Genomic DNA, 72,089 nt, shown 5'->3' with positions numbered 1-72,089 from the left:
ACAGGTCCTCCTGAATCCAAGGCCAGTGCTTTATCCACTGTGCCACCTAGCTGCCCCCTACCTTCCAATCTTAAAGCTATTATCATATTCTTTATTATACAGAGATTTGAGATAATCTTGCAAAATTCAATGACCCTATAATTGGTCCTTTATTTAGTAGACAAGGCTTAGGTGATTTCCCAAGGCACATAGAAGTTTGGATTTTTTTCACTTACTCAGTGGGTCGGTGGTCAAATCTGAACCCCTGTCTTCTTGATTCCAAGTCCAATTCATATTCACTATACCATATTTTCTCTTGTGTTCAATATACCTAATATCCCTTAATAAAAGTAGTTCTCACAATGGGCATTCCTTGAGATGGCAAAATCACATTTTTTTTCGTTTTCCAGATTCACACAAATAGATTTCAATACAGTCTCTGAAAAAAGAATATTTCTATTATTAGTTGTAGCAGAAGCAGCAGCAGCAGCAACAATCAACACCATTGCTATAGCTAGTTTATCTAGTCATTTGTTGTTGTTGTTGTTGTTGTTTTTCAGGGCAAAGAGGGTTAAGTGACTTGCCCAGGGTCACACAGCTAGTTAAAGGTCAAGTGTCTGAGGCTGGATTTGAGGTCCTCCTGAATCCAAGGTCTGTGCTTTATCCACTGCACCACCTAGCAGCCCTATCTAGTCATTTGAATCTCACTTTAGACTTTTCCTGGATGTGGAATTAAGGACAAACAAGCTCTCAGAGGTTTATTTATTGGATTGTAAAATTCAATTAGTACTTTCACTAACTACCTCATAGGGTTGTTCTGAGGAAGTGTTTTGCAATTATTTAAGTGCTACTTAAAGTGAATTATTTTGTATAATGGTGTTAGAGGAGATTTGTTTTTATCTCTGTTTCTAGTGGAAAGAGTTGTAAGGTCTCCTCATTAAATAGAGAGATGGCTCTAGACTGCCTTAATTGGAACTTTTAGATGACATCAGGCTTTGATGGAATTAATTTCTATTGTATTTGGGAGAAAAATACTTCTAATACTATTATTTCAACATTTCATTTTGTTTTGCTTATAAAGGAATTTTTTGGTTGTAACAGAATTTAGTTCAAGGGATATAAAAGCTGTCAAAGAAATAGATAATTATAAAGAAGATACTTATGGGTCCTTGGTGAGAACAATGATACCTGAAGGAGAGTCATGATGCTCCCCTAGTTTCCTAGAAAAAGTCAAGAGAAGGAAAAGAAGGCCCTGAGCACATTAGGTAAGCCCCATGTGGTGAACTTTAGAAGATGTGTGAAAAGGTCCTACAAGATGTTCATGGAAAAGCTGAGATCTGAGTCCATACCTACATGAATGAGATCACAGGGTTTTGGAGCAAAGGTCAAGGTTACAATGTTTATACTTTCCCCCTATCATATTTAATTAAATTATTTTTGTCAATAAAAACACAACTACCTTTCCTAGAGCTAATCCAAAATTCAATTCTAGCCCTTTCAATACAACCACATAGACACACAATTCTAAACCTTGTTCATTTGCCAATCTTTATGAATATATGTAGACACTTTGATACTAACAGATCTAAACACAGATCTAGAATTGCTTCTATCAACCTTGCAGGTTTTTCTGGGGATTTTTGTTTTGGTTTGTTTTTTTTCTTCCCATACCTTCTTGGCCCTCAGCCCTTTTCTGATTACAAGCTTAGTGCTCTATCCACTTTACCACCTAGCTGCCTCCTCAGCCTTTTTCAAAATGGGGAGGGGGTGACACTTTGGAATTATTCAGTCTTAGCTCTCCCACTACAATTCTTATGGAATATGTATGATATTCCCACCATATCAAATATTTCTCCATACTCTACCCATTTCCTTTTTGTGTTTCTTTTCTAGAAAAAACATGTAATGTCTATATTCCTTATTTATTTAGTAACTCCTAGGTGGAGCAGCAAATAATACTGAACTGGGAGAAGAACTAAGTTCAAATTCTTCCTGAAAAGCTTTCCAGCTATGGGAACTCAGACAAGTCACTTAAATCTGAAAAGAATAGGGCAATAATAGCACCAATAGGATTGTTGTGAAGATCAAGTGAGAGAATATATGTAAAATGCTTGGCAAATAAAGCACTAGATAAACTCTGCAATGATCAATACTATCACTATTCCTATCATTACCTCAAAGGCAGCTAGGGGTGCTGCAGTGGATAGAATATTGGACATGGAGTCAGGAAGACATCTTCCAGAGTTCAAATCTGACCTCAGACATTTATAGTTGTGTGACTTTGAGCAAGTCACTTAACCCTATTTGCCTCAGTTTCATCTGTAAAGTGAGCAGGAAATGGCAAACCATTCCTATATCTTTGCCAAGAAAACCCCAAATACATGTTTTTTGGTTTTGTTTTGATTTTTTTTCCCCGTTGTTTTTTTTTGTTTTGTTTTGTTTTGTTTTGCAGGGCAGTGAAGGTTAAGTGACTTGCCCAGCATCACACATCAAGTAAGTGTCAAGTGTCTGAGGTCAGATTTGAATTCAGGTCCTTCTGAATCTAGGGCTGGTGCTTTATCCACTGCACCACCTAGCTGTCCCCAATAAATGTTGAACATGACTGAAAAAGGACTGAACAAATCTTATTACCTCTCCTTTCAAATACTTTTGTGAAGTTTAGTTGTAAAAAAAACAAATGAATTTAAATCACACCATTTGCTTATTGCTACAAAATTTTGTTGATATTGATTGGCACTTCTAATTAGGAGAAAGCACAAAGGTACTTTTATCATTCTAATGTTGACCACTACCTCACCCACTACCCATTACTTTGAAATTCCCTTAAATGAATGATTTATAGGAAACCTCTTTAAGTCAGCTTCCAGTTTATTTAAATATCAACAGTCCTTCTCAGTCCTTCTCACCTTCAGGGATCTCCCATTTTCATTCAGTTCTCCCTCTTCCTCCCTCCTATCCTCTCTCTCTCTCTCTCTCTCTCTCTCTCTCTCTCTCTCTCTCTCTCTCTCTCTCTCTCTCTCTCTCTCTCTCCCTCTCTCTCCCTCTCTCTCCCTCCCTCCTTCCCCCCTTAGGCCTTAGCAGTTTAGTCTTAGACAAAATAGAAAGTATTTCTGTAACTTTTGTTTTTTTTTTTTTTACTGTGATCATTCACTAAACTGTTGAAAACAGTTCTCAATACAGAATTACAATAGGAACAGATTGAAATGTGCAAAAGTATCAACAGTAATATTAAGGACAAAACAAAATTCAAAGCCAGGGCTACCAACGAGAGAGAGACAAAGAAATATAATGTAGGGGGAGGCTAGGTGGCACAGTGGACAGAACATTGGCCCTGGAGTCAGGAGTACCTGAGTTCAAATCCAGCCTCAGACACTTGACACTTACTAGCTGTGTGACCCTGGGCAAGTCACTTAACCCCAACTGCCTCACTAAAAAAAAAAAAAAAAAAAGAAATATAAAGTAGAATGACAAAATCAGGGTCAATGATACTCTCTTAATTTAGTTTCATTATTGTTTGTCTCTCTTTTCTTTCTTCTCTACTTTGAACATTTTTTAGTTCATTGGTTTCAATCATTACTTCTATGCAGATAGGTCTCTTCAGCCAGATCTCTACTTCTAATCTCTCTTCTGAACATCCAACCCATTTCTGCTACTTGCTAAATTGTGTGTCCTTGAAAAGTCACTTTACTTTTCTGGACCTCCATTTCTTCACATGAAAAATGACGAGGTTGGATTAGATGGATAGAGTGCTGGGCCTGGAGGAGTCAGGAAGACTCATCTTTCTGAATTCAGATATGGCCTCAGACACTTACTAGCTGGGTGACCTTGGACAATAATCCTATTTGCCTTAATTCATCATCTGTGAAATGAGCTGGGTAAGGAAATGACAAACCACTTCAGTATCTTCACTGTGAGGTAATGGGCAATTGTCTCTTCTCAATGAGGATATAACAGTCAATCATGCTCCTCCAGACCTGTTTTTAGGACAAAGGTCTCAGGTCCCCTCCTCTCCCTCTGGCTAACAGAATCACATGGTTCAAGGTGCCCTGAGTTGGTCTCAATAAGATCTGCTCCTGAGTTGTGTCCATAGAAGGAAGGATTGAAGAATTGTCCCTCTATCACCTCCCTCATTGGCTAAGAACTCAAAGAATGATTATGGAAATTAGGGATGGAAATACTGGGTTCTAATTAGCTAGTTTTTCTGCATAGATTGTAACCCTTGAGTAATTGGACCAATGATGAAAAAAGAGAGGCTCCATTTACATTAGGGACTAGGGTTTAAAACAGGGCCTGGGAGCCCCCATTCTTTGCACCCACTAACTGCACACTAAGGTGCCCCTTTCTCATGAGAAGAAAATAAACAAGCCTTTGTCACATCACTGCTGAGTTCCAGAGAATTATTGAGAAAAGGATAATTTTTCCTCACATTCACCAAAAACAAACACACAAATAAAAAAACCCAAATGTATTCAAGAAGATTCCAACACAATTGAATTGATTGAACATTAACAACTTAATCTCTAAGTGCTTACAATACACCCCCCATTTTATTTTAATAATAATAAAATAATTATTATTATTTAATGCTTTGTTATTTAGAAGTACTTAATAAATATTATCTCATTTGATCCTACCTAGGAGATATGTGCTATTAATATCATCCTTTTTTACTGATAAGGAAACTATGGAAAACAGGTTAAATGACTCGCCTGGAGTCACACAATTGGTATCTGAGGCCAGCATTTTCCACAAACAACTCAAACTGAATAACGTTCATCAGAAACCTGCTTCCCACAAAAAACATAAGCAGAGTGAATTCCAGTTATAAAGACAAGCAGCCATTTTTATTCTTCTCAGCCACTGGGTTACATGCAATTACATGGGAAATCTCTCAAGAGATTCCAAAGAGATGTGAAAGAGAAGCATATTTAAGCAACTGGAAGGGGAGGTCATTCAGTCACAGAACCTGTCAGGTCAGGGTCCTTTAACTCCCTGCTTCTTAGGTTTGCAATAGAATGCTCTTAATTTCATTTGCATTATAGAAATAAGCCTGATAGCTCATTCTTTGAAAGCAAACAATGTGGAAGTGAAGCAGGAATCCTCTGTGGAATCTTTGCAAATAAGAGAAATTCAAGTAACCTCCCAAATAGTTGGGGAGCCTAGACTCTTGGATATGTCCAAGAGACTCAAGAGATTTGGTTTGTCCTAAAGTTCTGAGGAATGACTGATTATTTGCATATCAACAAGATTAAACATCTGTTACCATAAAGGAACTTTGACTTGTTAGGCTAGATTTTCATACATTTCCTCTGGAAAAATAACAGTTTACCAAATAATCATAAATAAGTACCAAACACAGATTATTATCTTCCAGAGGAGCACATATTTTTCCTTCTGAGTTCAGTATTCAGCTGGTTTTAGATGTTCCTGACTCTGTGGTTGTCTTTGACTTATCCAGCTATCTTCATTCATAAAGTCAGTCCTAATGGACTAATGTAGAGCCTTTCAAATCTGTCTCCTCAACATGCCCCATTCCTGCCTTATCACTTATAGTTCTGCTCTTGGAGGCCAATTAGAAATACATACATGTTAAGCTGTAAAATATCTGCATATAATCATAATTCTACTTTTCTCTTTTAGCATTCCTGTCTTCAGGCTGAATATTCCTGATTCCTGAGATTTACTCCACACTGTCTGCTTTTCCCCCATATCATGCTGATGTGGGCTGGAATTTAGGGTCAAATTGATTGTGAGTCTTCCCAAAAGAATTACAATACTCAGTGACTCAGTTTCCCAAGTTTTATTGCAATACTGTGGGTGACTACAAGGAGAGAACCAGAAGAGTGGAAAGATATCTCTCAAATAGTGAAAGAAAAGACAGTTATATTTATAGTATTGATAAATTGATTATCAATTTCATTATAATAATCTCCACCTTTGGGAGGTACAGGGGAGGGCCTGTTCTAATTTGGAGTTCCTGGGGTCCTAAGCCAACCCTGAGGTGGGTACCTTTTTCAATGGAGGTGTGTTTTGAAGGTTTTACATGTCATAAGGTGAATCTGGGGACAAATTTGGCCTTTTCTGCACATGTCTCTTTCTGGTTCCCATGGCTAGTTTCAAAACATCTTCATTTTTCATTTATTCCTAGTTTGAGTTTCTATAGGCTGTCATTTTATTTAAGGTCTTCATGGTCTAGCTCCCTCTGTTCCCTTTATGGGTACTGATTTCTGTGGGTAAGAGAACTTAGCATCCTGACTTGTAAGTTATCCATTAACAGGGGGCAGCTAGGTGGCACAGTGGATAAAGCATTGGCCCTGGATTCAGGAGAACCTGAGTTCAAATCCAGACTCAGACACTTAACATTAGCTGTGTGACCCTGGGCAAGTCACTTAACCCTCATTGCCCTAAAAAAAAAAAGAAAAAAAAAAGTTATCCATTAACTGGGATCTGAATCCCTTTTAGAGCTAATATCTGAATTAGAGCTTGGACCTTAGGTTTTTCTATTAACCCCTTTTTTGCTTCCTACATCAATGCTTTAGAATCCTTTCAATATCTAGAGCTCCTTTTACATTGTCAATCTCTCTCCTAAAATGTGGTGCCCACAATTTAAGAGTGGAACTTAATCATACATACAGCCTGAGAAATTGTCATGCATCGTAAGCACTTTTGGTAAACCAATAAATTTAGTATTCACTCTCTTGAGAAGGGGTGGAATACATTCAGCTCTTAGATTTTCTCAAAGAATCCGAACTGATATTACATTGAACAGCAGGCTTGCTTATTCTAAAAATGTATCCCTGACTGTTCTATCTAAAGAGTTAGTCTGAGAATACTAGCAGAATTTCAGCAACTCCATGTGAAGGTGATAGGTGCGCCCAACGCTATCAGATGTAAGTTATGTCCTGGTCACTTCTCTGATATTCTCTATCAATCAAAAAGAATGTATTATGCTAAGGAAAGAAATCAGCTTCTTAGCATAAGGAAGATGTTTTTAGAAGTTGAGGGTTTTATGGAGAATATGGGATCAGAAGAGTGAATTAGTATGTCTTTATGTGTGAGAGAGAGAGACAGAAGCATGGTACAGAGAAACGGACAGCAATACAGAGAAAAAGACAGATACAGAGTTCTGACAGTTATGACTCATTTAGCAGGTACATGGTCTCTATGAAAGTATGTATGATGGAGGATTATAAGATCATAGATCATAAATTTGGAGCTTGTAAGTACCTCAGAGGCCTTCTATCAACCTGAAATTTAATAAAACAATCAACATAAGGGCAGCTAGATGGTGCAGTGGATAGAGCACCGGCCCTGGAGTCAGGAGTGCCTGAGTTCAAATCTGGCCTCAGACACTTAACACTTACTAGCTGTGTGACCCTGGGCAAGTCACTTAACCCCAATTGCCTCACTAAAAAAAAAAAAAAAAGAAAACAATCAATATAACAAAATTAAGGTCTTTAATCAGATCAGAGGAGTTGCAGCCTGAGATGTCTGATAGTGGATGCTGAGAATACATAAAGTTGGAACTGGAGACAGTGTTTATCTGGGGGTAACATAATACAGAGGGAAGAGATTGCCTCTAGAAAGAGTAAGTTTCTCAAAGATAGAACATATCTAATGCAAAAGAACCTTTTTGTATAACAAGCTAAAAGTCCAGGAAGTAAGCCTGTGAACCTCTGGATAGGGATAGTTTGGGAGATCCATAAAACAATCAGATCTGGGGCAGCTAGGTGGCGCAGTGGATAAAGCACTGGCCTTGGATTCAGGAGGACCTGAGTTCAAATCCAGCCTCAGACACTTGACACTTACTAGCTGTGTGACCCTGGGCAAGTCACTTAACCCTCACTGCCCAGCAAAAAACCAACCAACCAAACAAACAAACAAACAAAAAACAATCAGAGCTGGACTTGACAAAATCTGGTCAGCCTCAGGCAATTCATGGGCCTGGAATGAAGACCAGGTGAGGATCAATCAGTTCTTAGTAAATTGTGTTTGTCACCTCTAAACAAACCATATCATTTTACAAATGTGGAAACCTAGTTTCAGTGAGGTTAAGTGACTTGTTCACAGTACCAGTGCTAGAAAGAATCAGTGGCAGAATTTGAACCAATATCCAATTCTAGCATTCTAGGAGTGGGGCTTTATTCTGTGCCTCAGAGTAGGGTTATAATAAGATGATTCTACATATGAAAGATTTTTCTTACCCCCCATTCAGTCTCACAAGAGAAAAGAATGCTAGAGAGAGAGAGAGAGAGAGAGAGAGAGAGAGAGAGAGAGAGAGAGAGAGAAAGTATTATGGAGTAAGAAGGGAAAAGGGATGAACATTTTATTAATCATCTCTGTGACACTGTAAAAGTGCTAAGCACATTGCAAACATTCTCTCATTATCTCCTCCCCCAAACTCTGAGATGTAGGTGTTATTATTGCCCTCATTTTATATTTGAGAAAATTAAGGCAGACAGACTTACACAAGGTCACACAGCTAGTAAATTTGTCTTATACCAAATTCAAATTCTGATCTTCCTGACTTCAGTCCCAAAACTATACCACTTCTGGGGTCAGAGGACATGGGTTCAAATCTAGCCTCTGATGCTTGATACCTACATGATTTTAGACAACTCACTTAACCTCTCTAACCCCTCACTGACTTCACCTTTACAATGAAAGAATTGGACTAGATGACAAAACCTTTTTCCCATTTCTAGATATTTGGTGCTCTGAGCCTGTGATTCTTCCACAACCTCTTAGACCCCTTTTAACTCTGTGTCTGGTACTCTTAGTACCTCAGGCCCTTCCATAAGGAATGTTTTTTTGTACCCCACCTCTACCACTGTATCTTTTAACTTTTTTTTTTTCAATATAGAAAAGACAAGACACCAGGTCATACACATGATATTTACATGGGTATGTGCATGTGGGGGAAGGTATTAGCTTTCATAAAGGACTGAAGTCAGATTCTTCAACACTTCAGAAGACAATCTTTCTTTCTTTCTTTCTTTTTTCCTTCCTTCCTTCCTTCCTTCCTTCCTTCCTTCATTCCTTCCTTACTTACTTCATTCCTTCCTTCCTTACTTCCTTACTTACTTCCTTACTCTCTCTCTCTCTCTCTCTCTCTCTCTCTCTCTCTCTCTCTCTCTCTCTCTCTCTCTTTCTTTCTTTCTTTCTTTCTTTCTTTCTTTCTTTCTTTCTTTCTTTCTTTCTGTTAGACCCCTTATGTTTCCTGTTTAGCCCTAAGGCATTTTAAGCTACCAGATAATGGATCCAAAATATTTATCTCTCAGATGCAGCTCTGCGGGTACCTCAGGCAAGAAAACCATGTTTGTGTTCAAATTTTAGAAAAATAATAAGGTGATTATCAGATATCTTGGGGACTTGAAGTCATTCTGTAAGGACAGGCTGAGATTCCTTCCTCCCTCAGGCCTGACACTGGAAAATTTTAGGTCCTGGATCAGGTTCTGGCCCTGAGGGAAAGCAGAGTCCCTTAAGGGACAGATGATTCCTTTGGTAGAGCTAATTGGATAAAGGATGAAGATGGTCAAGGCACAAAAAGTGTTGTCTCCCAACTCCAGGACAACTGATGGATTGGAAGTCATTTGTATTGAAAAGCTGTTGAAACATTTGGTGACCTCAGTTTTTACTACCTGTAATGTCTTATTTTATCAGAATTGTTTTTTTTTTCTTTCAGATCAGCTATACAGCTGTCCCTTTCCCTTGCTTCCACCCCAGCAATAGTCACTGGCTATAGGGTTGAAAATTTGTAGGGATGGAAAGCCAGGTTTTTAATGCTGAGAAAAGAAGAAAAATCTAAGAGGGGACTCTGAGCCAAGCCAGACTGAAGAACCTATGGACCATGTGAATAAACATTCACCACTTGCCAGGGTAAGCAACCCATGTGCAGAAAGTTTCTTGACTGGTCCAGAGAGAGTGAGACTTAAAAAAAAGAAAAGAAAGAAAACTTTACCAAAAACTAATTATTACACAGTCTTTATAAAAAATTTTAAAATTTGTTTTTAATTTAAAAAATTTTTTTTGCGGGACAGTGAGGGTTAAATGACTTGCCCATGGTCACACGGCTAGTAAGTGTCAAAGTATCTGAGGCCGGATCTGAACTCAAGTCTTCCTGAATCCAGGGCTGGTGCTTTATCCACTGTGCTGCCCCCAGAACTAAGTCTTTAACCAGTGTTCATATATATATATATATATATATATATATATATTTGGGGCAGGGTTCATTCTCCCTAGGCAGGTAGCGAGAATGAGAATTGGTTGATGGATATATAATGAGAAAGGAGCAAGAGAAGACCAGATGTGTGCATGAAATAGACTGGCTGAACACAATCCTGTCTGCTGGGGAGAAGTCTGTGGTGGATGGATCTTGTGAGCGGAGTTTCTCCTTTGGGAAGAAAACATTTTGGAAGGGAGTCTGAGTTTTGGTCTTCTTATTTTCTGAAGGTTCTTTTTCTAGGCATGGGGGAGGAGACTAGGTACTTTCTATCCCCATTGATAACAAGCTCCCCAAATGCCTCCACATCTCCCAGTCAAAGGTATTTGTCAAATTGTAAGGAGTTTAGGTCAGATCTAAAAATCAAGATGGTTTTTGTCTTCTTGAATCCACCCTAGAATTATTTCATGTGTGTGCCAGGCTGTGGGGAGGAGAGGAATGTGATTCTTCTGTCCTCTTGTCATGGGGTGCAGAGTACCCCAGAAGTTCTCTGGGGCACATCAAGGAAGCTTCTCCTTCAGAAACTAAACCAGAGGACAGATAACGCCTAGAGAGATAAACTGAACCAAATCTGACTAAGCTAGTTTTGGATTCCCACCCTTCATTCTGGTCTCCCTTACCCTGGGGAGATAAATTTGGGTGTGGCTGCAGCCTTTGTGTTCTGAAGAGGGATTCGTAGCTACCCCTCACCCAATTCCTCTAGTCACTACCAGTGGGGGATGGTCCTCCACTCCTCACCCAATTCCCCCAGCTACCACCAGTGGGGGATGGTCTTCCCTCACTAAAGGAACTTTCCACAGTCAAATGGTCACCCCTCCCCCCATCAGTCCCCTATAAAAGTACCTGCCATTCTCCTCCTTGAGGAGATTGGTACCTCTGAGCCACATGCTTTGTGCCTTTCTCCCCATGAGAAGTCCAAGGATTTCTTTCATGGTTTCCCTTCCCTCCTCCCTTCCTTTCCCTTGGCCCTAAATAAACTTACCACCTTATTCTAACTACTTTTGTGTGCAAGAGGGTGTAATTCTTTAAAGAGGAATTCTTAAGAACCCCATACCCCATTTCCCCCATTACACTCTCCTACCCACAATAACTAAATTTAGACTCAACCAGCTTTGAGCACGGTCAAGCTTCCTAGACTAACACCACAGAGAAGATAAGTGAAAAGTAGATGAACTTCTGATGTCCTGCTCAGCTGGAGTCACACGATTAGTATATAGAGAATAATAAGGGCTTTACCATAATATGAACTGATGAAAAACATGTTGTGTGTCATTAGGCATGTTGTATGTTATCAAGCGTGTTCAATGTTAGTAAATAGTAGGTTTCAGGCACTGTGCTAAAAAGAAAATAGGTGCTGTTCTCTAAGAGATCACCCTCTAACTGGAGTAGACAATGTATATAGAAGAGTTCAGAGCAAAGTGAATGGAGGTCCTAAGGCAGTATGTGTCTGCTCCCACAAGCACATCTTACTACCATGGGGAAGTAGAGATTGGGACTACAGGGCAGAGTGAAAAGGGGATTCTGGGTTCCCTCTGGCAAGGTTGGGGATGGGGATTTAGTCTCTGGGGAGGAAGTTTGGGGATGGGCTCTCCAACAGGAAGAGAGAGAAGCTGTATGTATGCCTTTAGTTGTTGCCTTGGCTTACAGGACTATAACCTCCAGGAAAGAACTGGGAGCAGTCTAGCCTCTCCTGTTCAATAGTCCTTCCTAGTTCAAAAGTATCTTTCCTCAGTCAGGACCTCCAATTTGTCTAAGAATCATTAGGACCAATTAAGTCGTTCTTTCCACTGTCCTTTTGCCATTTTAAGGTATGAACAGTGGTATGAGTATAATTTTTGTACTAGGATTAAGTTAATTATATCTCTAATTGTATATGGTACACCCCCTTATATGAGGAATAATAAGGATGACAATGTAATATTAGTAAATGAATGCAGGAAGGAAGAATTTAAAACCAAAATTCCTTAAAATAAAGGGGTAGAGTTGGAGGTGAGGAATACAAAGAGGAGGTCAGATAAAGAAGAGATTAGTGTGTGCTGGAGTATTCTGAAAAGGTCTTCTTAGGAGAGACCTTGGGAGGGGGAAGATATTCTGAGTTGGCCTGAATGAAGTCAGGGTGTGGAAAGCCTATTGAGTAGTGGATATGGTCACTTGGGAGAGTAAAGAGACAAGACTTGAAAGAAAAGGAAATTGTGTTTGGCACTAGGTAGAACACTGGAAGAGACCTCAGAGATCATTAGGAAAATCATTCAATTTTATGAAAGAGTAAACTAAGTCTCAGAGAACTCAGCAGCAGAACTGGGATGACCAGCTATTCAGACATCCCATCAAGTCCAAGGAGAAAGACATCCAAAGTTAGAGTAAACTGCCCTAGAGGGTAGTGATTTCTCAATCACTGATGGTCTTCAAGCCAGTATTCCACTTCTTAATTATGCTTTATACATACTTTCTCTTTTTTTTTTTTTTGCGGGGCAATGGGGGTTAAGTGACTTGCCCAGGGTCACACAGCTAGTAAGTGTTAAGTGTCTGAGGCTGGATTTGAACTCAGGTACTCCTGAATCCAGGGCCAGCGCTTTAACCACTGTGCCATCTAGCTGCCCCCATACTTTCTCTTTAGATATGAATTAGATCAGATACCTTTTGAAGTCCTTTCCAGTTGTGAGTTAGTGTGATTCTCCAGAAAAAAAAAAAAAAAGAAAAGAAAAGAAAAAGGACAGCATTCTATTCTAAGGTTATTGTCCAGAACTGAGGTAAATCAGACTTTCTGGAGGTAGAGATCACCATACCTCCTGTACCATACAGAAACAAAGAAGAGAATATACAAATACACTAGGGAAAGTCTAATCAGTAATCTGAATTGCCATTATTTATGGCTTCAGCAGTGAGTATGATGGAGCCAGCCCTACATGCTCTTCAGAGTGGATTGTTGGGGCAGCTAGGTGGCGCAGTGGATAGAGCACCGGCCCTGGAATCAGGAGGACCTGAGTTCAAATCCGACCTCAGACACTTGACACTTACTAGCTGTGTGACCCTGGGCAAGTCACTTAACCCCAATTGCCTCACTAAAAAACAAAAACAAACAAACAAAAAAAAACCCAGAGTGAATTGTTGAATTTTCAGTGTAAGGATTTAGAATTTGAAATTTGGCAAAGACTACAAATCAGAGCTTGATTTCTTATTTTGTTGATTGTTTAGATTGTTAAAAAATGAAGAAGAAAAAGTTAATAATGCAGATTCAACTTAAAAGTGTTTCATGGGGCAGCGGATAGAGCACTGGCCCTGGATTCAGGAGGACCTGAGTCCAAATCCTGCCTCAGACACTTAACACTTACTAGCTGTGTGACCCTGGGCAAGTCACTTTACTCCAATTGCCTCACCAAAACAAACAAAAACAAAAAGTATTTCATGTACACTTTTGTAAAAAAAAAAAAATTTGCAGAGGTAGTAGTAAAACATTTATCAGCACAGCCCTAATTTCAGGATAGAAATAGGAGGCTAGCATACAAGATAGTCTTAGAATTTAACTGGCATTAATGATAGCTTGGTGGGGTGGGTGGGTGGGTGGGTGGGTGGGTGGGTGAGAAGAGTTACATTTGTGTGTGTCTGATCAGACCAGCAATTTCATTGATGTAGGGAATTCACAGTAAGAAAACTCCTTCTACCAATACATATCTGCAATTGATCTACTACTTGTAGTTCTAAAGAGCTGTTGGGGTCAAGTAGATGTTAAGTTACTTACCCAGGCTCACAAAGCCAGTATACATTAGAGGTGGAATTTAAAGCAAGATGATTTCTCAAGACATCTAGAATTTGGCGGGCAAGATAGACAATACTATAACATCTTTATGGTCAGTTTCAAAAGAGAAAAACAAATAGGACTACATTACATATTCCAAGAAGATTTTTCATCCATAGAAGTATTTGGTTTTCTTCCATACCAGCCTCTTGGGAATGTATATTAATTTAATCACAGGGATTAGAGTTGGGAAGCACTTGGCTATCTAATAATTCACTCCCCTCTTTTTACTGATAATGAAAGTGAGGTCCAGAGAGATGAAATGATTTGTATATAGGTCAAGATCCAGTGCCTTTATCTTCAAATTAGTACTCAGTCTCTACAGCATACTGTTATACCCACTAGCCTTGTCTAACTATGGGCTGTGGAAGTGAGCAGGGATCACAACATAAATGGATGTAAATTGGTATGGGAAATTTTTGTGCTATCTGACCCCAAGTTTTATTATTACCTGTTGCACCCACAAATGTCTTTCTAGAGCATTTTCCATCCTCCTCACTATAAAGCAACGGCAAGAAGAAGAGGGTCAACTAACAATTTTTTCCTAAGGATTTCATTCACTAGATCTTCCTATAGGTAGTAACTTTATCTTCTAGAAATGTGCTACATGATTAGAAGGTATTCATTCTGTCTGTTTGTCTGTCTGTCTATTTACCTATCTAGAAACTATATATAGTTAGATATATGTATAGAGATACATATAGATAGAAAGATGGGGGCAGCTGGATGGTACAGTGGATAAAGCACCAGCCCTGGATTCAGGAGGACCTGAGTTCAAATCCAGATTCAGATACTTGATTGATACTTACTAGCTGTATGACCCTGGGCAAGTCACTTAACTCTCAATGCCCTGAAAAAAAAAAAAAGATGGCACCTAGATGGCATAGTGAATAAAGGACTGGGCCTGAACTCAGGAAGATTCATCTTCCTGGGTTCTGATCTGTCCTTGGACAATTATTAGTTGTGTGATCCAGGGTAATTTACCTTATTTGCCCCAATTATTCATCTGTCAAATGAGCTGGAGAAGTAAATGGCAAACTACTCCAGTATCTTTGCCAAGAAAACCCCAAATGGGGTCATAAAGACTCAAACACAACTGAAAATGACTCAACCACAACAAAATATAAATAGATAGATAGATGGATGGATGGATGGATGGATGGATGGATGGATGGATGGATGGATGGATGGATGGATAGATAGATAAATAGATAAATAGATAGATAGATGGATAGATAGATAGATGGATGGATAGATAGATAGATGGATGGATAGATAGATACTGTCTGCATATACTATATCTGTGTGTGTGTGTGTGTGTGTGTGTGTGTGTGTAAAGAGAGTTATAGATATGGATATAGGGACCGAGATATGTGATGCTGTTGATGACGGTGGTTATGATAAGTATGATGATAATAAATCATGATAATTATTTCCCACTATACTTACTGGGGATTAGTGAGTAGAGAGAGACCTCTTAATATTTGTTCGTCTTTCATTCCAGGGAAGGAATCCATCCCAGTGAGTGCCATGTCTGTCTTCAATTCCTCTACCCTCTATCCTAGGTTTCTTTTAACAGGTTTCCCAGGATTAGAAGCAATGTATGGTTGGATCTCCATCCCTATCTGCCTAGTCTACATTATTTCCATTGCAGGAAATACCACCATCCTTTTTGTCATTCGGACAGATCCCTCACTCCATCAGCCAATGTATTATTTTCTGTCAATGTTGTCTCTGACTGACCTGGGTCTATCTACCACTACACTGCCTACTATGCTCAGTGTCTTCTGGTTCCATGCCCGGGAGATCCCTTTCAATGCCTGCTTGATTCAGATGTACTTCATCCATGTATTCTCCATCATTGAGTCTGCTGTGTTGTTGGCCATGGCATTTGACCGCTTTGTGGCCATCCGTGAACCTTTGCGTTATTCAACCATCCTCACTGATAGGGTAATTATTGGGATTGGGCTAGCCATTACTGGAAGGGCACTGACTTTGGTCTTCCCAGCCTCCTTCCTCTTGAAAAGGCTACAATATCAACCCATCAATGCCCTCTCCTACACCTTTTGTCTGCACCAGGACCTTATTAAGATGACAGTGTCCAATCGGAGGATCAGCAGCATCTATGGCCTAATGGTGGTCATCTTCTCCATGGGACTAGACTCAGTATTGCTTCTCCTGTCCTATATGCTCATCCTGGCCACAGTACTGAGCATTGCTTCTAAGTCAGAGCGTGTTAAAGCCCTCAACACCTGTATCTCCCATATCTGTGCTGTGCTTACCTTCTATACACCCATGATTGGATTGTCCATGATTCGCCGTTATGGGCAGAATGCCTCCCCAATAGTTCATGTGCTGATGGCCAATGTCTACCTTCTTGTTCCTCCACTCATGAACCCTATCGTATATAGTGTCAAGACCAAGCAGATTCGTTTGCGCATCCTCAAGAAGTTCAAAAAGCAGAAGGGATAGCAGAAGGGACACCCACAGATTCCTTCCTCAATAGGATTAATTATGTCACATTTGTATAGCATTTAATCTTTTTTCAGGGGAAAGTTTGGAAAAAGTGCAATATATTTTATAGTGAATGATACAAATTGACTTTGCTAACTGTAGATGTATGAAACTGAATCTGAGAAATATGCCTGGATTTAAAGGGAGCATGATTGACGTCCTAACTCCAATTTTCTTTTAAACAAAAGTTGTCTTTTGATGATAATATTGGGTTTAATACGAAATCAATTACTTTGCAACTTTCCCCATTTATTTGGCCTTTTCAGTCTCTACCTGTCCCTTTTTGTTTTCTAGTTAACAAGTCAAGTCAACAGGTATTTTTTTTTTAGTGCCTACCATATGCCAGCCACTAAATTAAATGCTAGGAATACAAAGGAAGAAAAAATAATCTCCATTAATTCAAGTCTAATCGGGGAGACAACTTGAAAACAATGATGTACAAATAAGATATATGCAGGGTGAATTATAGGTAAGGGATGGAGGGAAGACTAGTATTAATGGGACTCAGGAAGAGCTTTTTGTACAAGGTGAATTTTTATCTAGAACTTGCAGGAAGTCAGTATCCAGGAGACAGAAATAAGATAGAAAGGATGTTAAACACGAGGGACAATTAGTAAAAATGCAGTTAGGAGTTGAATTTTATGAAGCAAGGAACAAGAAGGTCAGTATCATTGAATCACAGAATATGGTTTGGGGAATAAGGTATAAAAAGACTAGAAAGGAAGGAAGGGATCAGGTTACACTTTTATTTCTAAACAGTAGAACTTATATTTGATCACAGAGCTTTTAGAGAACCTCTGGCTAGGGAGCCATTATTATTGAAAAGGGAATGACATGGTCAGACCTGTGCTTTAGGAAGATCAAATTGAAAAACTGAACAGATGGATTGGAGAGGGGAGAGATGTAAGGTAGGGAATTTAACCATAGGTTATTGCAACAGTCCACATGTGGACTATGAGGGCCTGTGCCAGCGAGGGGATTGTGTCAGAGAGAAGAATGAGGCATAATATAATGAAAATCTAAAGAAGGGCACAGTAACTTGAATAAAGTAGGGGCTTAATAAATGTTTACTGAATTAAATAAAAAGGAATAACTCTGAGAAAAAGTTAGGAAACTATCTTTTTTGTTGTTTTTTCAGAATGGGAGTAAACCAGGTAGAAGATAAGCAATGCCAATGCTATCCATGGAACAAGTGGTTTAGTATTTGCAATTTCTAGAAACCTTGGGAATTAGTACAAAAACAAGTTTTCAGCTGTAAGTCAGGAAAATGGCTGTCTGAAAAAGTGAGAGCTGGGGAAATATTAGGCATGCTGAGAAAGACAGCAGAAGAAAGCTTGAATGTCAAGATTTCTGACTAGACAGATTAAAACAGAGGAAATGCAAATCTCTCTCTAACATATTCATAGCTAGCTGTACTTTTTGTGGTTTCCTGTAACTGATAACAAAGTAAATGTCCCATCATATGGGTGTGGAGAATTCTGAAAAGAATGGGAAGGAATTTTAAGAATTCATTGAGGGGCAGCTAGGTGGTGCAGTAGATAGAGCACCAGCCCTGGAGTCAGGAGTACCTGAGTTCAAATCCGGCTTCAGACACTTAACACTTACTAGCTGTGTGACCCTGGGCAAGTCACTTAACCCCAATTGCCTCACTAAAAAAAAAAAAAAAAAAGAATTCATTGAGGGGCGGCTAGGTGGCGCAGTGGATAAAGCACTAGCCCTGGAGTCAGGAGGACCTGAGTTCAAATCCAGCCTCAGACACTTGACACTTACTAGCTGTGTGACCCTGGGCAAGTCACTTAACCCCAACTGCCCCGCAAAAAAAAAAAAAAAGAATTCATTGAACATTAAGTAATTAAAACCAGTTGAACAATGACCACAAGAAAAATAGAAATATATAGATATGAAAAACCTGAAGCTTCATGCTGTTTAATTATGAGGATCAAGTTTGACCCAGGAGAAATGTTACATGAAATAAATCTCTCTCCCTCTTTGCAGAGGTGGGGCATTGTGAGGGTGGGATACTACACACACTGTCAGACATAGTTAATATGTTGACTCATTTTAGCTGAACTATTTCTTTTGAACTTAAGGAAAATCTTTGTTATAAGCATGGTTTGTTGAGAAGGAAAATAAAGAGAGATATATTTGGAAATATGGGTGATGTAGAAACAAAACATGTCTAGAAAAATATGATCTTAAAAGAAAATTATTTAACTCAGAACATTTTTAAACATATATGTTTATGTTTAAGAAATAAATGAAATGTTGGGGGTAAATGAAATCTGGGGAAGCAGAGATACACAATGCCCATAAAATAATTCTGCTCACCCCCTAAATTTCCCCATGAATGTAAGATTGCAAGCATATGTTGGTCTTCTTCAGTTCCTTACAATAAATAGATATGCATTGTTGTCTCATTCCCCTTGAATAATTTATACAGATTCTGGCCAAAAGACCACTGGAAGAATTAGGTAAGGTCAAATTCCCATCTACTCTTTGGAAAATGAGAATGGGAATAGGTAGATTTCAAGTAGGCCATTTTTAAGGGATATAAATTTTTCTGATCACAGAAAAGTTCAGAATACCATAAACTTTTGGTTAAAAGAACCATATTAATAGACACTTGGAATGAAAACCTGACACTTGATGACCAGGGTATTTAGATAAATTAAAGTAGATATGTTGAAAAATTCTATTAAGGGGCAGCTAGGTGGTGCAGTGGATAGAGCACGGGCCCTGGATTCAGAAGGACCTGTGTTCAAATTCAGCCTCAGACCCTTGACACTTACTAGCTGTGTGACCCTGGGCAAGTCACTTAACCCCAATTGCCTCAACAAAAAAAAAAAAAAAAGAAGAAAGATTCTATTTAATCCCACTATATCATATTTTGTGGGGCAATATGGGGCATAATAGGTTTCCCTTCATTGAAGGGCTTGTGAATTCCAATTTACTACTTATCTGGTATGTTACAGAGGAGATCCTTGCTCAGGTAAAGATCCAATTAGGTGATCTCTGATTTAATTTTGTGATTTTATCAGTTGTGGAGTTCTAAAAGTTTTTAGGTCAACTTTTTTTTTTTAAAGTAAACTCTTAGTTTATTAATCTTAGGAAACTATAGATCTCATGACCACAGAAGTTGATGAAGAGAATCCAAAGGGGGCTATCAAAAAAACAAAACCAAAAGCAATCAAATCTAAGAGTATTATACATTTAGCACTGAAAGGTACACTTTAGCTCATCTAAGCAATGCCCTCAAGTTCCAGATGTGCAAAGAGGCCCAGTGATGTTAAATAAATTATTCAAGATTGTTGTTTGTCCTTTGTCTTTTCAATTGATTGCCACATGAATTGGATTTAATTGAGGCAGAGTTGTGCAAAGATGTCAGCCTCACTCTATCTTCTACAGTCATCAAAGCCCAGTGAAAAGACAGAAGTCAGGACAATTGGAGAAGGCCCAGGATGCAGGGGATTACCTTAGCATCTTTGTTGTCTGACCAAGCTCTAAGCATTCCACACCCCCTGCTTCAACCACCTATGTGGTCATTGGAACAAATTTTTCTCATTGGCCCATTCTGCTGGGGGAAGTCTTTACATCTTTGCAGTAGACATCCCCAAAATTTACTGACAGGTTTGAGCCCTGTGAGTTATTCTCAACCTGGTTTAGCTGGTCTGCCAAGGCTCTTCTCCCAGGGTGTGGCTGCTGCACATGCTACAACTTCTTGGAGCCACAGGTGAGATTTGAGTGCCAGGTGGATACCAAAGATGAATGAGCAGACCTGAAAAAGCCTCAGCAAGCCCTCATACCAGAGGTACTAGTCCTCCTTGAACACCCCATACACCCCCGGTTTGCATGTCATATCCCCCATTAGATTGTAAATTCTTTAAGGGCATGACTTTTTAAAAAAAATTTTTTTATGTGTCCCCAGGGCTTAGAACAGTGCCTGGCAAATAGTAGGTGTTTAATAAATAAACATTGATTGAATGATTTTGATGCTGCCATCTTCACAAGTCATTTTACTGGTGAAATAATCCCTATTAGCTATTTAAGAAGTTGCTACCCTGACAAGATGATACAAAATCATAGGTCTCTGTACTGCCTATTATGTTAATAGGGACTGAACTTGAAAAGCAGACATAAGCAATCATAACTTCTTCATCTCCTTGCTCCTGAGATCTCAGCTTGATGTATGTTTGCATACATACAAATAAATAAATTTAAATAAATAGATGAATGAATGGATGGATGGATGGATAAATAAGTAAAGAAATAAATGGTGAAACAAGTAAATAATTAAATGATTGCATAAATAAGTGGATGAATAAATGAATAGATAAATGAGGAAGGAAGCAAATATATATATATAGAGAGAATGAGATAGATAAATATATACACAAAGGAACACATATGTACATGTGTGTGCATATATACACATACAAATACATACACATTGCATATATACTGTGGGAACCAATTTTTAATTGGGGAGTGATAGCTAAGTGGCTTGCTGCAATATTGGGGCAAGGAAGGAAACCGGCAGCCTCCCTCAAAACAGAACAAGATTTATTTTAACAAGAACGAACTTAAAAAAAACAAAACACAAACAGAATCAGTAGGATCAAGGGAAAGGAAATAAAAATGGGGAAAGGGAAATTATAATACCTGAAAAATACCACCGCCCAGGAATCAGCTGAAAATACGCAGCAGAACGCCTGCGGCTTTCCAGCTTCCACCTAGAATGCCCAATTCTGCTCCCCCAAACCTAGAAACACCCCACACAGTCCCAGCCAATGGGATGGCCGCTCTGACAGTCACATGACTGCCCTCACTAGGCTTCCAATCATTATAATTTTGCCAGGCCCATGTAGGTGTAGGGGAGTGGTGATGATGTGAGATGCCAGAGCCCTGGGAAGGGCTACAACCAGTGGGTGGAGCACCATGCGGTTTGTGGAGCCCCAGGCCAGTGCGCAATGAGGCATAAAAACCTCAAATAACAATTAATTCTTTACAATACATATACACAAATTAGGTCCATTAGTATTCATGAATTCTGTGCTATGATTTTTTTTTTAAATTTCTGGTGGCAGTTTATCATAAAAAGTATCCAGTGAACATCTACTGCTAAGCAGTAGGAAATCATAAGTAGGACAATTTGCTTAATTCTCTACTTCAATCAACCCCCAAATAATTTTATTTTCCTGTCTGAGAAAGGGATTTGGATTTTTTGACACAACCTCAAACATAAGAATTCAAACCTTTTGGCCAGAGATGGACTATATCTCTATATCTAACCAGAGCTAGTAAAACTCTGCTTGCCTGAACACTCACACATTAAAAAAAATATTAAAAAAAGAATTAAATTTCTTATATACACATCAACCAACCTACCTAACATAAAGAATCATTATGTATAGGAAAAAAGAACAATAAAATTGATGATTTTGTGTGCCAATAAACAAATGATTGTCCTTGTTGTTGTCCTTTCTTCTCAGAGAGGACCAAAATGGCATCACTAAGCTGGAGTCAAGATACAGTGTGTCCAACTGTGGCTGATTAGACCAATATGAGCTTGGAAGGCTCCCCAGGTTGGGCACAGATAGTCCATATGAGCCTTTCAAGTGGAGATGTCTCTAAATTTGTATATCTCATACTTCTTTTGAGTTACTGCAATTCTGCTTTACTCATAGAATACAGTACCTTCTTTGATGCAGGCAATCCATGCTAGATGGTCCTGTGCCAGTGTCTCCCATGTCTCAGAATTGATTCCAACCTTCTTTAGAGAGATCTTGAGAGTGTCTTTGTATTTCTTCTTCTGACCTCTATGTCTTGTATGAGTTCTCCATAAAAATAATCTTTTAGGCAAACATAGGTTTGGTATTTGAATAACAAGACCAGTCCATAAGAGCTCTGCTCTGTAGTTTGAATGCTTGGCAGTCCAGCTCAAGAAAGAACCTCAGTATCTGCTATCTTGTCTTGCCAGGTGATCTTCAGAATCTAAGACAATTCAAGTGGAAGCAATTCAATTTCCTGGCATAGTGTTGTTAGACTATCCAGATTTCACAGGTATACAAAAGGAGGTTAGCACAATGACTCTTCAGCTTGATAGGTAGTCTAATACCTCTTTTCTCCCACACCTTCCTTTGGAGACTCCCAAACACTGAGCTAGCTCTGGCAATCTGTGTGTCAACCTCATCATCTATGTGTATATCCCTGGAAAGTATATTGCAAGGTAAGCGAGCTGATCCACAGCATTCAAATTTTCTCCATTCACTGTCTACAGCTGTTCCATGTATAGATGGTGTGGTACTGGCTGGTGGAGAGCCTGTGTTTTCTTGATGTTAATTGTTAGACCAAAATTAGCACAAGGAGCTAAGAATTAATCCATACTTTGTTGTGTCTCAGCCTCAGAGGCTTCCATGAATGCATAGTCACTCATGATGAACAAATATACAAAATATGAATGGCAAGGAAAGTGAGCTATAGATCTTAGGACAGAAAGGCATATTTAACATCATAGACATCACTGAGACTTCCTAGGAATAGATTCAATAAAATGGCTCTGGAAGATTTTACCTTATTCCAAAGGAAAAGGGGATACAAAAAGGGGCATGGAGTACATTCTCATAGGGCTTTAAGAAAATGTGCTCTGGTGAGGAAATACAGGAATAGAAGAAGTAGGGAGGCTATTTGGGTGAAGAACAGTGGAAGAAGAAACAAAAAGTGAAATTGTCATTGGAGTATTCTACTGATGACTTAAAAACAAAAAAGGAAATAGATTATTTCATACTACAGATTTCAAAACTGGCATAAAGAAATGATACCGAATTGAAAGGGGCTTTCAATTATTAGAATTATGATTTCAATTATTAGAATACTCTAATGTGCCAAAAGTAGAGCAGCTGATTATTTCTTGACTTTTTTTTTTTCTGGGGCAATGGGGGGTAAGTGACATAGCTAGTAAGTGTCAAGTATTTGAGGCCGAATTTGAACTCTGGTTCTCCTAAGTCCAGGACTGGTGATTTATCCACTGTGCCACCTAGCTGCCCCAACTTCTTTTAATAAATTCATCCACTGAATGATCAGGGCAACAACAATGGGACTGATATTTTGGACCCAATTCTTGATAAGAATGAAGAACTTAACCTTGAACCATAATGATGTAGACATTGGAAGGAAGTGAGAAAATAATTAGTGAAAGAGGAAATATATTGGCATATTAAATTCAAATAATTCAGATAAATTATAAGTAAGGAATAGGGAGTTTTAAATAAATTAATTAAAAATAAATTATTCTGATGAATAATTTTTAAAAAGTTATTTAATGAAATCAACATGAATTCAAAGGTAACTCCTATTACAACTTCAATTAAAAAAAAAACATACTGTGAGAAATAATTCATTTGGATCCATACTGTATTCCAATCAGTATTAATCAATTTGATATGGTTCCATAAGGGTGGTGATTATATGTTCTGTATAATAGGCCCCTGAGCTGTGAACTTCTGGTTGTGTTAAGGGCTAAAATGCTAGCTAGTCTGTCTAAAATATCTAATGAGTGGTCGCCAATAAATTATAAGCTTTAGCAAGAGTTAGACTTTTAAGCATTTATTAAGGAGAATAAGAATTTGGTAAAGAGAGAGAAAAAGGCCTAGATTCCTATCTATTAAAGGGAGAGCACATTTCTAGCTCAGCTCTCCACCAGAGTCCAAAGGAAAGAGCCCGAGTCAGAACACCCAGCTCTTCCTTCTTCCTCCCACAAGCAAACGTCACTTCCTGATGACAAAGAAAAGACTCCTGGTCTTGCCCTTAAAGACCTTCACTTCATGGCGGAACTTTTCTACAGTAAGTCTCCAGCGGGTGGCGTCATTCCAATCATTACAGTTGTAAGTTTTACTTGCTAACTAGAGGCCTTCCACCTTTGTTTTTTTTTTTTTTTTTGTCATGGTGACCAAGCCCAGTATAGAAGAGGTGACTGAATTACATGGAAAGTCCTCCAACTTATTTTTGTACTTCCAGATGACTCTCTCTTATCCAACATGAGCAAGCAATCATCTTATGACCATCTAGTAAACAGAGATACTCCCTATTTTACTCAACCCATTACCCTGCTGATATACTATTTTTGCTTATTCTAGCTTTGTACTTTATTTGGCTGCTCTAAAAGGTCTAAGTAATAGATCTGGTATCAAAGATAAGGCCCTGGAAAAAGGGGGCATCTCACATCATAAGGAAGATCTAAATTCTACTTTGTTAGAGGGGACATGAACCCTTTAATAAAGTGCCATTGGCTCAGAGTGCTGCCTCAATCTCTTTTTTATGTAGGTTGGATTATTTTTATTTTTATTTTTTGCAGGGCAATGGAGGTTAAGTGACTTGCCCAGGGTCACACAGCTAGTAAGTGTCAAGTGTCTGAGGCCGGATTTGAACTCAGGTACTCCTGAATCCAGGGCCGGTGCTTTATCCACTGCGCCACCTAGCTGCCCCTAGGTTGGATTATTTTAATCCCCATAGTATAGAAGATAGATACAAGGACAAATATCAGTGGAAGATCAATATATTTTCCTAGAAGAAAAAGAAAATATTGAGTACAATAGATACTTTGACCATTATCTTCAAACATCTGAAGCATTGTAATGTTGAAAAGTAATTAGATTTTTTTTTAACCTGTTTAGCTCCAGAAGTCAGTAAAGAATGGAAATTTGCAGGAACATTTTGGTTCAAGAAAAAGAAATAAAAAGTACCTAACAGGGGCAGCTAGATGGCTCAGTGGATAAAGCACTGGCCTTGAATTCAGGAGGACCTGAGTTCAAATCCAGCCTCAGACACTTGACACTAGCTGTGTGACCCTGGGCAAGTCACTTAACCCTCATTGCCGCACAAAAAAAAAAAAGTCCCTAACAATTAGATATTTCATAAGTGGAATGGACTAATATAAGAAGCAGTAGATTGATTCCCTCTCACTAGATTTCTCCAAGAAAAGATTGCTCTAACAGCATTTTTATAATGGATTAGAGACTGGAGTGAGATTTGGCAAAATGCAGCCAGCAAAATGAGGTAGAAGGTTGCTGACATAATGCAAGTTGAAATGAGAGAGAATGGAAGGGTGGTCGAGGGCAGAGAAGTAGGATGAGACTAAAGGATAGGGTGAAATAGAAATCAATATGACTTCCTCTTCCCCATGAATGGAATATGGGGGAAGAAAAAAAAAAGGTCTTTTCCTCAGATAGGATTTGTCAGACATCAGGAAAAAAGAAGCAAAAACAACAACCATCTTCCTGGTGATATGGGATAAAGCATTCCTCATGTTAGGAGATGGGTTTTAAGGAGGTGGTTGTGCAATCTCTCAAGAAGACAACAATGCATTGTAACTTTATTCCTAGTCCTTTTTTGGTTCATGAACTAGATATTCTGATCAGAGGCAATGACACTTTTATGGCTGGGCTTCTTTGTCTAAACTCTATACCATAAATGATGAATTAAAGATTAAGTGCCAAGATATAAGAGACATAAGCATCCATTTACAACATTGGTGGGAAAGGTCATGACTGGTATGAGGGCAGGGTGATGAATAAACATGGTCCAAAGAAAGATAAAACAGAGTAAATGGAAGGACTGAATTAAGTTTCACCAAAAAAACCAATTCAGATAACTAGAAATAAGGTCATGAAAATGGACCTAAGTTAGGGTGATGGGTAAGTAATGGGGAGATCCATATGGAAAGAAGCATGAAGAATAGTCATAAAATTCTGCCAGAGGTAAAAAAGCACTATTTGTCTTAGACAAAGTAATTTTTGTCTTAGTCAAAGAATCAGTTCATGATTATTAACAGTTCATGTTAACCATATCCTGTCTTCACTTAGCTATGTTGTTGTGGTGCTGTTATTATCATCCCCATTTTTACAGATCAGAAAACTGGGGTAGATTGAAGTTAAATGGCTTGTTCAGGATCAGTCAGTCAGTCATAAACATTTATAAGGGCCTATACTATGCCAGGCACTGTGGTAAGTGCTTGGTATACAAAGAAACTCAATATTTAATATTTCAATATAATTTCTTCCCAGAGATACTATTTATAATGCATGGAAGATGAGAGTTCCTTAGGAGAGGGTATGAGAAAATATGTTCTCCAGCCACACTTCCCTTTGTTGAAAGAGTATCTAATTCAGGGTCTCAAACTGGGTTTCAGGGATCCCCAAGGGGTTCTTGAATAGATTTCAGGGGGCACATGAACTTGGATGGGAGAAAAAACTACATTCTTATTTTCACACATGTCTAACTGAAATTTCACATTTTCTTCAAGCATGAATGTTAGGTAGCAAACATTCTGAGAAGGTCTACTTGACTACAACAGATGGCAAAATGGGTCCATGACAAAATAAAAGTTTCAGAGTTTCTTATCCAAAACTACTCCCCAAAAGGATCTACTCCTGAAGATTTTGCTTCTTGAGACATAAATAGATAGAATAGAATAAATAGAATTTAATCAAGATGATTTTTTCTACTTCCTGCCCATATACACATGGTCTTGTCTAGACAGGTGAAGAGAAGACAGAGACAAAGGTACAAACATTTGATAATGATGGGTATTTTTTTTTCAATTTTTAAAACTTTTTTATTTAAAGTATTGAGTTCTAAATTCTATCCTTCCCTCCCTCCCCGCCCACCCCCAGACAGTAAGCAATCAGATATAGGTTAAACATATGCAATTGTATAAAATATCTTCCTCAGTCATTTTGTAGAAGAAGAAAAATTAAAGGAAGAAAGTGAAAATGGAATGATTCAGTCTATTCAATCAATATCAGTTCTTTCTCTGGAGGCAGATTGTATGCTTCATCAATCATTAGTCCTTTAGGATTGCCTTGAATCATTGTATTGCTGAGAATAGCAAAGTCATTCACAGTTCTTGATCATACAATATTATTGTTACTGTGTACAAAATTTTCCTGGTACTGTTCACTTCACTCAGTATCAATTCATGTAAGTCTTTCCAGGTTTTTCTGTAATCTTTGTGCTTGCCATTTCTTATAGTACAATAACATTCCATTGCAATATTATACACACAGTATCCCATTGATTTCCAATTCTTAGTCACCACAAAAATACTATAAATATTTTTGCACAAATAGGTCCTTTTCAATGGGCATTATTTACAAAGAACTGAAATGAGATTTGTCTACATTTCAGAGGACATTAAATATATAACCTAATTGTTGTTCAGTCATTTTTTGTTCATGCGCTACTCTTTTTTATGGTAGTTTTACAATTTTTTTTAATTAAAAAAAATTAATCGTAAAAGTATTTTATTCTTTTCCAGTTTACATATAAAGATAGTTTTCAACATTTGTTTTCATAGGATTTTTGGTTCCAAATTTTTCTCCCCCCCTCCCTTCCTCCCCCCTCCCCCAAGACAGAAAGCAATCTGATATAGGTTATATATGTACAATCACATTAAACATATTTCTGCATTAGTCATATTGTGGAAGAAGAAGCAGAACACAAGGAGAAAACTTCATAAAAGAGGGGGGAAAACAGCCAAGAAGTAGAAACAGTATGGTTCAATCCACATTCAGAATCCACAATTCTTTTTTTTCTGCATGTAGAGAACATTTTCTATCATAAGTTCTTTGAAATTGTTTTGGATTACTGCACTACTGAGAAGAGCCAAGTCTATCACAATTGATCATTACACAATGTTGCTGTTTCTGTGTACAGTGTTCTCCTGATTCTGCTCATCTCACTCAGCATCAGTTCATGTAAGTCCTTCCAGGTTTCTCTGAAATCCTGCTGCTCATTGTTTCTTACATATGTTATTCTTTATGATCCCATTTAGAGTTTTCTTGTCAAAGACACTAGAGTAATTTGCCATTTTCTTCTCCAGCTAATTTTACAGATGAAGAAATTGAGGCAAAAAAAAGGATTAAATCACTTTCCAAGAGTCACATAGCTAGTAAGTGTCTGAGGTCAGATTTGAAATCATGAAGATGAATCTTACTGAATCCAGTTCCAGCATTCTCTCTGCTGTGCCACATAGGTACCCATATAAAATATTTCATCAAATATCTTCATTTTTCACAAATGCTGGCTGGCCTCAGAATCTCTTTATAAAGTCTTGGACTCTTTTATTTTTGTTTCATCTGTCTTTTTGCAGAGATACTTCCTTCTCCCTGTTTTCTTTACTATTCCCTTCCCAGCTTCCAGAAACACAGAAGTTTTCAAACCTTTTGAAAAAAGTTAATTTGCTCGGTTCAAAGGGATAAGTCTAGGTGCCTTCGGGACCTAAGAAGAAAATGTAGATTTCCTTTTTTCCTGGCGGACTGGTCTCAAGGTCAAGGGCTGGCCAGGAGGGAGAGCACAGTCCCTGGAGGAGAAGGTACTGTTCTCTCTGCTCTTCAGGTTGGCTTTGTGACAAGCCAAAATCATAAATAGTACTGTCTCAGCCTCCTAGACAGTGAAGGGATAGAGATTTACGGAACTGGTGAGTTGTGTAAACATCCAGAGACCTGAGTCTCTATTGCTTTCTCTTTCCTATTCTTCTGACAAGGCCTTTTTATTCTTAAAAGGTCATTTAAAAAAAAAAAAAGGTCATTTTTTTTGCCTGTGTTGCTTTTTCCACCAGGACCAATGTATATAAAGGTGAGAAGCTGGAGAGCTGCCAATCCACTTGGTCTATTGCTGTCAGAGGAAGAAAAGCCTACGGGAAGAAGGTGAGCTGAGCAGGGCTCCAGGGCCCTTAAACTATTCCCACAAAAATGTATTTCTTGTTTAGGTATTTAACCACTGGAGGTATCATGGGAAGAGCACTTGTTTATTTTGAGGAGGGATATAGTACTTTCTATGTGCCAAGTATTATCCTAAGCACTTTAAAAAATATATTATCTCCTTTGATCCCCACAACAACCCTTCAAGGTTGTTGATATTATTACCCCCCTCATGATGGTTGAAGAAACAGAAAAAAAAAAGAGGCTGTTACTTGCCCGGGGCCACATAGCTTGTATGTTATCTGAGGCTCAATTTGAACCCAGATCTTCCTACTCTAGGCCCTATTCTCTAAACAGTGTGCCACCAACTACCTAAGTAGGAAACGTTTTGCTAGTCCTCTTGACTTATGTCTGTTAACTGGCTTTCCTCCATGCTCAGAATGATCTTTCCTCATCCCTGTCTCTTATCTTCCATAGTTTTGTTCAAGACTTAGCTCAAACCCCACCAGCTGCAGGAAGGTCTTCCTATCTCCAACCACAACCCTGCTGCTAGTTCTTTCTGTTTAAGATTCCCTGCATTTACACTGTATGTGTGTTATATGTACATAGCTGAATACAGCCACTTGAATGTTGTCTTTCCCATTAGAATGTGAGCTCTTTGTGATCAAAACCATGTTTTTTATCTTTTCTTGTATGCCCAGTGCTTAGCACTGTGTCTGGCCTGTAGTAGATTATTGTGAAGTATTGTTGACTGAATAATAGGGAAAATTTTTTGAAAATGGAGGCATGGTGAGTGTGAGGTCCTCTGGAGGGACTTTGAGCTTTGAGAAGGATTATTACAACTGGAGGCAGAGGGGGCAGCTAGGTGGCACAGTGGATAGAGCACCGGCCCTGGATTCAGGAGGACCTGAGTTCAAATCCGGACTCAGACACTTGACACTAGCTGTGTGACCCTGGGCAAGTCACTTAACCCCCACTGCCCCACAAAAACAAAAAACAAACAAACAACTGGAGGCAGAGGGATAAATAGATTACTTTGATCACTTTGGGAGGGGAGCAGGGGAGGAATGAATGCCTGAGGCAATCTGGCTAAAAAGAGTTGTAGGAGAGATATTTGTGGTCAATATACCCCATGAGCTGGGTTTCTCTACTCAAGGAGGTTTGATGAGTATCTACATACTCTAGTATCTAGATAATTGTTTTTCTCAATATGTAGGTATGACCACATCATCTGGTCCTCTAACCACTAAGACTTAACTCATGAAAAAAGTGGTCTGACCCCAATGCCTAGCTGCTAATGCCTTCCCCTCTAAGATTAACTTCCATCCTATATTAAAAAAATATATATCAGGTGTATTCTTATTTGTGTATGCTATCTTCCCCATTTTAATACAAGCCCTAGAACAGGGTTTCTTAAACATTTTCCACTTGAGACCCCTTTTTGTCCAAGAAATGTTTACACTACCTTGGGTACATAGGTGTATAAAATAAGTATACTAGTCTTTTACTGTTGCCAAATTTTTTTGCAGTCCTCACATCCAATTACACAGTGGAGCCTTGACCCACGGTTTAAGAAATTAGGCTCTAAAGGCATGATCATACAACTAACTAACATTGGAGGGGATACGATCATGAAAAATACTAGGTGTCTGGCATCACATAATTTATTGTTCAGGTTGCCACCTAACACCAGTACACTTAAAAGTAAAAGGGATAAATTTTGTTTAATAGAAAGTCAGGGGGGCAGGTAGGTGGCATAGTGGATAAAGCACTGGCCCTGGATTTAGGAGGACCTGAGTTCAAATCCAGCCTCAGACACTTGACACTTACTACCTGTGTGACCCTGGGTAAGTCACTTAACCCTCATTGCCCTGCAAAAAAATTAAAATTAAAATTAAAAAATAGAAAGCCAAAAACATGACATAAGAATGTGGGGTGGAATGGTCCAAAAAGGCATTGTGGAGAAGGTGGGGCTTTGTATAACTTTTGAAGGCTAGGTAGGCTTTCAATAAGCAGAAAGAATAGGGAATGCCAAGTGGGTTAAGCAGTCTGAGGAAAAGCATGAGATTGAAACCTAGCTTCCTAGTCTTAAATATTTAGCAGACTCTCAATGTGAATATAATCATTATTACAATAAAATAATAATATACTAAAATATTATAATAAAAGTTATGTTGCAGAAGCAAGTAGAGGAAAATAAACATGACTGCATAGGGTGGGAAGAGATTGTGGAAGGACTTGAAAAGCAAGAAAAGAAAACTGTACTTGAAATGGTTTAGAAAAATAACATTTAAGACATAAAAAGGACCAGGTACTCTTAACCTGGGGTTGATGAATTAAAAATATTGAAAATATATATTTCAATTTAATTGGTTTAGTTTGTAATCTTACGTATCTTTGTTTTATGCATTTTAAAACATTTTCCAAGAAAGAGCTAAAAACTTAACCAGACTGCCAAAGGGATTCATGAAACATATGTACACAAAAGTTTAAGGATTTTTAAACTAGACTTACTCTCTCATTGTACAGAGGAAAAATGAAAGATCGTGGGAAGTAAGATGACTTTGCCAAGCTTATAACACTAGTCAATAGATGAGTGAGGATTGTAACCTATGTTTTCTTATAGTCCTTCAACTGGAAGGAAGGAAAAGGAAAGAAGGAAGGAAGGAAGGAAGGAAGGAAGGAAGGAAGGAAGGAAGGAAGGAAGGAAGGAAGGAAGGAAGGAAGGAAGGAAGGAAGGAAGGAAGGAAGGAAGGAAGGAAGGAAAAAAGGAATAAGCATTCATGTAGCAACTACTCTGTGCCAGGCACTATACTAAAGTACTTTACAAATATTATTTCATTGATCCTCAAAATGGCACTGTGAAGTAGGTGCTATCAGTATCCCCATTTTACAGTTTAGGAAACTGAGGCAGGCAGAGGTTAAGTAACTTGCCTAGGATCACACAGCTTGTGAGAATCTGAAGCTGCATTTGAATTCAGGTCTTCTTGACCTCAGGCCCAGAACTCTATCTACTATAGCGCCTAGCTTCCTATAGGTCTACTAAGGTTTTTCTACTAAGTAATATTGTTCCCATAAGTTCAAAATTTATCCTATGATCTTAATAACATTGATTAATTTGTCTAGTAGATCCTTTTTCCGCCATATACAATTCAAGGCATCCTTCCATTCAGTCTATGTAGGAAATATCTCAGGTTCTGAAATAATAGAGGATTAATAAAAAAATCGGGGTGAATCTAATTAAGCAGTCAGTCCTTAAGGAATAACTACCTACAAGGGGCTATACAGAATTGTCCGGTAAATGGAAGCTAATCTGGAATTGTTAATTTACAAGATCACAAGATAAAGCATAGTGTATTGCAAGAGACTTTGGAGATCATCCAGTTCAAACCATTAACATAATTTTATAGATGAAGAAACTGAAACCCAGGGTATTTATGACCTGCCCAAGGTCTCAAAGGTAGTAAGTAATAAAGCTAGAAGTGCTCTTCCGTGGCATCACATTATCTCAGGGAGTCCACAAAGTGGAAACTACAAAAGTAAGTAAATTATCTGGACATCTTTTCAAAATTTGTCATATATGTATGTGCATGCACGCACGTGTTTGTGTGTATATGTATATTGCATGTATACACATGTGTATAGTTTTACACATGTGTGTATATTAAGCAGTGGGATACAAAGAAAAATAAAACATTCCCTGTTCTCAAAGATGTTACATTCTTGGGGCGGGGCGGGGATAATGTACATGAACAAATACAAAATAAAAGTGAAGTAAATAGAAAGTCATTTCTGGGGTCTTGGGAGAAGAGCACCATTAACTGGGGAAGGAAAGAAGAAAAGGCCTGTGAAGGAGGGGATCCTATGAGGACTCTGAGAGACAGAGGTATGGATGAATGATGTTTCAAACATGGAAGAATGCTTGTGCAAAGGCACCGAGGAAGGAAATGAATTGCCTTATATGAAGAACAGCCAGTTGCTCAGTTTGACTACAATATAGTATGTGAAGGGGAGTAATAGGCAATTAGCCTGAAAGGATAGTTTGAAGATAGATGTGAAAATCCATAAATTCCAGAGAGAAAATTCTATTTCATCCCAGAAGCAATAGGAAGATTTCATGTAGAATCTGTAGAATCAGTTGTTAAGAATATTGTAGAGTGTATTCCTATTCATATACAAGCTGAAACTGATACATTTTTTGGGTCCATCCAATTGGAGGCAAGTAGGCGGTGCAGTGGATAGAACACAGGGCCTGAAGTCAGGAATACCTGAGTTCAAATACAGCATACACTTACTAGCTTACTTACACATTTACTAACTGTGTGACCCTGGGCAAGTCACTTAACTTCTGTTCCCTCAACTGTAAAATGGGGACAACTGGAGAAGGAAATGGAAAAGTACCTCAGTATCTTTACCAAGAAAATCCTACAGGGATCAGAAAGGGTTGGACACCACTGAACAACTGAATGACAAAAAACATCTGATTTGATGATTTTGTGATTTTTAAAAACTGTAAAACCTATATTTGCATTATTATTCTATGTTGGAAAACCAGTTTGTAAATATCAGGAAAACCAGAGCTGACATATATAGTATGTCATAATAGTAACATATATAGTATGTCATAATAGTAACTATAATAATAAAAGAGTTATTCCAAGCTTTAAGATTTGTAAATTAAAAAAAAAGATTTATAAATAACTTTACTTATAATATCTCATTTTATGTTCATAACAACTCTAGGAAGTAGGTACTATTATTATCTTCATTTTACAGATAAGGAAACTGAGGCAGGCATACCATAAATGACTTGTCCTGAGCAACAGAAGTCTGTTTTTCATGATTCTAGGCCCACTCTATCCACTTTGCCACCTAGATAATAATAGTCATCATTTATATGCCACTTTTAATTTTTACAACCCTTTGAGGCATTTGTTACTAATACCTCCATTTTACAGATGAGAAAACTGAAGGTATGAGAGTTTAAATGACCTGCCCCGGATCTCAGGTGAGATTTGAAAATCGATCTTCCCCATTCCAGGTCTATCACTCTGACCCACTGACCCACTGACCCACCTTGCTTTTCTTTCTTTCTTTTTTTTTTTGCAGGTCAGTGAGGGTTAAGGGACTTGCCCAGGGTCACACAGCTAGTAAGTGTCAAGTGACTGAGTTCAGATTTGAGCCCAGGTCCTCCGGAATCCAGGGCTGGTGCTTTATCCACTGTACCACCTGGCTGCCCCTCCCCCCCCCTCCCCCCCCCCCCCCCCCCCCCCCGCCCCAACCTTGCTTTTCAATTGACTGCTTTTAGGGATTCAGGGTAGTGACTGAAGATAAATATATAAAAGAACTTTTTAAAGTTTCACTGATTCTAGTTGTAAAGAATTAATTGTTATTTGAGGTTTTTATGCCTTAGCGCACACTGGCAAAATTATAATGATTGGAAGCCTAGTGAGGGCAGTCATGTGACTGTCAGAGCGGCCATCCCATTGGCTGGACCTGTCTGGGGTGTTTCTAGATTTGGGGAGGAGAATTGGGCATTCTAGGTGGAAGCTGGAAAGCCACAGGCGTTCTGCTGCATATTTTCAGCTGATTCCTGGGCGGTGGTATTTTTCAGGTATTATAATTTCCCTTTCCCCATTTTTATTTCCTTTCCCTTGATCCTACTGATTCTGTTTGTGTTTTGTTTTTTTTTTTAAGTTCGTTCTTGTTAAAATAAATCTTGTTCTGTTTTGAGGGAGGCTGCTGGTCTCCTTCCTTGCCCCAATATTGTGGCGAGCCGCTTAGCTAGCACTCCCCAATTAAAAATTGGTCCCCACATAGTATTTATTTAGACTAGCTGTGATCATCCTGCGGGACTCAGAAATCAATGGAGCATCATCGAAGTGCACTTCAGAGATAAAAAATTGGGGCCATATCCTGAAATCAGAGATTTTTCATTCAGGGAGGTATTGGATTTATTCATTTTCCATCCCTCAGTTTGCATGGTTAAATGAGGGTTCTTCTTATCAGGTGCAAACCACAGTGGTTGATCCAGACTATGAGTATCTTCCTAAAGTAGACATCTCTGGGAAAGATTCATAGAATAAACAAGAAGGCTATCTAAACCAACAACCCCATTTTACAAATAACAAGGTTAAGTTTAAGTAACTTATCTGAGGGTACATAGAAATGAAACAGAAGATCCAGGCTCACACTTCAAATGCATTGCTCTTTCTACTTCCTGATGCTGCCATGTTTACTAGATATGCCTGATTATGGACTGTGAGCCTGGCTGGTCAGAGCCTGAGTCAGCTAAGATCACTATAAAAATTACCTTTGGGGGCAGCTAGATGGCGCAGTGGTTAAAGTGCCGGCCCTGGATTCAGGAGTACCTGAGTTCAAATCTGGTCTCAGACACTTGACACTTACTAGCTGTGTGACCTTGGGCAAGTCACTTAACCCCCATTGCCTACAAACCCCCCCCCAAAAAAAAAAAACAAACAAAAAAATTACCTTTGATGAAATCTGATTAGAAGTTTTGTGCTCTACTCTATACCAAAAGTGTCTTTCCAAGCCATTTCCTTCCCTAACATCTGCAGTTCAGTATTAGGAACAGAAACAGGATAATGAGTTTTCTTCCATGGACATTATTTCATGAATATACTTTATATCCCCAACTGGTCTTCTTAGTAGGTGAAGACCAGTTCAAAAACTTTTCTAGAATTCCCTACAAGGCCTAATAACATACTGGAAAAAATATAAGGTCATCCATATAGACATGATAGGACTAATGACAATGAAAGTGTTGTTGATGAGGTCGATAATGATAAATGATGATGGTATTTTCCCATCATGCTCATTTGTGAATGAGTAGATAAGGACCCAATGACTCTTCCTTTTTCTTTTCAGGAAAGGAATCTATTCCAGTCAATACGATGTCTGTCTTCAATAACTCTGCCCTTTATCCTCAGTTCCTTTTAACAGGCTTCCAAGGGTTGGAGGCCAAGTATAGTTTGATCTCCCTCCCCATCTGCCTGATTTACGTCATTTCCATTGCAGGAAACATCACTATCCTCTTCATCATTCGGACAGAGCCCTCACTCCACCAGCCCATGTACTACTTTCTATCCATGTTGGCCCTGACAGATCTGGGTTTGTCTAGTGTGACCCTACCCACTATGTTTAGTGTCTTTTGGTTCCATGCCCGGGAGATCTCCTTCATTGCCTGTGCAGTCCAAATGTACTTCATCCATGTGTTCTCCATCATCGAGTCAGCTGTGTTGCTGGCCATGGCATTCGACCGTGTTGTGGCCATCCGGGACCCATTGCGCTATTCAGCCATTCTCACTAATAGTGTAATTATTAGGATTGGACTAGCCAGTGCTGGAAGAGCCCTTATCCTAGTCTTCCCAGTCCCTTTCCTCTTGAAAAGGTTGCAGTTCCATACCATCAATACTCTCTCCTACCCCTTTTGTCTGCACCAGGATCTCATCAAACTAACAGTGTCCAGTCGGAGGATCAGCAGCATCTATGGCCTCATGGTGGTCATATCCTCCATGGGACTAGATTCAGTATTGCTTCTCTTATCCTATATGCTCATCCTAGTCACAGTGCTGAGTGTTGCCTCCAAGGCAGAGCGTGTTAAAGCTCTCAATACTTGTATCTCCCATATCTGTGCTGTGCTTACCTTCTACACCCCCATGATTGGGTTGTCCATGATCCGCCGCTATGGGCAGAATGCCTCCCCAATGGTCCATGTGTTGATGGCTGATGTCTACCTGCTTGTCCCACCACTCATGAATCCTATTGTGTATAGTGTCAAGACCAAGCAGATTCGCCTGCGCATCCTCAAGAAATTAAAAAAGCAGAAGGGATAGGGGGCCCAATATCTCTTTTTCTTAATAGTAACGATCATACCTCACATTTACTTAACATTGTAATTTTTCCAAAGAGTCTTCACATATGTTATTGCATTGGCAATGGAGTACCTAACTTGACTTTTATTTCTTTATTTTCCTGAAGCAGGAGAAAATTGAGAAAATGAGACAGTTGATGTCTGGAGTTATAAAGGAATCCCTGTGTTTAGACAGATAAAGGACTATCACATAGAAGAGGGAAGAAGATTGGTTTAGTTAGAGATAGAAAAAGGTGCTTAAAAGGAACATAAAAGTAGATGTCATCTAAGTATAACAAAAACTATCCTAAGAAACAGGGGTATTCAAAATCAGAATGAGTTAACTCTAAAACTGAGGTTTTCATCACTTGAGAGAAGGAATGAACATAAGATTCTACATTAAGAGCTAAAAGGAACTTTAGAGGATATGATCTTAAATATGAAGGAAGTGAGGTCCATGGAGCTCAAGTGACTTTCCCAAGGTCACATTACAGTAAGTAATGGAGAATCAACCTATATCTTCTGATTCAAATCTAGAACTTTTCTCTTGATAACATGCTGCTTACTCTTCTCACTTATTAAGATTATTGGAGGGGCAGCTAGGTGGTGCAGTGGATAGAGCACCGGCCCTGGAGTCAGGAGTACCTGAGTTCAAATCCAGCCTCAGACACTTAACACTTAATAGCTGTGTGACCCTGGGCAAGTCACTTAACCCCAATAGCCTCACAAAAAAAAAAAAAAAGAGGCTTTCTGGTCCTCCTTCATTTATGGTCTCACTTGAGTACTGAACATTCACCCACCCTTATCTGTAAGGGAAGCAGAGATCCAAACTATGTCTGAGCCTTGGGTGGAGGTACTAGGAAGAAAAGATAGGGGGGGGGGGCAGCTAGGTGGAGCACTGGACAGAGCAACAGCCCTGCATACAGGATATCCTGAGCTCAAATCTGGCCTTAGACACTTCACACTTACTAGCTGTGTGACCCTAGGCAAGTCACTTAACCCCAATTGCCTCACAAAAAAAAAAAAAAAAGATGGAGGGACTGTGAGAAGCTAACCAAGTGGATTTTAAGTGATACTTTCTGAAATGTAGTGGTATTGATTTTTTTAAATTTGTAATTTGTGTTTTCTTTCTTTTGTATTTTCTATTTGTACTTAGTTGTTTGTATGTTATGCCCCCCACTAAAATGTGTACTTCTTGAGGGCAAAAACTATTTTCTTTTTTTGCTTTACTTTTTGTTTGTTTTTATTTGTTTTCTTTGTATCCTGAGTGATTAATACAGTGTGTTACTCATAGTAAATGTTTAATAAAGGTTTATTAACTGACTGACTAGGTATTGGCTTGTGAAGTTTCTTGCAATTTCTGGATATCACAACTTCATCTAACTTATTTACTTTATATGTGTTTATTCATCTTTAGGCCTACAAGTTTAATATGGTTGATTTATTTTTTGACCTAAAATGTACATATCAGTAGCTAAACTACTTAATATTTAAAACAAATAATAATGATATGTGATCTTAAATGAATATAAGAATAACAACCACCATAATAATTGCTGATATATGTGTAGTTTAAGGTTTGGAAAGCACTTTATATGTATTTTCTTAACAATAACAACAAAAAAACAAAAACAAAAAACAACCATCCATGTACTGGGATATTTACTACTTAAATGAATTTTTTCAACTTATATACCCAACATGGTAAGATTAGAACAGTAATATATGTTGAACAGGAGGCCAGTGGAGCCATGAATATGTGTATATGCTTTTTTCTTCTTCTATTGTTCACAGCAAAATCACACTTCCAATAAAGAAACATTCAACATTATGCCTTGTACTCCAAGAAAAAAAAAAGTTCCTTTTAAAAATGAATTTATATGTACATGAATTAATGACAGCATGAGAGCAGGAAAAAAGTGAATGAATGACTGAATAAGAAAATAAATACATGAAAAAGAAGTAAGGAAAGAGAAAATACCTACTGGGTATGACATGAAACACTAAATAAAATATCTAGCCTATCCTCTGACTCAGTTTCCTTTCTTAGGTACAAAATTGATAGACATAAAAGAAGCCACTGCTCTGGTTATTTGAAATAATGTCACTGTCTTTTTATCTAGGCCTATTCCTATTTCTTTCATAGGAATAAATCCTTAACTAATTACATCTCAGAACTTATGTCTATTTCTTTTACTCTGAGTTCTGGATCCTACACCAGATGTGATCATTGTGGCCTAATCCATTAGCTCATATCATGAGCTAATGCTTTGAGAGATCTTTCTTCCCTAAACTTTGACGTCTGAAGAATTTCTTCAAAACTCCTTGTAATTGGGGCAGCTAGGTGGCTCAGTGGATAGAGCACTGGCCCTGGATTCAGGAGGACCTGAGTTCAAATCTGCTCAGACACTTGACACTTACTAGCTGTGTGACCCTGGGCAAGTCACAACCCCAATTGCCTCACCAAAAACCAAACAAACAAAAAAACTCCTTGTAATTTTTCTTCCTCTGTGTGGTAGGAAGAGCCCTATACAAAAGAATAGAGCTTTTAAATATTAAAATGATAAATCACTATAAACTATCCTCGGCAATAGTCATTATAATAGTTACACTTTCTACCATGATTTCCTCACAAAAACTCCATGAGGTAGGTATTTTAAGTTTTTATCTCCATTTTACAAATGAGAATACCAAGGCTAAGAAAGATGAAGGGACTTAGCAATTTTCACAAATTGCAATAAGAGAACTCCAATTTTTTTCTAAGGATTCCAAATCAATTATACTTTCTAACCTACTTATAGACTTAGAAGAGATATATGAATAGTCCAAAAAGTGGCAGATGGGTTCCATGTAAGCAAATTTGTGGCAAGCATTCAGTGAACCCTCATCCAAATTATTGATCATGTTGTCAGTTTTTTAAGAGTGGTCATCAGTGAGACAGGGAAGGCCATGAGAAACCAGGACTTTGGGCAAAGCCAAAGGGTGGGAATATACATTAAGCTCACAAATGTGGTTCATAGGAATGGAGTCACAATTGGGGGACCAGTGAATATCATAACATACAATGTATAAACAAAGTATAGGACAAAGAAGATAAAGGCTACAAAGCCCTGTTTCTTGCTGGGTTGGTGATTGTAGTTGGGCAATGGTTGTTGTACTTCATGACCCCAGGCAAGTCAATTAACCTCTGCTTGCCTCAGTTTCCTCAGCTGTACAATGAGGATAATAATAGCAGAGTTGTTGTGAGGATCAAATGAGATACTATTTATAAAAGGCATTTAGGGGCAGCTAGGTGGTGCAGTGGATAGAGCACCGGCCCTGGAGTCAGGAGTACCTGAGTTCAAATCCGGCCTCAGACACTTAACACTTACTAGCTGTGTGACCCTGGGCAAGTCACTTAACCCCAACTGCCTCACTAAAAAAACAAACAAACAAACAAACAAAAACAAAAAAAAGGCATTTAGCACAGTCCCTGGCACATAGTCAACAATATATAAGTGATTATTCCCAAAAGAAATCATATATGTAAAGTATTGTATTGAATGTAAGGTGAACCTTGGAAAACTACATGAATGTGAGCTATCAGCATCACTTGCCCCATCTTTCCACTGGCTGAGAAGCTAAATAGTAAGCTCCAGTTACCTCCAGGTAGGAGTGTCTGTCTCAGCCTTAGCAGAGTGCCTATCAGGAGACTGTGGAAAGAAGTAGGGGTAGGGAAAAGAGAGAAGACTAAGAGAGACTTCCAAATGACTGAGGGCTGTGTACAGTCTACAGTCAACAACCATACTAGCAGGGATCTGGAATTTTAAAAGTGCCAAAGCACTTCTGACCCATTTTAAGAGTTGGATAAACTACTGAAACAGTAAGGCACATCCTATGTCATAAAATACTTTTAGAAAGATGTCCCAGTTGGAAAGGAAACCTTTTACTGAGGGAGCACGGTAAAGTCTTACCAGGATAATGTCTGTCATTGAAAATAATAGGGGCAGCTAGGTGGCACAGTGGATAGATCACTGACCTTGGAGTCAGGAGTACCTGAGTTCAAATCCGGCCTCAGACACTTAACACTTACTAGCTATGTGACCCTGGGCAAGTCACTTAACCCTAATTGCCTCACTAAAAATAATAAAAATAATAATAATTATTATAATTATAATAATAATAGTACACTCTGGGGAAAGTTGAAGTGAGTAACCATTAGAGGGAGAGTTAAGGGAGCAAAGTGTCTCCTATAATAATTTCCTTGTTCTGAATTTGCGGATGATCCCTGCACGGATCTGCTTGGTCCTGACACTGTAGACAACTGGATTCAGTACAGGTGGAAGAAGTAAGTACACATCAGCCATAACAATGTGTATGGTGGGCGACAAGTGCCTTCCAAAACGGTGCACCATAGAAACTCCAATCACAGGCACGAAGAAAATAAGTACCACACAGACATGGGACACACATGTGTTGAGTGCCTTAAGCTGCTCTTCATGGGATGCAATGCCCAGCACAGCCCGAAGTATCAGCAAATAGGAGAAGAGGATGAAGACTGAGTCTACACCCAGGGTGACAATGACCACGCATAATCCATAGATGCTGTTGACCCTAGCATCTGAACAAGACAGCTTCAGTACATCCTGGTGGAGACAGAAGGCATGGGAGAGGGTATTGGCATGACAGTACCGATACCGTTGTAGAAGCAGGGGTGTGGGTAACACAACCCCCATACTCCTCATCAAGCAAAACAGGGCAATTTTGACAATCACACCATTGGTGAGGATGGTGGAGTAGTGGAGTGGATAGCAGATGGCAACAAACCGGTCAAAGGCCATGGCCAACAGCACTGAAGATTCCAAGAAGGTGAATGTGTGAATGAAGAAGAGTTGGGCATAGCAGGCACTTGCTTGTATCTCTTGTGTATTCTGCCACAGAACTCCAAGCATGGTAGGCAGTGTGGACAGTGACATGCCTAGGTCAGTCAAGGCCAGAATAGACAGAAAGTAATACATAGGCTGTTGAAGAGAGGGCTCTGTCCAGATGACTGCCAAGATAGTGACATTCCCTCCAAAAGCCACTAAGTAAGCAAGGCAGAAGGGGATAGAGAGCCAGACATGTACCGATTCAAGTCCTGGGAAGCCCTTCAAGAGGAAAATAGGTTCCATGGTATCACTGCTGTTTGGTGACACCATGATGGGCCTGGGGATGCCTTGTGAGGGGAAAAGCTTAGGCTGCCAGAGAGAAAAAGAAGTCACAATGTCAATAGCTGAGAAGAGGCTCTCTAGGTTCATACACTGAAGTATCCTTGAATTGTCTCCTAAGGCACTTAAGTTAGATATTAGCAAGCACCTCTCACATTTGGAGGTTCTGAAACACTAGATGATCATATCTAGGATATACAAAATGTTTTATTCAGGCTGCCATTTTAAATGATCTGGAACTCTTCAGGTCTGAATTCTATTCCTTTTGACCAAACATTAGTACAAGTCTTAGAGCACCAAAAGGGCATGTAAAGAAGTTTTGACACATTGACACTACAATATAATGACAGAAAACAAAAGTAAGAGTAAGAATATATCACATTTTAGAGCTGATTATGTCAAAGTAGGGAAGCTAGGTGGTACCGGACTTGGAATCAGGAAAATCTGAGTTCAAATATGATTTCAGACTCTTATTAGCTGTGTTACCCTGGGAAAACCACTTAGCCCTGTTTGCCTCAGTTTACTCATCTGTAAAATGAACTGGAGAATGAAATGGTAGACCAATCCAGTATCTTTACCAAGAAAACCCTAAATGGAGTCATGAAGATTTGTACATGATTGAAATGACTCAACAAAAACATGTCAAAATATTCATTAATATATCAGCCTGTGGTATGCGTCATGTCTATAGCAAGTGGAACATGGCACAATAGAGAGAACATTGGCTCTAGAGTTAGGAGTTGTTCAGTCACTTTTTTAGTTGTGTCCAACTCTTCATGACCCCATTTGGAGTTTCCTTGGCAAAGATTTGGCATTCCTTGGCAAAGTGTTTGCCATTTCATTCTCCAGCACATTTTACAGATGAAGAAACTGAGGCAAAGATGGTTTAGTGACCTGCCCAGGGTCATACAGCTAGTAAGTATCTGAGGCCAGATCTGAACTCAGGAAGATGAGTCGTCCTGACTCCAGGCCCAGTGCTCTTTCCACTGAACCACCTACACTCAGGAATCCCGAAATCAAATGTTACCTCTGATTCTTATCACTTCTGTCATCTTTCACAACTCAATTTACCTACCCAGGCTTATGGTTCCTCTTCTGTAACATAAGGGGATTGGACTAGATGACCTCTGAAGTTCCTTCCAGCTCAAAATTCATGATACGCTCAATGATAGCAAGGAGGACTGATGTAGTATAGAGACTGCTGGAGTTGTAAGTGAAAACCTTGGCTTATGACTTGCCTCAGATACTGCTTAGCTGTGTGAGTAGCATTACCTAGGCAAGAAACATTAACTCTCTTGGCCTATTTTCTCTTCTTTATAATACCTATAGCATTTACCTCAAACAGATGCTGTGATGACTAAAGCACACAATCCCTGAATGCTGTTGACTTCCCGGGCTTCCTTTAAGTCCCAGAGAAAATCCCACCACATACGAGAAGTCTTCTCCAACCCCTCTTAATTTTAGCACCTTCCCTCTGTTGATTATTTCCTATTTATTTTATATATAACTTGCTTTGTATAAATTTGTTTGCATGTTTTCTCCCCTGTTAGATTGAGGGCAAGGATTGTCTTTTGCTTCTTTTTTGTATCCCCAGTGGTTAACACAGTGCCTAAGCACATAGTATGTGCTTAATCAATATTTACTGAATGAATGAAATCATAATATATATAAATCATTTATATATATACATATAAAGCTCTCCAAAAATTTTCCCCCTTTATATTTCTCTTCATCTCCCAACACAAGGGAAAGATGAGAATTTTTAAAAATCCAATTACATGTAAAAACAATTTTTAACATTTTTGATCTCCAAATAATCTACCTCCCTCCCTCTATTAATATCTCCCCCACCCCTCATTGAGAAGGCAAATATTTTTATATAACTTATAAATGTGCAGTGATGCAAAACATAGTTCCATATTAGTCATGTTGTGAAAAAAAACAAACAAAAGAAGAAATATAAAGTATGATTCAATCTGCATTCAGACTCCATCAGATATTTCTCTGGAGGAAGATAGCATTTTTTGTTTTGTTTTGTTTTGTTTTGTTTGTTTTTGTGGGGCAATAGGGGTTAAGTGACTTGCCTAAGGTCACACAGCTAGTAAGTGTCGAGTGTCTTAGGCCAGATTTGAACTCAGGTACTCCTGACTCCAGGGCCAGTGCTTTAGAAGATAGCATTTTTCATCATAAGTTCTTTGGAATTGTCTTGGATCATTGTATTGCTGAGAATAAGTCACTCGCAGTTGACATGATTATTTTTCTCAGCATACCTTGGCTGTTTGGAATGTAGTGGTTCATCCATTCTTTCAGTTCTCTCTGCCCCAGTTTATATGGAAGAAATCTCCCTGCATAATGTCCACTAGTCTTTTATATTAGACTGTCCAACCAAGTCATTGTGTTTCCTTTCCTCAAAGGTGCTTTACTGTTTAGGCTGCCTCAAGTACTTAAGACTAGACATAGACCATTTTCAGGGCTGCCAAAATTACCTTTGGTGTTATAGAAAAATACTGAGCTCCAACTCCATCCCAATGCCCCACCTCACTTTCCATTTTAGACTTTGTATCACAAAATAATCTAAGCACAGTACTTTAGTCTAAAGCCCTTAATCCCATACGAATAAGGAATTTTATCAGTTTTTCTTTAATGATCAATTCTAGCAAAACATCAGACACTAAATTCTTTTCATATCACTTTTATGTAATGTCTCCCCAGGCTCCACATCAACACAGATAGGAACTTTCCCTGGTGTGGTTAGGGTAAATATTGGAGGAAGAGGGAAAAAAAGAGAAAACTTTTATTACTTCCCTCAAGTGAAGAAGTATATCCTGAATTCACCTTTAACAAGATGGAAAGGAGAATATTTGAATGGGGTCCTTAATCTGGGGTTCCTGATAATTTTTTTTTAATATTCTGATAATTTTATTTCAATAGATTTAGTTTTCTTTGCAAACCTATGTTGCTGTTGGGTTTTTTACCCCCTTTGGTTGGTTGGTTGATTTTTTTGTTTTGTTTTGTTAACTATGTGTTTAAAAACATTATTCTGAAAAATGTTGCATAAGGTTTCACCAGATTGAAAAGGGGTGCAAGACAAAAGAAAGGTTAAGAAATCTTGAGTCTTAGAAGAAGTGGTAAAAATGGATTTTAAATCTTCATACTAGGGGACTTAAATAGATATATTGCTATTCCTTTAAATGCCCTAACCTCATGATTCCTCGATTTTCTTATTTCCCATGAACTATTCTTTCCATTACATTCTATCTCCTGTAGGAGAATGCCCATTCTATCATCACCACTCTCTTATTTATCTTCAATATCTTCCTATGTATTGGTTCCTTTCCTACCATATATAAACATGGGCATAAGGGGGCAGCTAGGTAACACAGTGGATAAAGCACCAACCCTGGATTCAGGAGGACCTGAGTTCAAATCTGGCCCCAGACCCTACACACTTACTAGCTGTGTGACTGTGGGCAAGTCATTTAACCCTCATTGTCGGAAAACAAACAAATAAATAAACATGGGCATATCTCACCCATCTTCAAAACAACAACAGCACCACAAAAACACCCTTGATCAACTCCATCCTCATTAACTATCATCCATATCTCTCCTTTCTTTTATGGATGAACTCCTGAGAAGCCTATCCGTAATACGTGTTTTCATTTTCTTTCTTCTTCTCTATAATCAATCTTTAGAGGTCATCATTCAACAGAAACTGCTCTCTCCAAGGTTACCAGTGATTGTAAAATCTAATAGCTTTTCTCAATTCTTGTGCTTGCTAACCTCTTTGTAGCCTTAAACACTGTCCATCACCCTCTTATTCCTGATACCCTCTGCTCTATAGGTTTTTGTGGTGCTGCTGCTTTCTCCTGGTTCTCCTCCTATCCTCTAGATCCCTTTTTCTCAGTCTATTTTGTTCAATTTACCTTCAGATAACATCTACTAACTATGGGTCTTCTCTCACAGTCCTGTTCTCAGTTCCCTCTATACTGTTTCACTTTGAAATATCATCAGCTACCTGAATTCAGTTATCATTTCTATGCCGATGATTTTCAATTATACTTATGCAGTCCTCACTACTCTGCAGACCTCCAGTCTTGCATCATCAATTTTTTATCTGAAGGAACTGGATGTCCTGAAGATATCTTCGTCTCAAAGTACCCCCAAACAGAACTCATCTTTCCCCTCAAGCTTTCTTTGTAACTTCCCTGTTACTATTGAGGTTATCACAAATTTCCCAGTTCCCCATATTTGTAACATAGGCTGAAAATTCTTAACTCTTTATGCTCTTTCACTCCCCATATCCAATCTGTTGACAATATCTATCAATTTTCCCTTTGTAACCTTTCTTGCATATGCTCCTTCTCTCCTCTAACACTGCTACAATCTGGTACCAGTCCCCTTTTCCTTATTCCTCGACTACTGAAGTAACCTGCTGGCTGATCTCTTCCAGAAGTGTCTCCTCACTCTAGCCCATTCTAAACTCAGTCTTCAAAGTGATCTTCCTAAAATGTAAATCTGAGAATGTAACCATTCTCTCCCAACTCCCCAACGCCACCCCCTACCCTTCACAACTCAATAAAGTCTAGTGTCTTCCTATGATCTACAGGATCAATTATAAAGTATTTTTTTGGCATTCAAAGCTTTTTGTACTCCCCTCCCCCAACCCCCAGTCTTTTTACACAATAAACCCCAGACCCCTGCATATTCTGTGATCTAGTGACACTAGCTACCTTGCTCCTCCTGGAACAAAGAACATTTCCTGACTGAGCATTTTTAGTGGCTTTTCCTGGTGCCTGAGGGGAGGGGGCAGGGCATCTTCAGTATCCTGGTTTCCTTGACTACTTTTAAGTCCCAGATAACATCAGACCTTATACAGGAAGTCTTTGCCAACTCCCTCAATTCCAGTGTCTTCTCTCTATTGATTATTGCCAAATTATCCTGTGTGCAGTTTATTTGTACAAAGTATGCATAGTGTCTCTTCCTTTGGATTGTAGACTGGTAGGGACTTAATTAATATTTGTTGACTAACTTTATTTGATTGACCTTTGAGCAGCAGAAAGGAAAATACTTCCAAACATCTTTAACTTAGGGTTCTTGAATTTAAAATATATATATATATTGAAAAGTATATTTCAATATAATTTATTTCCTTTAGAGTCAGGAAGATCTAAATTCAAGTTCAGTTTCAAATAATTTCTACCTGTATGTGTCTGGGCAAGTAACTTACCCTCAGCTTGTCTCAGTTTCCTCATCAATAAAATGGGGATGACAATGCACCTACCTGCCAGAGTTTTTGTAAAGATCAAATGAGATATTTGTAAAGTGCTTAGCACAATACCCAGCACATAGTAAGTGCTATATAAATGTTAGCTCTTATTATTTCTAATAATTCTATGTATTTTATTTTATGCACTTAAAAAGTATTATCCTGAGAAGGGGTCTATAGGCTTTACTGGACTGCCAAAATGGCCCAAGACACCAAAAAAAGTTAAAAACCCTTGAGTCATAAAATAGCTAGAGTAAAAGGAGTGATGAATGGCTTAAAGAAAATGTTTCCTCAGGTTGTGCTGCCATTTTACAGTTACTATTATTCTGAGATTATTACTTCAGTTCCAATCTTTTCCTTAAAGTTGATGGTGAACTCTTTCCTTTTTTAGAATTCCATAAACTGTAATTCCTGAATAGCTACTGTTACTGCAGTTTTCAAAGAAAACTGTCCATGCTTGGACCCCTCCATGAAATGCTTAGCACTTGATTTAATTTAATTAGAATACTATTACTGGTAGACCTAAAACAAAGAGTATAAAATTCCCCCACTCCTCTTTTTGTCCTTTCCTCCTTATCTTTGTCAGGGCTGGAAGGAATATCAAGGATCATCTAGGTCATTACTTTATTTTACAGAGAAGAAAACTAAGCCCAAAGAAAGTTAATACCCTGGTGTCTGAAGACCTAATTGCTCTGTCCATAAGGGGAAAAAATATTATAAACCAATGCCCAGGGGCATCTAGATGGTTCAGTGGAAAGAGCACCAGCCCTGGATTCAGGAGTACCTGAGTTCAAATCCGGCCTCAGACACTTAACACTTACTAGCTGTGTGACCCTGGGCAAGTCACTTAACCCCAATTGCCTTACTAAAAAAACAAACAAAAATAAACCAATGCCCAGATGGAGATGACTGAATTAGAAGAGGCTTGGCATACCTGGCCCATAATCTCACTAACAAGTCTCAAATATCAAATGGAAAAATAAAGAAAAATGCTTTGCATACCTGATAGTTTTGAGATGCTAGCTAGGGGCAAGGGACATAAATAAATTCAAATAAAGTAGGAATCTGAGGAATTGGTCAGATAAATACCATTTCTTAAGACTTTTCTTTTGTTTTTGTTTTTTTTTTTTTCATTTTGACTGCCTGACACAGTAACACTTCCAGGCCCCCAAACCTTTCATCTGATGATTGGTCTTGTCTCACCTTAGCCCTCCTCTGGATTTATGTGTTCATCAGAAACCTTGATACCAACTTGCATCATTTTTTACCTTTTTCCTGCTCTTGATATAGGAAACAAAAAAGGGGTTAACAGAAAAACCTCAGACCCAAGCTCTAATTTAGATCGGAGCTCTAAGAGGGATTCAGACCCCAGTTAATGGATAACTTAAGACTTGAGTCTTCATTAATATAAGTCAGGGCCTAGGTTCTTGCTACCCACATTAATACGCACCCATAACAAGAACATAAAGAGGCAAGTCATAGACACCTGAACTATAACAATGATACACAGACAGGGCAAATAAATTCAAACTGATAAGTGAAAATATTTTGAAACTAGACATGGAAATCAAAAGGTTCCATGTGCAGAAAAGGCCAAATTTGTCCCCAGATTCACCTTATGAGGTGTAAACCCCAAAAACATACCTGCACAGAAAAAAATACCCAACTCAGGGGTTCGTTTAAGCCCCCAGGAACTCCAAATTAGGATAAACCCTCCCCTGTACCTCCCTAAGGTGGAGATTATTATAATGAGACTGATCATCAATTTATCCATACTATAAATATAACTGTCTTTTCTCTCCTTATTCAAGAGATACCTTTCCACTTTTCTGGTTCTCTCTATGTGTTCACTCACAGTATTGAAATAAAACTTGGGAAACTAAGTCACTGAGTCTTGTAATTCTTTTGGGAAGAGTCATGATCAATTTGACCCTAAATCCATCCCACATCACCCTTATTCCCACCTAGTATTTTGTCTAATCATTGACAAATATCTATTTCCTGCCTCTTTCTCTCTCTTCGTCTCTGTCTCAGTCTCTTTGTTAAATTCAATGTAGCTGTACTATTTAGAGGGTTTTTTGGTTTGTTTTAACAAAGTGTTTATGCATACACAAAACCCATATTTCAGAGGAGATATCCAGTGAGAAGTGCCCAGATAAGTTCAAGGATCCTCTCCATGAATCTTCTCCCAATCCCCCAGCTCTGTTTCTTTGAAATATGGAGAGAGGGGGCAGCTAGGTGACGCAGTGGATAGAGCACCGGTCCTGGAGTCAGGAGTACCTGAGTTCAAATCCAGCCTTAGACACTTAAATACTTACTAGTTGTGTGACCCTGGGCAAGTCACTTAACCCCAATTGCCTCACTAAAAAAAAAAAAAAGAAAAGAAAAGAAATATGGAGAGAGGTTGAGACAGAACAGATAGATCTTCAAGTTCTAGATTGTCACTGAGGAAAGCCTCAAACTTTCTCTGTCTTAGACTCAATATGGGCCACCTGACCTCTTAAAGAAACTAAAAGTACTTTTTTTTTTCCTGTTCTCTAATCTCTCTGAGTCTCTGACATAGACAGATATCTGATAGTACAGTCAGGGGAAGAAAGGGAGTGCTATTTATTTCTAGGATAGAGAATATGTTTTTCTAATGTAGACAACCTGGGTTGATGAAAGTAGGCACGGATGAGTCTGAGTATAAATTCTTGGGTTTCCAAATACTGTTCTCCAACTCTTAATCCCAGATTTCAGGCCTTCTTCAACCACCTGGAATTCCTAACCCCTTCAGAGCTACTGGAACAGGAGCTGTATATGAATAAAACAACTCTTGCAGGGGAGAAGGGGGAGAGATGGAAGTAATATTCCCCTTCTTCAAATAGGACTCTTTTTTTTGAGTGTGGGGAAGGGTAATATTTGGAGACCTACTCTTTAGTTATACCTTTGTTTCTAGCACTCTTCTCTACCTCAGTATTTATCTCCTTTCATCTTTTACTCAGAACTAACATGAGGGACCACCTAATCCAACCAATCTATTTTACAGATAAGGAAACTGAATCTAGAAAGGGCTACTATTCTGGTGTCAGAAGACATAGCTCTGCTACTTACTAAGTTTCTAAAGGTTAGGCTATTTTCCCAAGGTATCCTTCCATTTCCTCATCAATAAAATGAGACAGTTGGATTAGATGTATTGGTTCAATGAGAAGTATTCCTACCTGTCTCTGTTGGTCACTGTACTATGGATTAGAAGTCCTGCTAAAGTTTGGAATAACTCACCTGACAAGAAGCTTTGACTCCCTGTGTCCTTTATCTTTAAATAATTGAAACTGCTCCCCAGTGAGAGACTCTATAAAGGTTCTAATTCCCTGCTGTGGGGTCAGCTTCAAGTCCCCTGAGTTCCCAGAGGTGAACAGGACATAAACAATTATTAACTCAGGCTATGCCAGGGCCCAGAGTTCTCTGATGAGCATTACCTGACTATCAACTATTGAACAAAACACACATTATGGTCATGATACAGACTTTTTAGAAAAGTCTTTTGATAGCTCCTTCCCCTGGCCATTCTCTTTAGGTACTCCAATACTCATGCTTTTCTTTCTTAGGATCTTTGTCACACCATCTCATTGTGGGAGGTGAGACTGCACTACAGGAGGAACTAGGATTCAATAGCCATATTGGTAATGAGCTGTGAGATGTTTTGGACCAGATTTTAGGTGTCTGGTTAATGAGTATTCTCATAAAATCACTTAAATCTAAAAGTTTGAAGGTACCACAGTGGTCATCTAATCCAATTCATTCCTGAAAAGAATCCACTTTATAGCCAACCTGATTAAAAATAATAATAATAATAAAAAAACCATCTGGTCTATTCTCAGAGTTTGCTAATGAACAAAGCTTCTTTATCTTCCCAGGCATTCCTTTATTTAATCTTCTTTTAAAATATTTTTATTACTTATTAATGTCTTCTGTTTCTTACAGTATCATAGTTATTCTTCCCCCTACACTTTCCTGGAGAGCCATCTCAAACATCTAAAAATATTTTTAAGAGGAAAAAATATCAGCACAACTGATTATTTAATTGAAAAATGTCTGAAAACATATGTAATGTGTAATACCTGTGGACCTCAAAACTCTAAGAAGCGGGGATGGGGGGAGGTTGGAGCTGTTTTCTTAAATCTCTTCATTTGAATCGTGCTTGCTCTTTATAATTTTGTTACACTTCTGTGTGTGTGTGTATGTTTCCATTTATATTACTTTAGCTACTGTGTACATTGTTTTCTTGGCTCTGCTTACCTGACTTTTCACCAGTTTATATAGATCTTTCTGTGCTGTTCTATATTTTTCACATCCATCATTTCTTACATCATATTTCATTATATTCATGCACCACAATTTGTTTAGCCATTTCCCATCACTGGTAAACAACTTTCTTTCCAATTCCTTGTTATCACAAAAAAGTGCTGCTATAAATGTTGGTATATATGGCTTTCTTGGGGTCTAAGTCCAATAATGGAGTCTGGTTCAAAGAATATTGAGATATTAGTAATTTTATTTACATAATTCCAAATTTCTGTCAAAAATGGTTATACCTTTTCATGACTTCACCAACAATATATTAGAATGTCCATCATTTCACAACTTCTCTGACATTGAGTTTGCCATTTTTTAATCATCTTCAACAATCTTAGAGTGTGAGGTGAAACCTCAAGGTTGATTTGCATTTCTATTATTATTCTATTTCTATTATTATTCATGATCTGAATGCATTTTATGTGAATACTCATTCATTTGTTGTGAATACTCTGCAATTCTTCTTTTAGAGAACTATTTGTTATCCTTTACATTTATCTATTTGGGAGAGGTTCTATGCATTCCTTCATTTATTCATCCATTCTTCTATTTCTTTGTTTGTTTATTTCATGGAAACCAAACGTTTGAAGAATGAAATTACATACAAAGTTTTGTTTTGTTTTTTCATTTGAGCAATTCCTTTCATATTTTGTTGGATTTTGTTTTGGCAGAAACTTTTTGGTTTTATGTAATTTTACCTGTTCTTAATGAACTCTTTTAATATTTAGAAGCTATTAATGGAGAGTTTGAGAGGTCCATAACTTTTATCTCACATTATTATCTAATTTTCTATTTTTTCTCAAGCAATATGCTAGAACCCACTTATAATTATTATTATAGCTATGATTTAAATAATACTTTGAGGTTTGCAAAATGCTTTATACTCTCTTATTTGATACTCACGACAACCCTGATAGATGATATTATCCCATTTTACAGATGAGGAAACAGAGGTTGTGATTTGCCTAGCATCACATAGGATCTGATTCAAAGTCCAGACCTACATCCACTTCACAATGTAACTGCCTCTATGCTTAACCTGTACCTTTCCATTTCCTCTTGGTTTACTGCAAGATGTTTGCCTTCTAGGGTTTAGAAAGCTACGTTTTTGTTTTTGTTGTTTCCCCAGGAGCAAGGTATGGCTATGAGTTGAACTATAAGGAAAGCGGAATGACACAGAGCTAAACACTTTTGAAATGTGGTGCTGGAGAAGACTTTTGAGAGTTCCTTGAACATCAAAAAGATCGAATCAGTCAATAGTTAAAGAAATCAATTCAGGTTATTGACTGGAAGGTCAAATACTGAAGCTAAAATACTTTGACCACATAATAAAAAGATGAGACTCATTGGTAAAGGCCCTGATGTTGGGAAAGATTGAAGGCAAAAGGAAAAAGAAAAGGAAGAGGATGAAATGGATAGATAGTGTCATGGAAACAAGGAACATGGACTTGGATAGAGTTTGAGAGATAATGGAGGACAGAAGAGCCTGGAACACTATGGTCCATGGGATCATGAAGGGTCATACAGAATTGAATGATTAAACAATAAAATGATTAGGAAACATAGCATTTCCATTGAGCATTCCATTTAACCCGTGAAGCATTTATCTAGGGCCTATTATATGCTGGGTCCTATGCTAGTTGTCCGGTAGATAAAAAAAAAAAAATAAATGATCCCTTTCCTCCAGAAGCTTACATTTTACTTGTAGGAAACCTTGTGTATAAATAACCATATGGAAGTATGGATACATGCAAAATATATGTGAAATAAATTTTTTTTTTAATTGTGGTGAGAGGGATATTATTAATACCTGGGAGGATTATGACTGTACCTGTCAGAAATGGCACCTGATCTGATTTTTTTTTTTTTTAGAAATACTATGGTTCAATCTGCATCTAGATCCACAGTGTTCTCCTGGTTCTGCTCATCTTACTCAGCATCACTTCAGGTGAGTCTTTCCAGATTTCTCTGAAATCTGCTTGCTCATTGTTTCTTCACATTGCTTTTTTTTAAACTTTTGTGTTCTAAATTTTCTTCCTCCCTCCTTCCTTAACCCTCCCTATAGAATTAAGCAATTCAATGTCATACATGTGCAGTTATGTCAAGAATTTTCACATTAGTCAAGTTGCAAAAGAAAATAGAATAACTTTAGAAAGAGGAACAAACAAATAAAATTATGCTTCAATCTGTATTCAGATACCATCAGTTCTTCCTCTGTTGAAGGTTTGTATTTTTCATCTGTCCTGATGGCATCCTGATCATCATTTCTTCCACAGTTACTATTGCTAACTGTATTACCCTTAATACTATTCTCTCCCTTTGATATTTACTCCATTTTCTATCTTCTTTCACCCTATCCCTCCTCAGAAGTGTTTTGCTTTTTACTGCCCCCTACCCCAATCTGCCCTTCCTTCTTTCACCTCTCCCCCCACCTCTATTCCCCTTCCCCTACCACTTTCCCTCAAGGCAAAATATATTATGATACTCACTTGAGTATTTATGTTATTCCCTCTTTCAGCCAATTTTGATGAAAGTAAGGCTCACTCACTCTCCCACTCCTTTCCCATTTCCCCCTCCACTCCATAAGCTTTTCCTTGTTTCTTTTATTGAGCTCTTTTACATCCCTCCACCTCTCCCTTTCTCTTTCTTTCAGTGCATTTCTCTTACCCTTTAACTTTACGTTAAAGATGTCATCATAGGTCTACCAGGTGATACAGTGGAAAAAATACCTGCCCTGAAACCAGGAGTTCCCAAGCACAAATCTAGTCCCAGACATAAATCACCCCATCCTACCTGCCCCCACAAAAAACAAGGACAAATGCTTTACAGATATCATCTCTTCATATTCAATTCACAACTGTGCCTTCTAAGTATATTCCTTTCAGCTGCCCTAATACTGAGAAAGTTCTTATAAGTTGGAAGTATTATCTTCTCACATAAACATTTAAATAGTTTAACTTTTTTTTTTTGGGGGGGGGGGGGGAAATGAGGGTTAAGTGACTTGCCCAGGGTCACACAGCTAGTAAGTGTCAAGTGTCTGAGGCTGGATTTGAACTCAGGTCCTCCTGAATCCAGGACCGGTGCTTTATCCACTGCACCATCTAACTGCCCCAGTTTAACCTTTTAATGTCCCTCATGTTGCCTTTTTCCTGTTTACCTGTTTAAAATTTAGTCAAATTTTCTATTCAGCCCAGGTCTTTTCATCACAAATGCTTGAAAGTTTTTTTTTCATTAAAATCCCTCAAAGATTATATTTTAGATCTTAATCCCAGTTCCTTTGCCCTTTGAATATCATATTCCATGCCCTTCAGTCTGTTAATGTAGAAGCTGCTAGATCTTGTGTTATCCTGACTGTGGCTTCACAGTCCTTGAATTCCTTTTTTCTATCTGCTTGTAATATTTTCTCCTTGACCTGGGATCTCTGGAATTTGGCTATAATATGCCTGTAAGTTTTCCTTTTGGGATCACTTTCTGGAGGTGATCAGTGGATTCTTTCAATTTCTATTTTACCTTCTGCTTATAAAATATAAAGGCAATTTTTCCTTACAATTTCTTGAAAGATGATGTCTAGGCTTTTATTTAGGTTATGGTTTTCAGGTAGTCCAATGATTTTCAAATTCTCTCTCCTGGATCTATTTTCCAGGTCAGCTATTTTTCCAAGGATATATTTAATATTGCCCTCTATTTTTTCATTCAATTGGATTTGCTTTATTGTGTCTTAGTTTCTCATAATGTCACTAGCTTTCATTTATTCAATCCTAATTCTTAGGCAATTATTTTCTTCAGATAGCTTTTTTATCTCCTTTCCCATCTGACTTTTCAAGCTGTTGACTTTTCTCATGACTCTCCTGCATTGCTCTGATTTCTCTTTCCATTCATTCCTCCCTTTCTCTAAATCTTCCTTCTCTCTCTCCTACTTTCTCTTCAAATTCCCTTTTGAGTGCTTCCAAGGCCTGAGATCAATTCATATTTTTCTTGGAAGCTTTGAATGTTGGAGCTTTGACTTTGTTATTATCTTCTTCTGAGGGTGTATTCTGGCATATCCATCCCCCCAAAGTAGCTGTCTATTGTCTGCTGTTTTTGCCAACTCATCTCAAGACAGAGGCAGATATCTGATTGCAATCTGATACTCTATGGTTGGAAGCTTGGTGTGCCTATACTCCTCCCCCACTGGGATGCCATCACTTGATTCGGCCCACTGGTTCAGAACCAGGATGCTTCACCCCAATTCCAGTAGAGACTACAGCCACTTCACCTCGGCCAATTACCGAACCCCCTCACCAGTGCACTGTAAGATTCTGAGGCACTGTAGGTGCCATCTGTTTCTGGTTGGATCTGGGCTGCTGTGTGCTGAGCTCCTCTCTCAGCCCAATCAGCAGGTGATCTCAGTTGCTGCTTTTGACTAGAAAATAGTCTCACTCTGTTCTTATGTGAGTTAGGCTGCTTTGGGTTTGTTTTTATGGCATTATTTCAGAGTGAATGGACAGGTTTAACAGGAGCTTGTGGGAATCACAACCTCTCCTCTGCCATCTTGGCTCCACCACCCTAATCTGGGTTTAAAAGAGAGCTAGAGTGAATGAGGAAGTTAAGAGGGAGAACGTTTCTGGCATCTGAAAGACAGTGTATAGAAAGGAATGAGGTGAGAGTGGAACATCAAAAATAGTTAAGTAGACAACTTTGCCTGGAACATACACTACATGAAGGATAGGGATTTCTGATCAGTCTGGAACAATATGGTGAGAGCCAGAGAATAGTGAACTTGAAGACTGACTCCTGTATTAGTGAGATGCTTAAAAGCAGAATGAAATTATCTAAATAAAACTTATCCTATTTGGCTAATCAATTCTGTATTCAATTTATTATGATCTCCCATCCATTCAATACTAACTCAGTGGATTGTCCACCCAGCCATGTTATTATAAAGACAATATGAATTTTCATTCCACTTCCCCATGCCCCTCCCAATGCTGGTTAAACTTTGTATGTGAGCTGAAGAAGAATGAGAGAAAAAAGAATTTGGAAAAAGAGGTTCAAAATCATAAAAACTTGAAATTGACAATGTCAGGGAGGAAAATTTGGGAAGAAATAAGGTGAAGTTTAACGTGGAAAGTCTCAAGATGTACTTCAAAAAGAGAGGAGAGGAGCAGCTAAGTGGGTGCAGTGGATAGAGCACCAGCTCTGGAGTCAGGAGTACCTGAGTTCAAATCTGGCCTCAGACACTTAACACTTACTAGCTGTGTCACCCTGCGCAAGTCACTTAACCCCAATTGCCTCACTAAAAAGAGAGGAGAAAGAGAACAAATCAAAAAGGAAGGATGCACACTGAAAGAGAGAAAGAGGAAAGAGAATAACTAGAAAAATAGGAGAAAATTAGTAACCAAAAGAAAAAAAATAATTTGTTCCTGTTAAGGTGCTAATAACTTGAAAATGTTACAAATCTGGAACTGAAGCAAAACTCACAGAAGAATGTGCTGAAATCATCTTCTAACCAAGAACAACTTGGAAGGTCAGAAGGAGGGAGCTGCTGTGCTGATAAAGGAGTTGAGCCCAACCCCACAGTCACCCTGACACAGATCCAGTCTCAGGAAGTCCTCACCAGAGAAGGAGACCCCCAGAGCCTCTGAATGAGCTGAAGCACCAGTGTCCTCTGGAACTAAGCTCACAGTCTGGTGAGTGGACTGAGCCCTGGGCAGGGGGGGAGACTACAGGGGTCTATGCTGGTGCTAAGGCAGAACTTGGATTTTACACCCCTACTGAGAACCAGGTGGTAGGCTCAAGTAGAAGTGGCCCAGATGGGAGGGGCACAGGCTCGTGGGAGCTAACAACCACAACACACAAAACTGGTTGATTGGCAAGTTGGTCTGGGGTCATCTAGGACCAGGAAACAGGCTGGGCAAGGGAAGAACCTGGGACTTCTTAAGCTTGGGATACTGCAGCCTGGAAACAGTGTCCCACTTTAAGGAGCTAAAAATCTAGTAAAAGAAAGGCAAGATGAGCCAACAGAGAAAGGTAAAAACCACAAATCTGGAACTGAGATCCCCCACAGATCTCCTATGGCCCCTATAGGAAGTTTCCCACAATTCTTCAGAGGGATGGAAACCAAGTTCTTTAAGCAAGAAAAAGAAGTTCCAACAACTGAGGCAGATTTTTTTTCTGAGCTGAATCAAGTGTGCAATATTGGTCTTTCTGCTTCAACAAAAAAAGAGTAATGGCTGTCTATGCCCCAAATGAAGACTTGCTGGGGCAGCTCTAGGTGGTCCAGTGGATAAAGTATTGACCCTGGAGTCAGGAGTGCCTGAGTTAAAATCTGGCCTCAGACACTTAACACTTACTAGCTGTGTGACTCTGGGGTCACTTAACCCCAATTGCCTCACTAAAAAGAAAAAAAAAATTAAGACTTGCTTACTGAGGCAGTGTTAAGTGATTTGCCCTGGGTCATGCAGTTATCTGATTTGAACTCATGAAGATTAGTTACTTAGTTCCTTCCTGTAAGGTGGTATGGATTAAAGCAATATTTACAAAGCACTTAGCACAGTACTTGGCAAAAAACTGTACTATCCAAATGTTATAGGACATAACAGAAATTAGATCCATGTGCTGTAACCATGGCAAGTACATTAAGCTAGAATCAAGACAAGAGTCAATGATTAGCCAGACCTTCTGGGAATGGTGGTAAGGTGATTGACAGCCTTCTTTTGGCACTTTGGATTTCTGAGCAGTGGTTAAGTATTTTTCAGGATACTGAGCTAGGGTAGGGAAGAAGGGAAGTCCCTGACTGTGGGGCCTGAGGACAAAAAGTCATAATTCCTAAATGTAGACAAACCTGACCTGCATCTACCCATTCCTTCTATTTCTACACCAATAAAAATAAAATAGAAATATAGAAATATAATAAGAGCTATACAGCTCTCTATTTTTATACCTTCCCTACAGGATTCTTAAGGAGAAAAGTACAGAGGACCAGGACAGTTGGTAAATATTATACAGACTTTATTTACATTATGTACATAAGAAACACTTCATAATTCAAATTCAAAATTAGTTCCAGCAGGTCTTAATTCCCCTGAGTTCTGGGTCAGGGAAATTTAAACTTTCTCTAGATCCATCTGCACCGAGCCTAGGATTTACGTTGTACTTCATTTTTCCCCTTAGATGAAGAAAAATACATTTTAAAAAATGAGAGCTGACTCAGGAGGCAATTTCCCACCCCCCAGGTTATTGGGTTTTTTTGTTTTTTGCAGGGCAATGAGGGTTAAGTGACTTGCCCAGGGTCACACAGCTAGTAAGTGTGTAGTGTCTGAAGCCGGATTTGAACTCAGGTATTCCTGAATCCAGGGCCAGTGCTTTACCACTACGCCATCTAGTTGCCCCTCCCCCCCAGGTTATTGTTGAGAAAATTAAGATTTAGCTTACCTTAGTTGGCAGGCTTTTAAAAAATGCTTTTCCTCCCTACCTATCTCTAAGCAGATTAGAATTTATCAAGGGGGAAAATTTCTCTAAAGTTCTTTGGAGTGGGTGGGACAACTATTCTGAGACCACTGGTGAAACATTTTGTTTAACCATGTGACCCTTGAGGGTTTCTCATCTTCACCCACTTCTTCCCAAGGTACTGACCTTATAAAGCATCTGGATCCCTTCTATATCATCATCGCTGAGCCTGAAGAGTTCTGGGTCCTGGTATTTGTAGTTGGGGAACATGATGGAGTTTTTATCCTGAGAGTGTCCCAGGCCCAAGGCATGGCCTATCTCGTGAACAGCCACCAGGAAGAGATTGATGCCTGAGGCAGAAAGAATGGGGAAAAGTAAGGGAAGGATAATAGGAGTGGAAAAGAATGAAGCATTAAAAAGCAAAATTAGAATGGAGGAAATTAGGTAGTTGAGGACTTGGAAAACACAGGAACCCTAAGGAAGGGGAAGAACCACCCTTTCCAGACAGTGCTTCCCACTGTCTCTTGTACTACTCTACGGGTCCCTAATTATTCCTTAGGGCTCAGATAAAGCAACTCCATCAATCAGTACAAATATGGTCATTTACCCTCCTCAGAATCAGACCAATCTTCATCACTGTCAAAGTGGACAGCTCCTTGGTAGTAAGGATCTGGAGCAAAAGCATGAGCTAGGACCTCTCCTTTTCCATCAAAGGGGTAGGGATCGCCATGATCTACAGGGGACAAGGAACAGAATATGCAGTTAATTTCTTGTTCAGTCATATCCAACTATTTATTGATGCAATTTGGGTTTTTCCTGACAAACATGCTCTAGTGATTTGCTATTTCCTTCTCCAGCTTATTTTATAGTTGAGGAAACAAAGACAAACAGGGTAAAGTGATTTGCCCAGGGTCACAGGTAGTCAGTATCTGAAGCTGGATTTGAATTCAGGAAGCGAAGTCTTGATTCCAGGCCTTGAACACTGCACCAGCCAACCCAGCTTCCAATGGCAGGCATCATGCTAAACAATTTAAAATATGTCATTTGGGCAGGAATTGAGACTACACTTGGAACATATGAAATAGAATGAACATGCTACTTGGAAGCTTGGAGAATCTCATGTCAGGGATTCTCCTATCCCATATTTTGAAGTGAATATTTTAGGGAGGAATAATAGCACAACCAGGAGGATGAGGATGGAGTTTGCTACTGTAATTTGCCTGATTTCTTTCAGGTGATTAGTGTCAGCTAATTAGATAGGAGCCCTCATTTTACAAACTTATTTCCTCCTTACATCCACTAGCGAAAGCAAACTCTATGTCAGAATTGCGTCTGTACACTCTTCGGAATTTCAAGGGGGTCACACTGCTCCAGACTTCTGCTGCCTTCTGCACAATCTTTTGAACTGTCTTTCGACTCATGTTGTCTGGATAGCTGACGATACTGAGAGAGAAAAGGGAGAGAAAGAAAGGAGTTGAGGTGGTGAGCCTAGCTTCAATGTGAGGCATTACTGCTCCCATCAGGTACCTGGGCTATCAATAGATTTCTCTAGGTTTACCTATGTCATTTTGTTCTAGTTAAGAAAATGCAAACTACTCCTAGAGAGATCATAGAGGCAGGGCAATGGGGGTTAAGTGACTTGCTTAGGGTCACACAGCTAGTAAGTGTCAAGTATCTGAGGCCAGATTTGAACTCAGGTCCTCCTGGATCCAGGGCCACTGCTTTATCCACTGTGCCACCTAGCTGCCCCTGGATTCACTCTTGCAAATAAAATATAGTTTTGATACTGTACTGACAATACAACATCCCCTCCAACCCTTACTCAGTCTGTCCCCCCAGGTACAGATTCTCCTGGAGATTCTCCATTATACAACTAAGAGCAGATACCTGTAGGTTATGCGGTTTTTATGAATTTTAGGTTTCCCAGGAAAAAAGGAGTAGTCAGCAATATCTCGGACCCCACACCGAGGCTGGCGTATGAAAGCCATCGTGGGCTCATCCAACCAGCCAGTTTCTTCCAGCCTGAAGAAATGCTGCAAGAAGCGCAGCTGATCCTCCAGAGAATTATACTGAGTTTCTTCTTCACTGTAGAAGAATCGGTGGAAGTAATCCTAGGATAAAAAAAAAATAAACACAAAGAAATGAAATTTGATTTAAAACCCAGGTGGAATAGGAAGTTACCAACTCAGGTCCTCTGACTTCAAATCTAAACTTTTTTCCATTGCACTATGAATATCAGGGGTGATTAAGTGCCTATGTCCAGTTCCATTAGGGATCTAAGGGAAAATATCATGGTGTCTTAAACTCCAAGGCTTGCATTGGGGTGGGGAGGTGGACACACACAAATATCCACACAAAGAGTGTTCCTGTCCAATGAAAATAGGCAGTACTTAGTACTTAGCAGTAGTTAGATACAAAGAAAGGTAGTTCTTGGAAGAACTACCTCAAAAACCAACCATCCCACCCCAGCACCCCAAGCATGGCACAGGGATATAGAAGTAAAGGACAACAAAAGTAGTGACAAAAGAACAAGGCAGAACACCAGTATCTCCAATTTATCTTTGAGAATGGGGATTGTCTTTTGACTTTCTTTGTATCACTAGGACTTAGCACAGTGCCTGAAATTTAAGAGGCAACTAATAGATGCTTGTTGACTGACATCTCTCTCAATTTGCCAGCATGTAGTTCCTTCTTGACTATCCTGAGCTAGCCTACATAGGGATTGTTTTTTCCTCTCCCAACCCTTTTTTGCAGAGAAATTTTCAGACATATATGCATATAAAATAGGCACATAACCTTTTACTATTGCCATTCCCAGTTATGTGACCCAATATGGGGTCATGACCCACAGTTTAAGGGGCTAGGCACTATGACACCTAGCTGCCCCCCCCCCAATACCACCCCCTCTTCCACCCCCAGCCCAGTTAAGGTTTTGATATTCTCAGGAAAACCAAATACTTACCTGAAAAAAGCTCAAGTCATCATGGACATCCTTGGGAACAACTGGTATTGACAAACACCAGGGAAGGAAAAAGGCAAAGATGAGAAGTGTAGATAGCATGATTAAAGTTCCAGCTCTACTGTGGCCCTTTTCTCCTCCTGGGAGAATTTATAAGACTCAGGTCCTGGTGACTTATATCAGGTAGGGCCTCTTTTCTTGGTTCAGAGGATGATGATAACTAGGTGGAGTGCCAAAGTGATGAGATTAGCTACTTGATTTTAATCTTTCTTCTAATTTCCATTCATTGCTCCCTCCACCCTCCACCCGCCCCCCCCACCCCAGGCCCTAGGGCTATTGCTGGGAAGTAGAGGTACTCTAAGTCTCTGAGGTCTCCAAACATTTTTTTTTTTGACCTTGCATCCCTGTCAGTATTCCCCTTCTCCCCAGCCCCATCCCATGTTTGGTTGAGGGGAAGGGGGGAGAGGGAGGAGTTATATCAGTCTTCCCAATGGCACTTGAGCTGTTCTTTTTATGACTTCTCAAGTTAGGAATAGGTTATAATTCCTTGGAGGACTAACTGTTTATCCCTCATTCTCCCCCAAAGGAAGAAAGCTCAGGACCTTCTACAAGGGATAAGAGAAATGTTGAGTTGTAATCAGTGAAGGCAAGATAAAGTTGTGTTAGACACCCCCCCCCCCAGATTTACTGAGGGGGAGGGGGCAATTTTTTCCACTCTTTGATTAGTTTATTACAAATATTTTGGGGTTACGCCCTGATCTCCCAGGTGGCTCTTGGCCCCACTATCAATGTCACTGGGTTAGTGTATTCTGGATTATGCCATCAAAGATGATGGGTATGTCCTAGAGTATTGTTAAGTATTGTTAAGTCTTTGCACATCTGTTTCCATATTGGGCTGACCCTCTCCCCTAGAGTCACAGGAACGAGAGAAGCAAGGAACAGATTGAGATATTGAAAGAGAGGGAAAAAGAGGGAAGACAGGGAGAGTGAGAGACAAAGGCAGGGACACAGGGTAGCCAGACAGCGACAGACAAAGATAGAGACAGAGGCAGAGACAGAGACAGAAAGAAAGAATGAGGGTAACAGAAACAGACAAAGAAGGACAGCAAGAGAGACAGAGACAGAAAGACAAAAAGGCAGAAATATATACATGGGCAAAGAGATATACAGAGACAGAATTATGATAGCTTAACTTCATTTGACCTTAACATTTGCAAAACTCTACACTGCATAATACAAGATAGGTGTGTATATTTCTATATATGTAGACATATATACAGAGATTGTAAATGGGAGTTAGGGGATGGGTGGGAAAGGCCTCCTTTAAAAGGTGAGATTTGAATTGATCCTTGAAGAAAGACCAGAAAGACCTAAGGCAAAGTTGAGGAAGAATATTCCAGACATGGGGGACAGCTTGTGAAAAGGGATAGAATCTGGAGGTGAAGAGTCATGTGTGAAGAACAAGAAGAGACCAGTATCTCCAGATCATAGGGTACATGAAAGGGGAGTAAATGGTTCTGCTGAGGCACAATTTGTACCCACATTTTATTAAATCCAAATCCAGAACTCTATCCACTACTACACATTCAAACTCAGAATCTTTTTCATGCTATACAGACAAGAAAAAGCACAAATAGAAGAGGGGGATTATTACCAAGTGTCATAATACTGAAAATGAATGATCTCAAACAAGGATGGGGAAACATACACAAAATGATAAAGTTAATCTAAGCAGGGCCCTAGCCTCTAGTTCTATAAGCATTCAATGATAAATAGGAGATGTTCCCACTAAAGACAGTTTGTTCATTAAACCCAGTACTAGCTCTTATTTTACAAGGAGAACCCTGACACCCTTTCAGCAATAGAGGAACAGAGGATGAGATGATTCAGAAGACAGTTCATTCCCAGGACTATTCTGATCCAGTGACACATTATGTTCCTGGGCCTTCACTGGCAGGAGGTGGGAGAAAGAGGTTCTAGAGTAGGGAATAAAGAGGGAAGAAATCAGAAGAAGGTGATACACATTGACCTGAAACTTGAAAATCAATTCCTTTTCTTTCCTTCTGGAAATAGCTATACCTTTCTTTGACCTTGTCATTCTTTCCATCCCATCAGTCTCTGGACCTCTCTGCCCACCAATCACCTATAACAAAATGAGTTCTTTCCTGTTTTCATTTTTTTTAAATGGTAGCTGGAGAAAATAATGATGATAGATTCTAGGTAGAATAGAGGGATGGATCTATAATCAAGAAGATCTAGGTTCAAACCTGGCCTCAGACACTTAGAATCTGTGTGACCCTGGTAAAATAATTTCACCTATGTCTACCCTAGTTTCTATAAATGTAAAATGAGAAACCTAATAATATGAAACTCCCAGGTTATTGTAAGGATTAAATGAGATATTTGTAAAGTATTTGGCACAGTTTCTGGCACACAGTAGGCACTATATAAATGCTGTTGTTGTTGAGTCATTTTTTAGTCATGTTGAACTCTTTGTGATCTCATTTTAGGATGGTTTTTGTTTGTTTTGCTGGCAAAGATACTGGAGTAGTTTGCCATTTCTTTCTCCAGCTCATTAAGTTTTTAAAATTTATTTATTTTTTTTTGCGGGGCAATGGGGGTTAAGTGACTTGCCAGGGTCACCCAGCTAGTAAGTGTCAAGTGTCTGAGGCCTGATTTGAACTCAGGTACTCCTGACTCCAGGGCCAGTGCTCTATCCACTGTGCCATCTAGCTGCCCCAAGACCTATTATTCTTATCCAAGTACACAAAAAAAGATCACTTCCTCAAAGGCTCCATTCTAAGTCATCTGTTTTGTTGAATATTTCTATCATTGGCATATGTAAAAGCAAAAATGGCAGTCTATTTAATTCATGGATATCATGGATCATAGAAGGATAACTACAATGCTGGCCCAAAAGATCAGGAATCTAGAAGAGTCTGACAGGATTGAAGAATAATCTGAATCTAATATGATGAAATAGACAAAATGTCAACTCCTACACTTAAGGAGAGTATTGGGAATTTATCAGCTTGGGTTCCATGAGAGTCTACAGAGAATCTTACCCACCAGAGGTATCTACCCACCAGAAGCCAATCAACTCTAGTAGCCAAACTGACAAGAAGAGGAAGACTGCTTACTGGTAGCAGTTTTTGCTTCATTTGATTATTTTAACTTTTCTGGCCTTCTTAGAGCAGGACTTCCTAAACTTTTTCCACTTGTGACCCCTTTTCAATCAAGTAATTTTTATGCAACCCTAGGTATATAGGTATATAAAAAAAGTATGCAAAACCTTTTATTGTTGCCAAATTTTTCATGACCCCCACATTCAGTTACAGGACCCCATATAGGATTGTGATCCACAGTTTAAGAAGCTAGGGCTTAGAGTACACAGCCAAAAAGCATCATGTAGAGGCAATTTAGAATTCCTATGTAACCCCTTTCAAAAAAAAAAAAAAGAGAGAATTTTTTTTTTTTTTTTTAGTGAGGCAGTTGGGGTTAAGTGACTTTCCCAGGGTCACACAGCTGGTAAGTGTTAAGGTCTGAGGCCTGATTTGAACTCAGGTCCTCCTGACTCCAGGGCCGGTGCTCTATCCACTGTGCCACCTAGCTGCCCCAAAAGAGAGAAAATTAAAGGTGGAAGGTGGAACCAAGGTGTCTGGAGGGAATATTTGCCATAAAACTGTTAAGATTTGTTATGGGGTAGGAAAACATTTCCTGTTCAAGGGTAGCAAAAAATGAAGTGACTAAACTGAGTTTTGAAATTTTTAAATAAGTATATTTGGTCTAAGGTAAAAATTAAAACAAAAGTTCCAAACATCTCCTATCCAAGGACAACAAATATTTTTTAATACAGTGGATGAGGTCATCAGCTTTAGTGTCCTTACTTAGTTGTTAAATTTTATTTGTCCTTCAAGTGCAAAAAACAACTTTACTAATAAGGTAGAGGGAGGCATGACTAGTTAGTGATTTGCGTGAAAGAAACTTGGGGCCCTTAGTGGATTGCAAAGTCAACAAGACTCAAGCAGTACTCAACAAGTCAATAATCTGATCAAAGGAATAGGGCTATCATGAAAAAAAAAATTAAGGTAGGTTTTAGCATCATTGTTATTAGAATAGCTGATAAGTGATTTTTGTTGTTGTGGTTGTTGAATAAACATATATCCTCTTTGAGTTTTCAATTAGTGGAAGTGATAGCAGACTAAGCCTATCATCTTATAACAATTATCATCACCACCATCATCTATTACTGGTTTGTATTAAATGCCTCTAATATCCCTTGTATGGCTGTCTGACAGAGGGATGGCCTGGGAATGGTGGAAGGAATAGTTTTGGTCAAGGGCATATTGAAAATCTCTGTCAACTGGCTCAGGATGAAATATATTCATACACTGATGTCACTAGCATGCATCAAAAAAGCAGATAGAGGATAGAGCATCAGCCCTGGAGTCAGGAGTACCTGAGTTCAAATCCAGCTTCAGACACTTAACACTTACTAGCTGTGTGACCCTGGGCAAGTCACTTAACCCCAATTGCCTCACTAAAAAAAAAAAAAAAAGGCAGATAGAAACCTGACCATGTTCTGGCCTCCAAACTAAGTTAACTAGGGTATTAAATAAGTAACACATTGAGGACTCAGCCTTGGAGGAAAAGGAAACATGTATCAAGGGCCAGAGGGGAAGAGGGATAAGGAGCACAAGAGGCAAGAAGGAAGGGAATTGGTAAAAGGAGGAGATTATGTGGTGCCTTATATTAGTCTTAAAGTATAGAGATGAGTTTGTGAAGGGAGGAGTTAGGGAATCCATGCACTTGACTTGAGTCTTGGATTGTCAGTAAGATAGGCTAACAACCTTGCTCTCTCAATGAGCACCTTTGGAATGGAGTTATGGCTTTTGACCAAGGTCCTTCCCAGCTGACTCTGGCAGTCTTCCAATGACTTGATTACACTTTTTAAGGAAACAGATTATGACAGGAGAGAAAAATGCTTGGGAGGTATATAGTAAGCCCCTTCCAATAAGCAGAATGGGAAGGTAGCACACAGAATCAAGAACTAACCCTCATGATTACTATTTAGGAACATCTTCTGGGAAGCCTAAGGAATGCTTTCACTCTGCTGAATTCCCATGCAAAAATTTCCCCAGCAGGATTAGGGATTGAGGAAAGCCAGATGAATGATCTGGCAGTGGAGACTGAGGGAAACTGATGCACTGGAAGGAGGAGACAAAGGGAGTCATAGAGGGCTTACCCTTGATTCTTAAAAGAAATCTATATCAAGAGTAAACAGACTGGGTTCATTTGGATTTCATTCAACTTGGAATTTGAAAAACTGATTAAGTGAATACACAGTTTAGAGAATCCCAGAAGTCATGTAGTTCATACCCTTCCTCAGGCACTAATCCCTTCAACCATATCATCTATCCTGTACTTGAAAGCCTCCACTGAAAAGAAAGCATAATAAAAACAAAGCAAAACCAAACAACACAAGCAACTTCCCATCAACAAAAGTTGTACCAGAATGGAATGTGCTATCTCAGAAAACGATCAAATTTTTTTTTTTAAATGAGCTCCCCATGGGGCAGAGCCAGAATGAGGGAGGAAAGACATTAAACCCACAGGGCTCCTGATACAATAACCCCCAAAATAGCCATAAAAGAACCCTTGGGGCAGAAAAACACACAAAAATATAGCACTGTGACAGAGGCACATTCCTTTGACAATACATTTCCTTCCTTTGTGTCTTGCTTGATATTGATTAGAAGGTTGGCAAAGAATGTTACCATTGTGGATTTCTGAGCAGTGGAATGAGAAATTTAGTTAAGAGGTTAAGTATTTTTTACCTAACTAATTCATGATGACATAATTAAAATGGGGTTGAGGTGTAGGAGGAATAAACTGGGGGAGGGAGAAGGGGAGAGATGGTCTGGAGAGAGGTAGTTCACATGAAGGAAACAAGAAGAAAGCTTATGGAGGAGAGTAGAAGAAGGGGAAGGAGATGGGGAATGAGTGAACCTTAATATTATCAGAATTGGCTCAAAGAAGGACTAACATACATACTCAAGTAGGTATAGTAATATATTTTTGCCCTGAAGTGGGGAGAGAGAAAAGGGGTGGGGAGAAGGGAAGGCGGAAAGGGCAGGTTGGGGGAGAGAGCAGTAAAAAGCAAAACACTTTCAAAAGATGAAGATGTTCTGTATTACTGCACCAGTATGACATATTTAATTGCTTGATCTCATAGGGAGGGTTGAGGAGGGAGGGAGGAAGAAAAATTTAGAACACAGAATTAGCTCAGGGACCCTGATCTCATTGGAGTGGGCTCATGGAGGAAATAGCTTTCATACTCAATTGGGAGGAGCAATCTATTTAACCCTGCAGGAAAATAGGAGGGGAAGAGGACAAGGAAGGAAGGGTGAAAAAAGGGAGTGCAGAGTGAGGGAGAGGATAGTCAGAAGTAAAACACCTCTGAGGAGGAGTAGGTAAAAATAAGAGAGAGTAAATATCATGGGAAGGGAGTGGGATGGAGGGAAATAGTTATGATAATTGATTATAATGGCAAAATTTATGGTACCTACTTTGCTGGGCTTTTATGAAGAAAATTCTCTGTCAAGCTTAAGGTACTATATAAAGGTTATGATGAACAGGATACTATCAGGAAAACATGGAAAGACCTACATTAACTGAAGCAGAGTGAAATGTACTGTATACAGAATAACAGCAATAATGGGGGATGATCTGCTGGGAAGCATGTGGTTATTTTCAGCAAGGCAATGAAGGAATATAACCCTGAAAGACTTATGAAGATTGAAGCCCATCTGCAGAGAAAGAACTGATAGTATCTGAAAACAGATGGAAACACATTAAAATTTTTTTTTTCATTTTCTCTTTGACAATTCCTTAACCTGAAGCTTTTTTTTTTTTTACTGTTTTCTCTCACAACTAGCTAATATGGGAATTTTTCCATGACTAGTCATGTATAACTTATTTTGAATTGCTTGAGTTCTTGTGGGTGGGTGGTGGGAATGGAGGGTGGAAGAGAAGTTGAAACACAAAGTTTTTTAAAAATTTATGTTAACATTTTGTTTTTACATATATTTTGGAAAATAAAATTCTATTCAGAAAAAAAAAATTAGCTCCCCATTATTGGAATTCTTCAAACAGGGAGGTGACAAACTCTCTGTGGGAAGTTTTATAAAGCAAAACTACAGGTAAAGAGTTTAGCCTAGATGACAGCTACTCCCAATCCTGCCATCAGTTGGAGGAGGTTATTAATGACAGGCCTCCCAGGTTCTCAGAAGTCTATGTAGCTGCAGGGCAGGGAAAGGGCAAAATGGTGATATTTAAAAAAAAAAAAATGTTAATTGACTGGCCAACTCTGACTGGAGGGAAATAAGAAACAAATACTAGAATATAACAGAGCCGAAATCACACACAGATAAAATAATAGGGTGATTTTTTTTTCTAAATTATAAAAGGAAAAGAAAAAAAAAACTATTCAGAAAGCCTTCAAAAAATAGGCAAAGGGAGATCTGACATACAGGGGTGGGGGCAGGGGAAGCATGAATAGAAAATCACAGGCCTTTGAATCTAACTCTGGTCAGTTCCACCTCTTCACTAAAAGCTTACTGGTTGTGATGCCTTGGGCAAGTCAGTTACCCTCTATAAACAGAGTTTCTCATTTGAAAAATGGGAATAAACATACTAGCACTAATACCTAACTCATGGGGATGTAGTGAAGATCAAATGAGATAACATATATAAAGTGCTTTGGCAACTTTAAAGCATGATATATTATTGTTATTACCAAAAGAACAGAGAAAGGAAAGGGTATATTTTAAGCACTGGGACTCTTGTAAATGCAACTCCATAAAACCTTACAACTTAGAAACCCTATAAATACTATTAAAATCTTAAATGTTCCAATTTTATTTTCCTTTTGCTTTTTTCTTTTTGCAGAGTAATGAGGATTAAGTAACTTGCCCAGGATAACACAGCTAGTAAATGTCAAGTTTCTGAGGTTGTATTTAAACTCAGGTCCTCCTGAATCCAGGCTGGTGCTTTATCCACTGTGCCCCCTAGCTGCCCTCTGCTTTTTCTAATGAAGTGCTTAATATATGTGAATCTATCTATCACTTATTATCTATCAAGGCCTGTTTTAGTGACCTTCCAGTTTCCTACACTTACAACTTCACCTACACCTTCCCTTCTCAGTTACATGGTTAAACTGACCAGGTAACTTATACTGGTAATCTTCACATGTGTGGTTTCTAAAAACCACATTTGTTGTGCTAACTTCTGTCTATATGCTGTCTTCAGGATGATGACCACATATTGAAAAAAAGATGACTCCCTCCAAAGTGGCTGTTTGTTTTGGTTTTTTTGGTTTTTTTCTAATTCCCTATGGTCAAAGACAGCTCATTCTCTCAATCAAGTACTGTCTTTTGACTTCTGAACACACCTTCCTACTTGTACTGCTGGTCATCTGCAATTACCATCTTTAAAGATGAGAAGTTTTTAATCCTTTTCCCTCCCATAAAACACCTTATTTTATGTAAAATTTAAATAAAAATAACAAAAATACTTTGTTTTTTAAAAGAAGCATAAAGTGGCTAGGACTCTTTCAAACACACACACACACAGACACACACCCCTGTCTCTGCTGCATTTACAATTCTAACTAGATGGAAGCAGTGATTATGTTTCCTTCAACCCACTTCCCAAATAATCTACTATGTTTCAGTCTTTTAAAAATATCAGTTATAGAAAAATCTACAAAAATTAACTCTATTCTTCACTCCACTTAATTCCCCCACAAATAAAAGGCAGCTTTCGTTATCTGTGGACACATAAAAGTGGCATTTTGTGCTCTCTGAGTTATATTTAGTAGGGAAATTTGGAAGAATCTTAAAGCGTAGTAGAAGAGGGCATTAGGGAAGGATTGAGGGTAGATGTCTGGAGGGTTAGTCCATTTTGTTCTGAAGTGGAAAGGTGTTTGCCTGTTTCAGTGAAGAAACACACTCTGTCATTACATAAGGTTGGCAATTAACAGAAGGAAGCTAATCTTCAAAGTAGCCCTTTTTCTCCTAGCCAAGCATTCTGGGAATGTAGATGCTGGCATCATGGTTGGCCATGTCAATGGAAAACTTGTTGGATGACTCATGGAAGACAAACATATGCAAAGAATATTTTCCAGACTCTCTTTGGAGACCATAGGGTCCCAATATGTCTCTTTACTTAGTCTCTTGATGGCTTTTCAATGTACTTTTTTTTGTTGATTTTTTTTTTTGTTTTTGTTTTTGCGGGGCAATGGAGGTTAAGTGACTTGCCCAGGGTCACACAGCTAATAAGTGTCAAGTGTCTGAGGCCGGATTTGAACTCAGGTACTCCTGAATCCAGGGCCTGTGCTTTATCCACTGCGCCACCTAGCTGCCCCCTTTTCAATGTACTTTTGACCATTTTCTTCTTCATGGCCTCAAAACTGCAGTTAGTATAGATAGCTACAAACTCCATTCCAGTTCCCAGAAATGTCCTTTCAGAAGTTTTATCTGATCCCACACCACAATAATTCAAACCTTGGTTGTGAAGGAAGTAATTAAAAGACTAAACAAAGGATATTCATCTGTTCTCATCAAAATGTATTACCACTCTCTGCCAATCCCAGAGTTGCTGGTTGGATGTTTTATTATGCATCACACACATATGTATTTATGTGTGTGTGTATATACACACATACGTATTATAGCTATATATGCACGTATACATACGTATATACACACGTATACATACGTATATACACATACACAACATATATGTACATATACGTGTACACACATAGTTTT

At 38.8% G+C, this 72,089-nt stretch overlaps 4 protein-coding genes across 4 annotated transcripts; 2 read left to right on the top strand and 2 right to left on the bottom strand.

The window, feature by feature from the left end:
* Positions 1-15,524: 15,524 nt before the first annotated feature.
* On the top strand, positions 15,525-16,469 carry LOC122750549 (olfactory receptor 51G2-like). Its single transcript, XM_043997298.1, has one exon. It carries the CDS (start codon positions 15,528-15,530, stop codon positions 16,467-16,469), a length of 942 nt encoding a protein of 313 aa, XP_043853233.1. The 5' UTR covers positions 15,525-15,527.
* A 19,651-nt stretch (positions 16,470-36,120) lies between these two features.
* On the top strand, positions 36,121-37,062 carry LOC122750781 (olfactory receptor 51G2-like). The gene has a single exon (XM_043997601.1). The coding sequence runs from the start codon at positions 36,121-36,123 to the stop codon at positions 37,060-37,062; it is 942 nt and encodes a 313-aa protein (XP_043853536.1).
* A 4,246-nt stretch (positions 37,063-41,308) lies between these two features.
* Positions 41,309-42,256, bottom strand: LOC122748034 (olfactory receptor 51L1-like). Its single transcript, XM_043993771.1, has one exon. It carries the CDS (start codon positions 42,254-42,256, stop codon positions 41,309-41,311), a length of 948 nt encoding a protein of 315 aa, XP_043849706.1.
* Positions 42,257-59,456: 17,200 nt separating this feature from the next.
* Positions 59,457-62,358, bottom strand: LOC122748033 (matrix metalloproteinase-26-like). The gene is made up of 5 exons (XM_043993770.1): positions 62,260-62,358; positions 61,185-61,408; positions 60,592-60,740; positions 59,905-60,030; positions 59,457-59,647 (listed from the first exon to the last, which is right to left on the bottom strand). Exons 1-5 carry the CDS (start codon positions 62,356-62,358, stop codon positions 59,457-59,459), a joined length of 789 nt encoding a protein of 262 aa, XP_043849705.1.
* Between the last annotated feature and the right edge of the window lie 9,731 nt (positions 62,359-72,089).

This window comes from Dromiciops gliroides, chromosome 3 (genome assembly GCF_019393635.1).
Source record: "Dromiciops gliroides isolate mDroGli1 chromosome 3, mDroGli1.pri, whole genome shotgun sequence".
Lineage (NCBI taxonomy): Eukaryota > Metazoa > Chordata > Mammalia > Microbiotheria > Microbiotheriidae > Dromiciops > Dromiciops gliroides.
This window is presented reverse-complemented; position numbering and strand designations above follow the sequence as displayed.

Bases quoted from the DNA above. Each gene is read 5' to 3' on its own strand.
- LOC122750549 (XM_043997298.1), top strand. From the start codon at position 15,528: ATGTCTGTCTTCAATTCCTCTACCCTCTATCCTAGGTTTCTTTTAACA.
- LOC122750781 (XM_043997601.1), top strand. From the start codon at position 36,121: ATGTCTGTCTTCAATAACTCTGCCCTTTATCCTCAGTTCCTTTTAACA.
- LOC122748034 (XM_043993771.1), bottom strand. From the start codon at position 42,256: ATGGTGTCACCAAACAGCAGTGATACCATGGAACCTATTTTCCTCTTG.
- LOC122748033 (XM_043993770.1), bottom strand. From the start codon at position 62,358: ATGCTATCTACACTTCTCATCTTTGCCTTTTTCCTTCCCTGGTGTTTG. The intron at 61,409-62,259 runs GTAAGTATTTGG...TTTTTATCCTAG, and splicing joins ATGACTTGAGCTTTTTTCAG to GATTACTTCCACCGATTCTT. The intron at 60,031-60,591 runs GTAAGGAGGAAA...TGTCCCCTGTAG, and splicing joins GTTTGCTTTCGCTAGTGGAT to ATCATGGCGATCCCTACCCC.